Raw genomic sequence first — 72,089 nt, forward strand, 5'->3', positions numbered from 1 at the left:
AGCTTTCTGTTACACTAAAGGAAATTTCTAAACATAGATCATCGGGAGAATTGGTCTTTTAAGAGAGGAAAATGTCTCAATTCACATAATTCTGATTTTTAATCTATCTTCCAAAAGCTCAATTTCTGGGTCAAAAGTGCTTTTATAACAAAGTCTTCCATTTCTTTGGACGTTAAGACTATGCCTGTCATAGACAATGTCATCTCTAGCACCTGGAAAAACTCAATGCAAAAAACTGTATAGACTATAGAGCACATTATTAGAAAGTGCTGTAATATTTTCCATTTTATGAGATTCACTTATTCTCTTTAGGATCCATTAATTTTAAATTATTTAGGGTGACAGGGTGAATAATCTGCCTTCTCCATAGTATTTTATACTTCTATATATCTTCTTTTGTATTTGTCCCCTTTGAAAGCAATGTTGAAAACTCTGGGGGAAAACTTGATAATGTTGAAAACTCTGGGGGAAAAAAAAAATCAAGGAACAACATTAATTTCAAGAACTGCAACTTCACTCCAGTGAAGTTACTTTGCATCCAGTAAATGATTTAGTATTAACCATTCTGATATGATAGAGAGACTAAAAAGTTACAGAAGAAATTGCTTTTTCCCAAGTTGTTGTTTCTTCCCTAAACTAGCAAAGCTACCTCAAAATGTTGAAGCATGCAGATAATGTAACTGAAGTTGTACAAAGAGCTTTATTCCAACCTATGCATGTGCTTTAATATAGGCAGGATTGATGAGGGTCCTGTGTCTTAACATCTGCTTTTCATGGCTGAGCACTGTTTTATCTTTCAGACTGAAATTTTCAATCTTGCATAAATCTGAATTAATTTATTGAAGTCTTCAACAAACATGGTGCAGCCATGTCCAGAAGTATTCTTGTCTACGCGTGACCTAAGACAAAACAATAATGCTGTAATCCTAGAGCTGCAGAATATTAGAGTGAAAGGAACTGAAAGATGTCATTAAGTACATGCTTCAACTCTAAAGGAGAATCTACATTGCCAAGAGGACAAATGTATTTAGCAGAGGGATTTTGTCAGTGTATTGTTTCTTGAAATTTGCAAATCCTCTACAGACTTAATGTTCTCTAAAAGTTTGTTTTTAATAACAAAATAGGCCAAACTGTCAAGTTTTCTTTTATGTTGCAAGTGGATCATAGTCCTCTGTGGACTCTTAGCTCCTGTTTGCCCAAACTGTGTTTTACCACAGACATGTTCCTTGCCTTAATCCAGTGTGGAAGTTAAATTTAATTCATAACAGACTTCATAAATGGTATTTAAGGTTTTCTTTCTGTAATCACTAGAAATGCTATACCCATTAACACTGTTTACAGCTTTTTATTTTCCTGGTACCATAGCAATGATAGCTGGAAATTGTACATTCAGAGTGATGCTCTAATTCATCTGTAACCAGCTAAAATGTAATGTGAATTGCTTCTAAAGAGGTTATTGAGTTAGTGGTGTGTTGAGGAAATCTGTTACTTACTCTTTTTATTTCTTTCTTTTAGTGTCATCTGCCGGAGTCTAGCAAATAGCAGCTATGCAATAAAAAGAAAATCACCACTTCAAAACTTGCATCTTGTTTCCCGAAGTATACATCATCCCTACTACCCAAGTTCAAAATTTCAGAGACCTCCATTGAGGATATCCATTCAGCTGTTCTCTTCTCTTAATCGTCTTCCTCTGCGTAAAACAAAACTTTTAGATGTAAAATATGGATACCAGTCCCACAGGAACTTTTGGCTAGCTAGACTAGCATCAAGGCTTCTCAAACTTCGCTATCTTATATTAGGATCTGCTGTAGGTGGTGGTTATACAGCTAAGAAGGTATTTATCTGTGGAAGCTATTTCATGCATTTTGTCTTTGTTGTTGTTATGTTTCAGAACAATAGTTCCTGGTATATCCACCAAAATTACAGGATATCATTACAGGATGACAATAAAGATGAGTGAAAATGGAAAACAGATTGTTTAGAGAACTAGTACACATTTTAAGAGAGCCAAGTAGTATTATTCATATCTAAAAGATGGTGGTTTAGTATGTTTTATATGTAGGTATTACTTTTCAATAGATTGCTTACATGCTTCTCTTCATACATTTGTATTTCTGTTTCTACTATATTTTTTTTCCTTTTTATATTAGACGTATGATCAGTGGAAGGACATGATGCCAGATCTCGATGAGTATAAGTGGATTGTTCCTGACTTCATTTGGGAGCTTGATGAACATATTGACTTCGGTATTACAAAAGTTAAAATGCTACTCTATCTAAAGACTAGCATATGTACAATTTAAACATAAGGGCGTAGGTCCTCAGTGCCTCTCCCCAATGCAGTAACATCTTAGAGCTGCAGTTTGAGTGAACTTCTACTGTTAGTTTGGTGTGCGTCTTACCAAGGTGTTTGTATCAGTGTGTCTGTAGGAAGAAATTAAGCATCATTTAGCATTGATATTCTGTAATTCATCCTTTCATTTGAGAATGTTCTTGGTCCTTTCATACGGCTATGTAATCCCATTATTGAAAGGAGACTTGCAATGTGATCAAGGGGACTTACACAGGTTTTTGCAGTATGATGCACAAAAGTTCTTTCTTTCTGTGTGAATGACAGTTACAAGTAAAAAATATAAATAGATAAGTTAAAGATATGTATGATTAAAAGACCAATTGAAAATGCAGAATAGTGGACCTACCTATCTACAAAATTATCTTGAAGATACAGAAAAAAGAAAATGAAAAATACAGACTCTTTTTTTTTTTTTTTTCTCCTGAACCTTCTGGTTACAGTAGGCATATTTTCAGATGAAAGATAGATATCTAAAAAACAAGCACTGAGTTACTTCTTACATATGCAGGGTAATAAGGTGCATTGCATAGATAAATGCAGAGATTGAATAACTGAGGCAAATGTTTTCTTGTTTTTATTGCTAGTGCACACTACATTCTTATAGTACTCTAAAGCGAATAATTATTTTTAAAGGATTACAAAATTGTCTTATTTATGAAATTGAAAAATAATCTTTAAATGTACAAGAGGTGGGCATAGACGCAGTGTCGTGTAATTTTAAAACATCCTCTACAAAATACATGAGAGAATAGCGTATGAAATGTGGTGAGATGCAGCAATGAGTTTTAGAGTATTCGAAAGGACCGAGGCAACCAACTTATCAGGAAGTTCAAAGTCCAAAAATGCAATTGGTTTTTCAGATCTGATAATCTTTCTCAACACTAACAGGGGGAGGTGCATGTGGAAAGAAATTTTTTAATCCTTTATTTTTTAAAAAAAATTGAAAAACATCTCCTGAAACAGTTGCTAGTTTTTATAGCCTAAGCCATTTTTGTTCATGAAAATAATAGGAAAGAAAAAATACTCATTAGCTGTTGTACTGTTTTCCTAGAAAAACTTATCAAAGCCTTTCCTGATGCAGATGACCTTGCCAAAATTCTGCCTGACTTTGACAAGATTGGAGAGAGCTTTACGTCGCTGAAAGGATTTTTTTCTCCTGGTGAGAACAATTTTTCAGCTTAGTTTTAATTTTGAAAACATAAACTATTACAAGATGAGGTTACACATACATCCTTAGACACTAAAAGAAAGCAGATCCTGAAAATGTATGACTTTTCAGTGACTATCTCGTCTGAAAGTGTTATGGACACAGGTAAGTAATGCGTTTTTAAAAGCAAGGATTCTAGTAGCAAGTAGTGAGAATCAAAATGTGAAATTGAATTAAACTGGAATTTTTGTACAACTCTAAACAAACAGATTGAAAGCCAGATTGCTTCAGTGAGTCAAAAACTGGACATGTCCAGCTGTAATTTGGAGAAGGTGAGAGTGGCATTGGACAGTAACAGTACCATGACTGTTACAGGAGAAACAAGTTGTATTATTAAGAATGATGACTCTTAATGTTGTAAGCATGTGAAATAAGAGATTTGTGATGAAGGTATTCTTCTGGGTTGAGTGATATTTTTCACCTGCACATAGCTCCAGAAGGACTTGCTTGAAGATTTAGCTTAGGTAGGGACTATGTTTCAAAGGAGTAGTTAGAAGTTCTAAATGCTTCACAGAAAGCAGAGGGATGGTTTTTCGATTCAGTGTGCCTAGACAGTAGCAGGCTTAGTGGTGTTCAGGTTTTGGGAGATGTAAATAAGCCATTTCTGATTGGTGGCCTTCTTAAAACTAGAAAATGATTGATTTGATCATCATATCTGACTTGCTCTTTATCACAGCTCAAAACTTCACCCAGTCATTCTTGTAATAGAGTGAAAGAATCTTCCTATTAAATACCTTAATAATTATCAAGCTACATACATTTGTATTTGTGAAAGATTATATCTATGAGGTGTCATAGTCATTGCTCTAAGTGTGTTTGAAAATATTTCCGTATCAGCGTGCATAAGAAGCATATTTTCATTTTCTTAAAATACCATTAATGGTGGAACTAGTTTACTTATAAACTGAATGAGCAACTAAGTAGAGATGAAGTTCAATAAAGTGCAAGTAGTAGTCTCCTATGTATTTTCACTGTTAAAGATTTTGGCTGCTTAAAATTGTGGTGTTATTGACTGGTATCGTGAGATGTCACCTATGATTGTTATCATACTCACTTGGGCATAGTTGACATTTATGGTCGCGTGGTCCTCCAAATGAGACAAAGATCCCTCATCTTTGCTTTGCATTCTGTTTTGTATTTATAATTTTTATTTCCCCTCTTCTGCTGATTTTTCACAGGTTACAATTTGGTTAGTGAAGTCATAGGAGCTTCTGATCTACTTCTGTTGTTAGGTGTGTAAAAGCCCTTTTTACTGCCCTTAACCTGCCTCTTTAAAGGAAACTCTTAAAACACTGCTATACGAAGAGGAGTGACTATCAGTGTGAACACAACTATTTACAGGAATTTCATATCGAATTACAAATATTTTCCAATTATTTTTAACAATGCTTGGATCCACCCCCATGAGAATGAATAGACGACTAGTTGATATTTCTCTTCCAGAGTCCTTAGCAGATGCTTGTTATTTCAGGCATTTTCCAGAAGCTTGTTTTGAAAACCTATGTCATTACAGTAGGAAAGAATATAATTTTTTTCTTGTTACAATAATACCAATGGAATTTGTATTACCCATTCATGTCTATCAGAAATAATTTTTAAAAGGTTTCAGAACTTTAATAGTCTAATTGAAGCTGACTGTTCCCTTACAATATAACAAATTTGAGTAACAAACTAGATATAAGATATAGATGAGTTTTAAACTGAATTTCTTTTTCAGTTTCTTATGGTGAACCTTTTTTGGTTGATAGCAACTTCAGAGATTGTTGAAATAATAATTCATAGGCGTTGAGACTTTAATCTTATATTAGGTGTAGTTTGAGAATTTTTAAGTGTCTCTTGCATGTTATAATGAGTTTCTGTAATTATGTCCTAGGTTCGCCAGGAGAAACAGCATTCAGAGCTACTGACCAGGGATATGAGAATGACAAACAGTACAAGAAGGTAATTCCTGTCTTGCAAAACTAAAAATGTCTTGACAACAGGTAATATTTTAGAAGTGCTTTAATAGCTAGTTGTAGATGTTTATTTGAAGCAGCTTGAAAATTACTTGAGTATGCACTGCTGTTTTCAATATACACACAGTACAATCATAATAAACATGTTGGTGCAAGGAAAATACAAGGCAGTTATAAACCTTTATTAGGAATTGCATTCTTAAGAAACATGGTTTGTAATAAGAATGTAATTTTAGGTATTTTTTTGTCCAAAATGGCAAATCCATTTTTCCGGGGATGTTCTCAGTGGCACTTGAGCTTATAGCTTTTTACTGAATTTGGTTTAGGCTTTTCTAGTTCTTTTCAAGTATTTCTGCTTGTAACCTCATTTCTGTTGACACTTTTACAGTTGTGATTCCTACTTAAGGATCTCTGCCTTAATAAAGAGCTTCTATTTCTTAAAGCAGTCTGTCTTTTTACGTTCTGTATTTAGAAAGTGTACATCACACTTTTGTTACTATCTTCTGGAAAAAAATGTTACTGTATTTTAATAACTAAAAGTTTTAGCATTTTTCCTTGAAGTAAAGAATGTGAAGTTTTAATTTTTTGCCTTTGTGAATAGTAGATCTTATTTCTGTTAAATTCCTAAATTGTAATGTGCCTCATTCTTTAAAGCTTTTACTTTTTCCTGTGTGTATTTAAAAAATACTTATTGTTTTCCTTCCACTGTTTAAAATATATATCAGGAATTTGTAAATTATTAATTTATTTTTTTTACAACTGAAAACTTAGTGTCTGAACTTAGAAACTGGGGCTTTTACATCAAAGATATTTTTGTATATGCAGGCATGTATACATTTATTCTACATGAGTTCTGCATGGAAACACATAGTGAAACCTGTACAAAGCTCACTTTTTAGAGTTATGTTCTTACTGTTGGAACAGTGATGGATTTCTACATGTGGAAAAGATTTAGCTTTTGCTTTTCCCTTTGTCAGTAAACTGTCTATAATATAATGTTTTACTGTCTCTTGAGTGATTGCTTAGCACAGGTTTCACTGTGTAAAACATAAAAATACTTTACTATTGATTTGTGGGGAAATCGCCATCTTAATTTATTGTCTTTGATAACCAAATTAACTGAGATTTTTACTGAGTGCCAGTAATATCACTAATACTTAATCTGTTTTTTCAGATGCAGTGACAACTGCATTTTAATGTTGCCAACAAAAGTTTGGCTGTGGTATAGAAAAAATCAGCCCATATTAAACCAGTATGACTTTTAAATTTTAGTCTTGTGCACTAATGTTTGTTACTCCAGTTATAGCCTATTTGTTTGGCTTAAACTGTTATTTTGCTAATTTATATGATCAATTTTGGTCATAATATTTCAAACAAGGCACATATGAATAGCTCACATAACATAATCACTTGATTTATTGGCAAGCAAAATTATTATTTTCTAGACAATGAGTTAGATGGCCTTTTTTCATTCAATGCTTTCAACTGACAATCAATACTAGTTTAAGGATTATGATTGGATGGATGTGTGAAGTGCTGTAGCATGGTATTCAATGTGTCTGATGGCTGATGAGCTGGTTTTCTTTGTTTCGCTGTGGAATGAAAGTAGTAAGTAACTAGTAAAGATCTAGGAATTCCTCATTTGGCAGAATGTTCTGTAGTACCATTATTGGGCATGGTCTTCAGACGGGTCTCTAAAAACTTGTTGTAGAATGAGTGAGAAACTAGTTTACAAGATAACTTTGAGAGAGTGAGCATGGTCCCAAACACCAAAACAGGCTCTACTGCTTCTTGCCAGCTAATGTGGTATTTATCTCATAATCTCTCGTTTAATACAAAAGGTACAACTTTTTCAAAAGAAAACAAAATAAAAATTACTGGAGTGTTCAGATAAGTGATTTCAATAAGCGGAGTTTAGATCTGTTTCTACTTGAATTAAGTAAGAAATTTTGTTCTCAGAGAAAGAAGATAGTTATAAAAGCTATAGTGTAGTAAAATATTTTATTATGTTCTATGCATGGGACTAGTTCAGGCTTGCACTTGAAATGGCAGCATTACCTTCTTAGACAATAGTGCAAGATAATTTTCTGTTTCCAAAAAAATCTCCTGAAGAGTTTCATCTTCCTCTTAAAGCAAGCAAATTCCAAAGCTTAGCCCCATTTCTAAAGAAAATACATAGTGGTTATAGCTGTGATGAAGTGGGTGTGAAAAATGGGACTCAAGTACTATTTGGGGCGTAGAAGCCAGATAAATACTTCAAAACCAACCACACAGCCCTACCCATGCCTTTGGTACGTTGATAAACTCCCATGCCTTGAAGAACCTGATGCACTGTTGAGGATGTGGCAGTGCGTAGACTGCCTCACTCAGCCAACAAAGGGTCACCTTCCGTTGGTGTAAGCAGCAGCACAATAATGCTGCAGCTCTTCACTACAGCTACTGCTGGAGTGTGAAAAGGAGGATTTAGTAAGGAATATTGCTTGACTGTTTTTTTTTTAACATTCTTATTTGTTTCACTTTTTCTTGCAAGTTATGCAACAAAGTTTCCATAATTTTCTCGTTTCTATTCATAGCTCCATTATATTCCCAATTCCCAGTTTCGTATTATAGATACTCTGGATAAAATGGTGACATTTATTCAAATTCATAGAAGTTGATCTCTTTACCTTCCTCATCAATTTCACCCCTGTACATCCCTCAGCATTTCATTATTTTTTCCTGCAAGGACTTACTGTGGCTCAGCTTTTCTCATGAACAGTCACACTGAAATCAGTGGGAAATAGCAGAAGGAGTCGAGATACGCAAAAAGACAGGGCTTTGGTTGCTGGTGAAAATGGGACACAAAAATACTTGAGTCATGAGGAACTTTTAAATTAGAGAGATAGTCGTACTCAACTGAAGTACAGCATACAAACTTTTAATATAAAAATAATGTATTTTTTAAAAAGCATATGCATTAACAATGTCAACACTTATTTTATTTATTGTGCACACAGATTCTCATGATGACTTTGCAGGGTTTGTGCCACTGCGTTTGTCAACTAGTGTTATTCCCTTTTAAGTTGTTTCTTTGATAATGAAAATAATAATATAATGATTATGAACAAATTGGGGTTTGAGTCCCGCTAATTGATCAATGTTGATTTTTCTATATAAAATTCTTTAAAATAAATACAGTTTTACACTAGAATGATTGGTTTTTGGTGGGGGGGGAAACAGTGGTCGTGTCCAATGACAGAGAGATGCCAACATTTTTGCTTGTGTCCTGGTTCATACCAGTGTGGGCATTGTGTGTATAGTTCTGTGCTGTTTAAGGTTCTTGATATTTATTTATTTAATTCAAAATTACAAAATAAGAAATAGAAAATAAAGGAAATAAGATTATTGGCTGATATGTACAAAGAAGAAAGTATTATTGAGAAGCCTTTCAAATCACTGTATTTTCTTACTTAAATATTTTATTAAATGGGATTAACTGTAGTTGAAAAGGACTTTTCATACTTTATTGTGGAGTAAAAGTCACATGGACCACATGTCTTAGAAAGTAATTGCACAATAAACAGTTGCATCTGGTGGCTTCAAACATTTGTTACAGTGCCTGTTTGAATGATAAAAGGCCTTCATGACAGGTTTTGTTCAGTGTTTTTTCTTGTATTTTCTTGACCCATAGCATAATTTTTGAAAGGACTGTGTCAGTCATACTGAGAGTTTCCTTGTTTATGAAATGACAAAACATTATTATTGTTCCTCTAATATTAAGTGTAGTTGTGAGGCTGTACCTCCTTGCTGCTGTATAGAAATGAAATCTTTTGTTTCACCTGATTCCTTGGCACAGTTCTAATGCATTTGCTAGCCTGGCAATGTAGAAATTTATTAAACCTTAAAATGATTCAGTAAAATAATGTGAAGATTTTTCTATTTTTGAAATGTTAGACAAATCACTATTTAACAAATGTTTATATTTGGTCATCTGATTGTCTCTCCTTTTATCCATTCTCTCCTGTGTTGTTTATCCTTATGTGTACATGCCTGTGTGTATATTTCGTGCAACAAATGTATAACTTCATGGTAGATATCTTGAATTTTTACACCGAAGTTCTACTTTGGGATTTGTTTTGATTCCTGTAGTGCATTTTGAAACCTTTCTTTTCACTGAATGTTTTCATAGAAGAAGGTGTAATATTTTTTTAAAGAGCTTTATTTAAATAGTTCATTAATACGTCTGTCTACATTCTCTGAAATAAATGGTACATAAAGTTCCAGTAGATGCTGGCATAGTATTTCTAAACCAAATTTGAAGGACTGCTTACTATTACAAGCATATTTGGTGTGGAGGGAGAGGAGAAGAAAACTAATCTTTGTGGAAATGCTGAATAAGTAAAGGAATAAGCATAAAGTTGCAGGGATTTTGAAGTGATCAGGAAGGATAATTACAGCATGGATTTAAACTGCAGTATGTTACAGAAGTGGAGAGGGAGTTTTTCCTTTCTTTTTCTCTAAAAATTAGTTTGGTTCTCCTAGTTTGAAAGTTAATTAGCCAAAATCATCTTTCTATGAACTGTCAGTGTTGCTGAGAATAAGAACAAAATGAGAACTTTTATGTTACTGACAAAGTTGAGCCACTTAGCTGTTGTGCACAACTTTGTGCCAAATATCGAAAACATTCTCTTTTAATATGCACATGGTTAAGTTGTGAAAAATTGCTGATACTTAAGAACTTCTGGTGTGAATAATTGAAATTAATGTTTTAAAGCCAGGTCGGTTGATTTTTTTTTTTTTTTTTTTTTTTGAGATTGAGATGCTTAATTAAAGTTGCATATAATTATAAAATATAGGTAAATGTTTACTGTTTTGTTCTACCTGGGTTTGCAAAATGCATGGTCTTGCTGGCTTTATCCACTCCAGCTAAGTAGCAAGAGATCTTGGTAATGAAATTTCACTTTTGTTTGAACTGACCCATTCATACCTGTTTTTCATCTGTCTTTGTCATGCCCTTTTGGTTTAACTTCTGCTCTCCTTACACCCCAAATTTTTCCTCTCCTTTTTATTATAAACTCATGGCAGGGCCTGCTTGGTGAACTCATTCTGTTACAACAACAAATCCAGCAGCACGAAGAGGAAGCGCGCAGAGCCGCTGGCCAGTATAACATGGGCTCTTCCCAGCAGAAGCGAAAGGTGATGGCTTAAGGGACAATTTGTACTGTATTCACACTAATCAAATACTTCAGCCTTCTGCATTTGAACTAGAAAAATCTAACTAATTAAATCATGGGCCCAAATAATTATTTCAGCCAACTTTGCTACAGGTGTATAGTACTGTTTCAGTTTAAACAAGTTGCATTTAAAGCATGGTGTCAAAAGCCAAACAAGTACTTTGTGTCACTTTGAAATTGTATGTTCTCTGCCTCTCTAATTTAAAGTTCATACATTAAAAATGCATTTAAGGAAGGTATGTGAGTAAGTGTCAGGGTTGGTTTTCTCTGCTGTTGCTTGCTTACTGTAGCTCTATCTTGTAAGACTATAGCTATTTACAGGCAATATAGCTCTGGGAACATTTTGTCCTGCTTTATACTGTTACCAATCTGAAAATGACAGCAGATCCTTAGAAACAATTTTGCACAGACAATTAAATACTGCTGTTAATAACAGTCTCTACTGTGTATTCATCAAAGGTATTCCTTTGTCTGTTTTCCCTCTTACAGCACAGTTTATACTGATACGCTGTGGTGGTTGAATATCTGCACATCACTTAATTTTAGCTCTGATCATTTTATTCATTATTATATGGCTGAGATGAATTGGAAACGCTTCCAAAATTGGGGTGTCTTCGTTGTTGAATCTGTGTACAACCTGTAATTCTTAACCACATTGCATTGTTGGCTGCTTCTGTGTCCTCAGAAAATTTTTCTGATTACTCATATATTTCAACAGCTTTGGAATTGAGCACTGGATACAGAACTTAATCTTCTGTACATCTGAAGATAACTCCCACAGAAAGAGGAACAAATGCTAATTAAACTTTTAGACATAGTTGCATGGCTGCAATTGTCATGCTTTTTAGTCTGTCAACAGAGTAAATCACTTAGTTCCCTGAAACTGAAGTTGCATTTGAAATATTTTACTTTCTTGCCTTGTTATTTTTTTTATGGTTTAGAGTTACAATCCCTGGTCCCTCTAAACTCTTAATCTTCCTTTAATTTAAATAAAATGGTGAAAGGCAATTTTCCCTCATTTTGTTTTTCAAATTTATTTTGTTAATATTCTTTCTGGATTTAAAATAACACTGATGTATTCTGTCCTCTGTTATGAATCTAGGCATTGTATAACAAAATATAATGAAAATGCAATTCTTTGAGATTATTTTATCTCAAAAGGTGTCCTACAAATGTCCTTGCATTCATTTCCTTCTAGATGTGTATTTTAGTAGAAGAATAAAGATGTCTTCAGTGGTCTAAATATTCTCTATTTGTTCAGTTGCTCTTAATAAAGAGAACTCGTTCAGCCTCTGTCAGATTGTATACAGTTTATTGAGAGAGATGAAGTATGGAGTAGTAGCTTACAATTTATATAAAGTATATGAAGATGTAAAAATTAGTGGAAAGGCAATACAATGTTTGATATATAAAAATGTATCAGCCTAATAAACACAATCAGGAAAAAAATGAGCCTGATACTACATTTGTTTGTGATTGAAGTTCTGCCTTGTCGGTACTTTCTTGCAACTAATTCTACAATTCCCAAGCTGTGAAATAGCTGTAAGGATTATCTTTGTAAATGTTATCCTGACTTCCAAGGCAGGTACTCTGTGTTTCGAGTGTTGAAAGTCTAACTGCCCTTGCATATAAAAAGTTTTAATTTAGCATTCAGGTGTGCTGTTTGGCATACATTCCTTATCATTAGGCACGTGTCTTGTTTACCACACTAATCTTTTTGCTTGAAACAAATGGAAAGAGATGGTAAACTATTTTATTTAATAATTTGCTATGAGGCTATAATTCAAAGATTCCAATCATCTGACCAACTTCTCCTTTGGAAGAAGTAATTGTAACTGTCACTGAAATAAGTCATTGCGTGCTTTTTGACAGGGCATAACCTAACCTTGTTTATTTTTTAACTCCTTTGTCTTGCTTGCCTGTCCGCTAGAGAACATGATGATTTCATGTCGATTCTTGGAAGTTCTGTAGCTCAATTTACTTGCACATTTTCTATTTTAATTTAATTACTCAATATTAAATATCAATATTAAATCTAGTTCAGTTGTAAATTGAATAATGGTAAGGACTGTCTCAGTCAGGAGAGGGTATTAAAAACAAAATTTTAATTGTTTCTTGTTGATTTTTTTTTTTCAACCTTTTGATAAATATTTATTAGTATAATTGATTAGTCGTGTATAACTGCACTGTGCATGGCCGCTTCTTATATGCATTTTGTCTGGGCCTTGGTATTTTCATTTATATTATTGGAAATCATTGTAGTTCTGTAGATGACCAGTTTGGAATTATTTATAGACTGCATAGAGAATATACAAACCAATAACTGTGGCTTCAAAGGTACTGAATTTTCAGAGGCACATACTTATTTTATACAATGCGTGACAAAGGTTGCTGGAAAGCAACTGCTGTGCAAAGTTAGTAACTGTAAGGAGCTTCTGGTAGTCCTAGTAAGCAGGTATCTGCATCTTTGTGTGCAGGAACCCTTGATTAAAAATGACTCTACAGTTTTCTCAATTCTGTGGTGGCAGTGGGGACAGAAGGAGGCATCTTGATGTACAAATCATGCTGAACTGGATTAAACAAACACTGATGTATCTATGTAGACATAATTTTAATAGTAGATTTTTTTTTTGTGAGTAGAAATCATAGATCATACGTTAGTCATATGTGACTTAGTACTTCAGATTGTTATGATAATTTCAGCTTTTATTGGTGCCTTAAACATTTTTAGCAATATTATGAATTACATGTTCAAAATATTATATGTAATAACTGCAGCTAAGTGTTCAAAGCACACCTGAACCAAGTGCTGACGCATATACATCATTCTAGAGCTGTTTGTTATTTTTTACATAACTTACCTACTTGTCCTTGTTGGAATTAATCATCTAGTGCTAGATAATTTTTTGCTTCAGATCTTGCAACGTGTGTGTGCAATAATTTTGCTTACTGTGTTTAACATAAGTACACTGTACATAAAAGACAGTGCTCATGTGCTTAGAGATAATCTGTGTATAAGCGTGTACTTCAGAGATGCATCGAGGCCCCAGAAGTACTTTCAGGAACATGTTGCTTAAGAGCCGAGGGCAGGAAAATGTTAACTGCTTTGAAAATCTGCACCGCATGGAAACACTTTGGTTTTCTTTCCTTTATTTTCTTGCTTCTTTTGACTCTCCACACCATTCTCTTCGCCCTTCTATTTTTATTTCCTCTTAATGTTTCTGAGGTGTTTAAAGTGTGTGTGTATATGTAAATGTTTATTTACATATACCACCCTGTGGCTGCACGCATCAAATTGTGTGTGAAACTAACCCTGTTTCTGATGCGCTTTTGCTGTCATTGAACTAATTAACGGAAACGAAAAGGAAGTCAATTTACAGCACCTCCTCCTTGCTGTTTTTGAATAAGAAAACAATTGGATAGAGATGAAAGTGTCAGGTTGGATTGCTTTCTATAAAGTGTAGGCACGATCCTGTGTATTACAGGTTTAATAGCTAAATAAGGTCCATCACTGAATAACTGGATATTTTTCTTGTTTAATCTGTAACAACAGGTGTGAAATTATAGTAACAAAATTGATTTGTGTCTAAATGACATCTGTCCTCTGCATGTTAGATAATACGCTCTTTCTGATCTGAAGCTAACGTGAGTTGCAAATGTCACATGAGCTTTATTACATGACCTTTATTTAAATATTGAAGCTTTTACCTATATCATTCTTTCAGTAATTTAGATTAGAATTTTTTCTAAACTTAGTATTTCATGAATCCACTATTAGATTTTGCTGTTTGTAAATATTTACATCGTATGAATTTGTATTGCACTATTTATGCTTTTGTCTTCCTTTTGTTATTAAAAAGGGATTCTTTTGAACAACCGTTTATTACATCTTAATTAACCTATTTTAGAGAATATTTGACAAAGAATGGCTCTAATTGCCTGATCTTACTACATTTTTGCCTTGAATTTCAAAATGTTTTGTATGATAATATCCTAATTTTTCTAGTTTTCAATGTAATTTAAATAATTCTAAAATAACCCTTCAGGACTGTCCTGACTAACTTAGGGTTTATGAAGTTGTGCATGGATATCTAGGCTTATAATTCTGAAAAACAAATATGAAATAAGAATCCCCTTGAACTCACCTGAAAATATTTTCTGTAGCAAGCAGATGTTTTAGTGATTGTATCCCATTAAGTTCATACTAATTCAGGAAATGAATGTACAAGATCCTGAGAGATTGAGCACTAAAATTACATTTAGGGCAATGGCCAGAAAACTCTGAGCACCATATAGAGTTTGGCTTTTCCCTAAGCCCACTTTCCTAGTATGAAGTCATGAAGGGTTAATTTTTGCATTTGCATGTATTGGAATTTAGACCTTTTTTTTATGTGACTCTCCTGTTGCAGATGGAACTTCCCATCAACGTTAAATCTCAAATGCTAATTGAAGAATTTTACTTGTTTTAAAATGCATGTAAAGTCAATGTTCTTGTGTGGAATGAAGCTTTCCGTTTGTGATTTGGTTACTTGCAGTGGATAAACTAAACAACGTGTTAGTGGACATGATTATTTTTCTTTGTAGGTTTCTGACAAAGAGAAGATTGATCAACTTCAAGAAGAACTTTTGCGCACTCAGGTAACTTTTCCGAGTTACTGATGTCTTAAGTAGAGATTTATGTGCAGCAAAGTTGGATTTACTAGACAAAAGCACACCTAAAATATAAGATATTTGGGGAAAATGCAGTGCTTTTTTTCAACATTTGAGTTTATCAACACAGAGTTGACTGTGTTGGCAGAGACCAAAGGTCAGTCTAGTCTGTTATTTCTCTGACAGTGACTGACAGAATGGAAGAGGGGAGTGTCAGAGTAAGGCAAATGTGTAATCATACTTTCCCAAAATAAATTCCTTCCCTTCAATGCTCTATGTTCCTGAAATATAAAGTTATCCCAAGAATGTTACCTAAATACTATGGTGATCTTCCAGTTTTTACTTGTTATGCATGCTAACTTTACTCCTGACATTCTATAGTTCTCTTTTATTATTTCGGTGCTAGTAAATGTATTTGTGATGTCTTGTATGTTTAAATGGCACATTTGTTGCAGAAAGGAAATTAGTTTGTTTATTAAGGAGTTACATTTTAATCCCTTAATCTAGGAAATGTCATTTCTAGTAAAGAAAAGAAGCTTTTAAGTGCATTTGACCAAATAGCAGCGGTCCAAGAGGAAAAACAGACATCACATGCGATATGTGGGGTGAGACATTCAGATTATATAGTACAGTGGCATTCAGGAGAACCAAAGTATCTTTTTTGTTTCTTCTGTCAGGAAAAATAATTGCAGTTACAATGCTAGAGTTGTGTATAAGCCATGCAGTGTTCATCAAAATCTGTTCTGTGAAGCTATAAGCAGTACTTTCAATTAAAGCTGTTTCTATGATTGGACTGTTTGGTATAAAAATTGCTATGAGCAGATTAAAAGCTTTTTCTCTGCCCTCTTTAAGAAACTGAAGAGGATGGTGCTGTTCGGAGTGATGTCCTTAAAAAAAAAAAAGTGAAAATTTGAACAATAATGGCAGCTATTGGTAGGACTTCTTAATATACATTTCTAAAAAACTTTTCTTCAAAGCCCAAGCCACTTCCAGTTTCTGAATGTCTTCCTTCTAGCTCAGTTGCAATTTAATATGGTCTTAGAGAAGATGTGCCTTTGCAAGTGAAAACCTGTTTTCTGTATTTCCTATGTTACTTCCATTAAAGAGAAGCCTGATTCATTAGCTCGCAGAAAAGGAAGAGATCTGCAGAGATCAGCTTTAGGATCACTGGTTTTCGAACTGGCCTCTTTAAAAGTGACCTAACTTCAGAGGACCTAGGAGTTCAATAACAGACATTTGGAAAGCTCTTTCTTAAATATGAATTTCTGTATATAGTGAATGCATACATGTTACTTTATTCCCCATATATAAACTTACAACCTGACAAGGTTAAAATAGTAATAAGTCTAATAATTTCTGTCAAAGATGCAAGCATATAGGAGCATTCATTATTTAAGAACAAAGTCACAAAAATAAAACCATTCTCATGTTCTCTGAAATCTGGTCTTCCATTCAATAGCTAATTTAAGAATTCCCTGCGTGAGCTCAACTGAGGAGCATTTCCATCCCTTCTGGGGGGTAGCTTTCATAATGTTGCAAAATACAGTGTGAAGCTGCAGATCTGGTTTACAAAGAAGTATTTCATCCCTTAGGCAGTCCTTACAGAGCAGGAACTGTGATTCTTCAGCTGTATGACTGTTCTTGTTTAGACAGCAGCACTTTTTCCTTCTATGTGTGTTGACTTATAAGTTTGTTGTAAAGGTTTCATATATTCTACCTTAACGGGGCTTTTCAGGGCAAATGTGGTGTAAGGTGAGACTCCTTCCTGTCTCATTAATTGACTTGGAAACTTCACCAAATCTCATTCCAATAAAGTTTTAATCTCCTTAATTAGCAAGGCAGAGCTAGTTATTTTTAAGATAGAATTTTTTACAGGGTTGGTGCCTATTAGTCATATTAGTCATTGCTTGGTTTGCTTGCTTACTTTTCTTAAGTTAATGTACAATTTTTTGTTGTATCTATAGGTTTCTAAGTTGATCAGCTCTTTGGCTCAGAAAAATTATTTTGATATGGGGGGTTGTAACATCTTTATATATGTTAAAACTTTAAAAAAAAAAAAAAACAAAAAAAACAACTTTGCGAGTTTTGAAAGCATTTATTACTTACCTTTATTTATAACATCGTGAAATTTGATTTGTTCTTAAAAGTACACTCAGGCCAAATATATTTCCATGGCCTAGAAAATAGTTTTCAGAGTAGGTATCAAAACTATACTCATGTCTCCTCTTCAGAGGACTATCATAATCTCCTTCTAAACAGGACTGAGCTGGTACAGGTGTTTCTTGAACTGAGGTTGTATACTGAAGAAAGGGTCTAAACTAGGCTTGCAAATTCACATTTAAGCCCTGTGATCTTTTTGATTGAACAGCCAGTTCCCACTAATTTCTGTCTAACTGCATATGTGTAGCTCCTTTGAAAATGATGCTTAAGATTCCGAAAGATTGATTTACGTATTCCCAAGTTTGAACATTGTGGTCACATGAAAATTTTTGAAGCAAAGATTTGTTGCTGAAAAAAAATTCTAACAGTCTTCTCTTGATGGCCTTGTATTTTAGTAAACTAGTGATTGCAAAGGTTTCTATGTTTTTGAAAGACTTTCCTGAAGGATAATATATTTTTTCATAGCTAAAATGCTCATCTGAGTGTACTATTTCCATAATTTCAACAGTATATTTGTACCACTGTTTTGTAGCTCAAATACCAAAGAATGCTTGAGCGATTAGAGAAGGAGAACAAAGAATTAAGAAAATTGGTACTGCAAAGAGATGAAAAAGGAATTCATCAGAGGAAATTAAAGGTACTTATGTGTTACAAATCAGCATAGAAGTGTAATTATGCCATATTTTCTATGATGTTATTCTAAATTGTATTTGTTAATCCATATATGAACTTTTGACATTTGTTATATCTATACTAATTTTTTGACATGTTAAGGCTTTTTTACATCTCTCTTTAACTATATAACTTTTGAAAATGCCTTCAGTTGAAGAGCCCAAAGGTGTTAGTAGGTCTAAATAACTTAGCTAAGTAAGTGGAAAATGTGGGTTGGGTTTTTTGATGTAGCTTCACTGTATTTGCTAATAAATATGCTTCCAGCACTTCTTACACACACAGTTTGATACTTTGTCATGGTCTGTGCTTTGTCATGGGTCTTGCTGAGTTTGGTAGGAATATAGTTACGGGGCCAGAAAACATCTTTTAACAGCCTGGTATAAATCCACGGAGACTGAACTAAACATGCTTTTGCTTTCGTCTGCCACCATCCTGAGTGTTCTAAGAACAGAGGTTTTCTGCCTCTCTCTGCGTCACGTGCTGACCAGTTATGGATTTTCCTCTTTCCTCTGGGAATTGGAAGATAAGGAGTTCTTATTTTTACAGAATGAGGTTGATAGCCTTATACCTTTGTCAATGCTTACTTTTCATTAAGCTGAAAATGTAAGTCTAGATGTTTAGTGGAAGAAATTTAATTCAGCTTCTTAACTTCAAAATTGTGAAGTCTGAATGCTGTTGTTCTCTTAAGCTGTATGTAAGAGCTCTCATTTTGCTCTTTCAGCAAGGTGCATCTGCAGCTGTAGTATTTTCATCCACAGAGGCAAGGGGTGACTTTACTTGCTATTGTACTTCATAAAACAGATCTGTGCTGCAGTATAGTCAGTTTAGGTTTCACCAGGTTTTTCATCAGGAGAGAATAAACACATTTTTACAGATGAGTAATTCTGTAATATACAGAGGAAGTAGTCTGGAATACAGTCTTTGTTCTGTTCATTGGCTGTTTTCTCCTTTTTTTTTTTGTTAGAAATCCTTGATTGATATGTATTCTGAAGTACTCGACATCCTATCTGATTATGATGCCAGTTACAACACTCAAGATCACCTACCTCGAGTAAGTAGATAAAGAATTCAAGAATTTTTACTGAAACACCTTATAACAGTCTTATAATTGAATAGAACATTTAATTACATTCCAGAATAATTCAGAGCTAGTGCTAGGCTATTTGCTTGTAACTCCAGGGTTTTTGCTTAAGGCATGTTCTTCATTTTAAATGCAACAAGAGAATTTTGAGAATAACCAGTGTAACTATGTTAAGTCTGTCTTGACCCTGTCTAGATCCAGACACTGCTGCTGTGCTCAGCCTTTCATTTTAAATGGTTTCAGTGAGGGCAGCCCAGCCTTCTCAGCAGTGTTAAAACAACTATTGTCTCCTGGTGTGTACCAGCGGAGCTGAGAAGGTAAGGTGCCCCAGCCAACTCCCTACAGTAGTGCTGCTGTCGGAGCAGGGAGCATGAGAAGGGGTTTGGATAGGCTGATTGCTGGTGTAGGGGAGAACCAGGAATGCTTCCTGCTTGCACAACCACGTGTAGCCCTGGTAGCTTCTATAGGAAGCCAGTAAGATGGGGAAGTGACAGCAACTACATCAGAATTCAGCCTTCATCTACCAGATGAGTAGTCTTCAGTGTTTTGCCTGCTGAAAGGATTTTGCACAAGGAGGGAACTGCCTGCCACGAGAACAGCAAGCCCTTCCTCTCTTCATTAGGTGGCCTGGCAGGTTAGGCCCTTAGGGTGCTTTGTGAACTATGCTGTCTTAAGCACAAGTTAATTTTTTTGCATAACTGAAAGTTGGCATTTATTCAAGGATTCCATATTTAAACCAATGGATTTATTGTCGAACGTAATAGAGCCAGCGTTGATGCAGCTTAACGTCTCGTTAGCTTTTGTCTAGGCTTCTAAAATGTCTTGCTAAAAGCCAATGGCTGTTTAAACTTTCACTTAAGGTGGTGGTGGTTGGAGATCAAAGTGCAGGAAAAACCAGTGTGTTAGAAATGATCGCCCAAGCCCGCATATTCCCTCGAGGGTCTGGGGAGATGATGACACGTTCCCCTGTTAAGGTAAGAAACATCGTGATCCCTGAATCAGCATTTGCTATATTGTTCTCCCTCTGGTTATGCCATTAATTGAAGTATATGTGGACATTCGTTTATAAAATGGTATCTAAGCAAGTGAGTTGTTGCAGTCAATGACAAAACTTCTGCAGGCCTACGTATGATCCATATATACTGTCAGAGTAGTAGCAGTTCCTGCTATAAGTAGTCCTGTGCTAAATAAGCCTTACATATAATTGTATGTCTGTGATGGGAAGTATACATATACTATGTACTTCTCATGTTTCTCATGTTGCATTTACCATACTCTTTACCATTTAGGTGACTCTTAGTGAAGGTCCCCACCATGTGGCTTTATTCAAAGACAGCTCTCGGGAGTTTGATCTGACCAAGGAGGAGGATGTAAGTATAAAGAAATGACTGGAAGTTAATGTAACTTTTATTAATTCTCTGGAAAATTTTGTGTCTTTGTGGGCTATTAGCCCCTGTTTAATTAGAGTGAAATACATTTAGTGGGGTAAGCCATTATATTAGTTATTCAGTTATCTCTTATTATGGTTTTTGGCTAGCCCTGAAGTGAGTAAAATGTAGGAGGAGCTCTTGTGCCCAGACATTTTTTTGGCGTATGCTGGGGTCTGCAGGTAATCTGTCATTTAGCACTCCCATTTACCAGACTTAGTTATTGAACATGCATTTGAGACAGTTAGTATTTATAGAGATGTTAATCCATATGTAAACTTCTTTACTTATGTTGGTGATTTTTCTTCTACCATGATTATAAGGAGTTTGATATTTTGCTTTTCTCAAAACAGCTTGCAGCTTTGAGAAATGAAATAGAAATCAGAATGAGAAATAGCGTGAAGGAAGGGTGCACTGTTAGCACTGAGGTAAGACTTGTCAAATATTTAGGGGCAAATATCTGTACATGTATAACTTCTGTAAGTATCCTTTAAATAGGAGATTGTGGTGAATCCAGTTTGTGTAACTTAATATTTTGCACTATACAAAGTATATTTGGACTGTTAAAATCAGTTTTATATCACAATTACATGCACATAAAACTGGACTTCCTATTTAAAATTGCAGGCTGTTGCTGGTTTAAAGCATATGTGTGTGTAGATACATGTTTATCTAATTTTATACATATGTGTGTTTATGTATGTAATCACATACAAAGTAGTGGTGTGCATAAACCTTTAATTTCAATTTTACTTCACAGACAATCTCCTTAAGTGTGAAAGGTCCTGGTTTGCAGAGAATGGTATTGGTTGATTTACCTGGAGTCATTAGTGTAAGTATGCAATAAATAAATAATTTAAAAAAAAAAAAATCTTTAAGACATGTAAGTGAAGTAGGGTTACTGGCGAGAACATTAGCTGTTGTTCTTCTTTCTTACATCTTTCTGTTTTCTTTTTTCCTTTTAATATATATCTCGTCTACGTATTGAAGACTGTGACATCAGGCATGGCTCCAGATACGAAGGAAACTATATTTAGCATCAGCAAGGCCTATATGCAGAATCCTAATGCTATCATCCTATGTATTCAAGGTAATAAGAGTCTAGATTGTTATCCACCTGGCAGGATTTTCTCATTTTTTTTAATTCTGATTCTTATGTGACTCTGGGGACTCTCCCGATTACATTTTTTTTTTTTCATTTGTGGTGATTTCTATAATGTGCAAAACAGCATGCTGCGGAATGTCTGCTTATAAATTAAGGCACCTTTGGTATCCATGACAAACAGCAACCTTTTGATAAGAGTTTTTTATCATTAAAATAAAATTCAAGATTTCTTCAAAAGTGTTTTTGGAGGCAACAGACAATAATAGAGTTCAATATTTTGAGCAAGCAGGTAGTTCTTCAAAACTTACACAGCTAGAACAAACTGATTTTTTTATGATACTGGGAACAAAGTAAATTTTCACTGTGTGTACCCAAAAATTGACTATATGTGTAATTTTACTATTTTTTTAATTTGCAACATGAAACTTATTTGGTGCCTACTATATCTTCAGTACTACATGTTAAATTGCATTGTCCCTAAAGTATAACTTTGGTTTTGTTTACTTTAGATGGGTCGGTGGATGCAGAACGCAGTATTGTCACAGACCTAGTCAGCCAAATGGATCCCCAAGGAAAAAGGACAATTTTTGTGTTGACTAAAGTTGATCTTGCTGAGAAAAATGTAACTAGCCCAAGCAGAGTGAGTTGAAACTATTTTTCTCATATTGTGATGACAAAAGTCACAAGGAAAAATACTTGAGATGCTGTCAGAAATATTGGACCTCACCTGCCTGTTTTAGATTTTTTGAGTGCTTATTTCTCTATTCAGTATGACTTTTTGCAGTGGTGGTTGTTACAATCTCTCTCAGGCTTTGCTTCAAGTGATCAGCTACATGACTTCAGAAACAGCTTGGCTACAGCTTGCTATAATACTGATTCCTTTCATGCAGGGGACTTGAGCAAATTCCATTTCTGAAGAAGGCTTTAGGATATTCTGGGATAGGCTTTTTCACTTTATTTTGTGTTTTGCTATGTTATGCCTTATTTTATGCCTTTATATTTCTTTTTTCTTTTAAATATCAGTAGAACTCATAGTCCCATGACAAACTGCTGCTTATAGTAGTCTATGCATAGATACAACTAGATCTGGCTTTAAAACTGCGCTGAAGGAAAGAATGTTGCTGTGCAAAGTTAACCATGTTTTTTTAATCCTTTATTTTCATAGATCCAGCAAATAATTGAAGGGAAACTCTTCCCGATGAAAGCTTTGGGTTATTTTGCAGTTGTTACTGGAAAAGGTAAAAAGAGCTCTTGCTCTGCTTATTTTCTCCTTGATAGCAGAGAAAACTGTCTAAATGGAACCGTTGCAGCACTCTCTTCTTTCTCCAGGAAACAGCAGTGAAAGCATTGAATCTATTAAAGAATATGAAGAGGAATTTTTTCAAAATTCAAAGCTATTAAAGTACGTTGCTGTTTATTCCTTTTCATAAAATGAGCCTGTGTCGGTAAATGCTAGCATCAGTTTTTCTTGTTGAACTGAACAAAAGATTGCAGTGTGGAACCATTATTTGAGACTTAATCTGCTTAAATTTAAGAATCTTGTTGAGCTGACCAAGTTAGCCTGGTTTCCTAATGCTTGCTGTAAGACACTGGAGACAGGCATATTCAGGCAGCAGTTGATTCCACTGCAGTTCTGAGCCTCTCTGCAGATATTTCTGTATCTCTCCATAGGCCCTAGAAGAGCTAAGTTCCCAGCCTATGTCAAGGCACTTTATACACCTGGGAGGAGTGAATCCAGCCCAAATATGAGTTGTAGTGCCTCTGAATATCAGTTGTCTCTGTGTGACAACAGTGTTGTATTCAAACAAATGGCTTGTGTGTTCTGCTGGAAGTTCATTGAGCAGAGCTGTGATTTCACAGGCTTGTATTTCTCAGGAAAGAAAGCTGCATAGTCTTTGGGACTGCAGTACCTGCTCTGCAACCTCTAGCATAAAAATCTGTTTGGGGTGGGTTCTCCCCCCGCCTTGCTTTGGTGATTATCTGCATTGAATACTTTGGAGGAAGAGACTGGAATTTGGGTTAGGTACATGTGTTATGCTCTGCTATAAAAAGCAAAACTTTGTTCTTGTGAGGAGAAAAAGGGGGCTAGGAAGCATGGGTATGCATAAAAGAATTTCCTCTAGCTGTCTTTCCTTATAGGACATGTATGCTGAAGGCACACCAGGTAACAACAAAGAACTTAAGTCTTGCTGTGTCAGATTGCTTTTGGAAAATGGTGAGAGAGTCTGTGGAGCAACAAGCAGATGCTTTTAAAGGTAAATGTCTTTTCAAAAACCAAGTGAAATAGCAACTTGCTGTTAAACAGTTAGTTCTTCCACATATATGTAGTACTGCTTTGCCAGCATGCTTGGGCAATTGTTATATAAGTTTTATGTGATCACCATTTCTCATGAATGGGTAATTGCCCCAGTTAATCTTTACAAAAAACACATGAAAAATAATTCATGGTATGAAGGACCCATTTGCTCTAAAAGCCAAAGGAGTAAATAAGTGTGAAGAAAGAAATTCAGGGGTTTTTATGGGCAAAACCCAGTTCTTCCATTGGATTCAGATGTTGTTTAAAATGGCTCTTTCATATATGAAGATACTATCTGATCAGCCAGGGCAGGACTGACTTGTACAGAGCTGGAGGTTGAGTGGCTCTTTCCACTACATTTTTTCAATGCATGAATCCTGCAACTCGCAGACATAATATCTAAAGCATAGACAGAAAAAAACGTTGCTCATTTGCAGAGGCCCTTAAATTTCTTGGAGGGTTTGTCATAAGCAAGATTTGTGACAATTTTAGGAGCTGCTAAACTTGGTCATGAAGTGCATATAGACAATTCAAAAAAATTAAGGCCTTGTTTCTGATTTTTACAGCCACACGTTTCAATCTTGAGACCGAATGGAAGAACAATTACCCCCGGTTGCGAGAGCTTGACAGGGTAAATTATACTACTGCTTTAATTTATGTGCTACAAAGCATTGAAGATTATGGATTAAAATTTATGCCATTTAATCTCATTTGTAAAGATTTCTTAAAGTCAACATAAAGTTCTGGCACTTTAAAATGTGAGGACAGTGTAAATTATTCTAGGGGAAGGAAGTACTGAGCTCTCTGTTTTATGAAATAGTGTGCTCCAAAATTATGATACTTCAACGCTTAACAAGTCCTCCTCTCTTCTAGTATACAGTTAACTGACCTAACTTGCCCACAGGAATAGGTCAGTGTTTCTTTGTGGTCATGACAGAACTGGTCTTTCAGACAGAGAGAGTAACAAAACAATGATGATCCCATTCTCTAATTCTTTTATAGAGATCCTGAATATTCAAATGCCATGCCTGGCCAGAGGCGTGCAAGAGATGGGTGGGAAGATGTATGGTAAACCAGGGTAGCTTATGACAAGCACATACATTTTCCAGAACATGACCAGAAGGTATCATTTTAGCCATAAAGGCAGTAAGAGAAAGGTTTTGCTTTTTTTACTCTTTGTATGGAAACATGACCAAACTATACTTAAAATCTTATTATTTCATATTTTTCCTTCTGCATAGAATGAACTGTTTGAAAAAGCAAAGAATGAGATTCTTGATGAAGTCATAAGTTTGACTCAGGTCACACCAAAGCACTGGTACAGTAATTTTCTTCTTTTTTTTTTTTTTAATTTGTATGTTTGTCCATTAACTAGCAGAAGTTTACCTTTAAAGTATAAAGAGTTCTAGTAAATGAAATTCTCAAATATAAATAAGGAACTGTTTTGCTTAGAACAAAGTAGTATTATGTCCTTTGACCCCGTGGAAGTAGTCTATGTTTGTTTATTATTCTGAATCAGCAAATAATTGTATAATCCCTTGACAAAAATTATATGATGTCAGTTTGTGCTTTGTTCTGGTTTTATATAGTATGATGAACAATAGATACTCCTCAAAAATGAAAAGGAACAGTAATAATAAAGATGTTTTCGGATGCTCATTTAAAGTGTGAATCAGTAATTCCTCTTAACTTGATGTTTGGGGATTATCATTGTGCATGTCAAAATAATATATATGACCTTGGGAAAAAAATTTTGTGTACCTGTGAATCGGAGATTTGGAAGTTTAAAGATTACGTAATTCCGGGGAGGGGCGGGGGCGGGAAGCTGATCTGGATGATTGAGAATTCATCCTACATGTGCATCTCCTTGGTAGCTTCAACCAAGTAGGACCATACTGCTGCCATACTTCTACACACCCACAGGTGTGAGAAAGAGGGCTTAACCTAAGGTTTTAACAGTGTAGCATCACTGCATAGTAAAGCCACTGTAGATGCAGTCTGAGAGAAGAATAGCCAATGTAAAGGATTACTTTGACAGCCTGTACCACAACTGAAAACCACGAAAAAAGATTTCTTTAATGCCTTTGCCTTTAGTGACCTGAATTGAACTGTTACTTGGTCATAGATTAAAAACGAAGATAAAATGTCTGACTCTTAATGACATTAGAATAATTCTGGGCATGTGGATGTGTTCAGAGAGAGTGTTGTAGGCAGTGTATTAGTCTGAAGTTATGTTCTAGTCCAAATGTAATGCAGGTTTACTATTTTGGTGTTTGCTGCTGTTTGCCGTGTAATAGATGCTAAAGTACCCTGACCCATGTCTAGTCTGCTTCATTTTATGTTGTGGATTGGATGGGTGCATAACATGAATGTTTCTGTGCGTTTCTTTTGAAAGTTAAAATGTAGTGGTGATTCTAGTTTTATAACACTTGGTGAGCTATGAAATAGAACTGGAAACCTAAGTCATGAAAAAATGCTTCTGTTAGCCATTATATGCAACCTAAAAACAGCAGTGCATTTGATGAATGCAAATGTTCTATCCTGGTAAAATTTCCATTCCTTCCAATTAAGTTTGACTGAATTAAGCAAAGAAAAAGTGTCTTTTCATTAACATGTCAGTAAAGAAGGAATGAGACTGCATTTGTTCTCGATCAGAGGTCTGCCCCTCTACAGTGCATTTGTAAGTGTTAAAATCCGTAACAGATGGTTTCCAACTTACCCTTAAGTGAAATTAATTTGCCACATCCCCAGTTCTTTTAAGGGTGATTCAGAATGATCAATAATTAGTCTTTGTTTGAACGCTATCCAAATCATCCTATTTTGAACAAAGCTTTTTAAGGAAAATGTTTTTTACTGGCGGCAATATTAATTTTTATTTATAGTGAATTCTTTCAACATCTTTTGAATGCTTGAGTTCCTTTTAGTTTTGTATAAATACTTTTACTATCCTAAATATGACAAAGATCTGTTCCAAAAGTAGAAAAACTAGTGGCTTTGATCCCCACTTATACTGGTTTGTCAGAGGGACAGCTTCAAAATTTTTCAATCTCAAAGAAGGTTTTTTTAAACACAAAAGAGAAATTTTCAATTATGCTATTGTTAAAATGCATGGATCAGTGGTATTTATGAGAAGTTCTTCAGTCTTTTTCTACAAATGTCCTAGTTGGAGAAGGGGCATTATCAGGGATGAGGCTTGTGTCCTGAGCTTCAGCCCATTTGGAAGAAAAGCACTTGAGTGAATCTGTTAAGTCTTGTACCACCAAAAAAAGGCAGTTTTTATTCTTTGGCTCTTAGCTCTCACCATTCTACCAAATCTGGTATTCATATGCCCTGTTGGTAAGCTGATTTAGCATGCTGAGCTAGCATAAAATAAACCTGCAAGAAACACAGAACTTGTACTGGAGATTCTGGCAGGAGCAGAAGCAGCATGACTGCCTCTGTGGGTACTGGCTGTGTGTTACATTGGCTCAGATGAGTTGTCTCACTGCAGCTGCAAAGTTTTCTGAGTAAGTTTATTGTCATTTTAAAAGGTTAAAGTTAGATTGTTTCCATTTGAAAAGGAAATAGGAAAGTGGTGCTTAGTTTTATAGTGACGTGAGGCATGTTTATAAATGAATGTCAATATACATTTTGGTAAAAAGTTGGACTTCTCAACTTGCTTCATTGTTTGTCAAATCTGGAAACAATCAGTGAAAATCCCAGATGGAAAACTACAGTGTGCTCCAACAAACAAATCAGAATACTATAGAAACAAAAGCCACATGCTTTTTTGCAAGTGTGGACTTTTTAGTCAAATTATTTAATGCTTTACAGTCTGCACCCTTGTCATTCTCCCACCTGCCATGCATATGCACACACAGCTCTGCATGGTTATATTGGTATAATTAAAGGCTGCAGGGAACTGTTGTGCACTGCAGTGGCAGCCATAAGAGTCATAGAGGCCAACTTCTGAAGCTGTCTTTGCTGCTGAAAACATTGTGTATTTGTGTCTTCAGTTCCAAGTGAATTTTGGTTGAAGTTGTGTCCTGGTGTTACGGAGTATTTCCTGTCTTCTTGAGTCTTGTTTTCTCAGTGTTTCTAACAAATAGAATGTATACTTCTTAGACGCTTTTGTATCAGAAGTCGTCATATGTGTTACAACTTTCTATTTTAGGGAGGAGATTCTTCAGAAAACTTTATGGGAGAGGGTATCTACTCATGTGATTGAAAATATCTACCTTCCAGCAGCACAGACTATGAACTCGGGGACATTTAACACCACTGTGGACATCAAACTGAAGCAGTGGACTGACAAGCAACTGCCTAATAAAGCAGTAGAGGTGAGTAGTTAGATATTTTTTAAAAATATAATTAAAAAAAAAAGTCTGTGCAAAGCCTGTTGAAATGAAAGCATATCTCTAGAGAATTAAGATGATGGTTTGAAGGTCTGACTGCAGTTGTTCTAACCAGCATACATGTCAGAAAAGACTAGCAAGATGTTGATGTTGAGAAGCATATACAGCAAGAACACTGTATTTTGCTCTTCTGGTGAAGTTTCCCTGTTAAAGACCAAAAAACCCCTCCTTCTAAAAGGTTAAACAAACCCTTTAAGCTAGGTATATTCATATTTAATAGATCTATGCAAATTTAACAGAATTCCACTTGCTACAACATAGTGAAGCAAGGTTTATGTTGACTTTATTAGTAATGGATAACGCAGCAAAGGAAAAGTCAGTTACTTACTGTTATGCTTGTACGTTTTCAGAAAGTATGAAAATTTTCATACTTGCAAGAATTGTCATAAATGTTCCTTTATCAGCTGGTGCATGGTATAATGGGCCGTTTCAGTAGGTATTTTTTTGCGAACTTTCTAGGTGGCATGGGAGACTTTGCAAGAAGAATTTTCCCGTTTCATGACAGAACAAAAAGGCAAAGAGCATGATGATATCTTTGATAAACTGAAACAAGCTGTCAAAGAAGAAAGTATAAAACGACACAAATGGAATGAGAGAGCGGAGGATAGCCTGGTACAATGTAGTGGGTTTTTTTTTTTTGCATTGTTGACTAAGTGCTGTTGAAATCTTTTTACTGAAGTTGCATATTCAATATTTTTGCATTCTTTTAATGTAATCATAAAACATTAGGGAGATGTGTCCATCTCCCCTCTTCTGTATAATGTTTTAATTCAGTTTTTCTCAGTTGATTTATTATTACCTTTTGTTAATGATTCCCCTAAATAACATCTAATAAAATTGTTTTGGTTGGTTCAGGAGAAAGTCATCCATAATCTACTGGCTGCCCAAGGACAGCCCTGTGAGAATTGTTTAGCATCAACTCATTTGTCCTGTGAAGTATAGCCACATAAAATAACAGTATTTCATTACCATCTTTATAGATTCTGTGATCTGGAGGGATTTCATATTGTTTGCTGTATATTTTACATTATTTATGCCAGACTATAGAAGAGAGTCAAATAAAAGGCACAAGAAAATATTTTTGAAAAGGTATCTCTCGAATAAATACCGTGTGGCAAATAAACGCTGGTTTTATAGACATCAAAAAGTGAAGACAATGTCAGAAATCTTTTTTTTACTAAACCCTGAATAAATTATTTCTTTTATGCTAAAACAGTGTTCTGTATTGCAGCGAGTGATCCAGCACAATGCCTTAGAAGATCGGTCAATATCTGATAAACAGCAGTGGGATGCAGCCATTCATTTTATGGAAGAGACGCTCCAAAGTCGCCTCAAAGACAGTGAGTTGTGTGACATATTCCACTCTTGGGTGCTTTTCAATCTGGGCCAATTATCCAGATCTAGTTCACATCACTGCAGTGCAAGCTTTTCTATCAGCACAACTGAGACAGCAGTGACAGTTTAAGATGGTATCAATACTGATAGAAACTGATAGCAAATACAGCCTCAAAAGCTAGGGCTCTTGCTCTCGCAATGAGGCAACTGAAAGATAAGTAATAGAGATCTGTAGAGTCAAAAAATGGTACAGGCACACAGGTAGAAGAATAGGATAAATTCAAAGAAAGTAGTTGGTCTATTCATGGTTATCAAGCATGATTAATCTTGATGTGAGTTCCAACACGGTACAATTTTTAAATGCCTGACTTGGAACCTAGAGGGCAGTCTCAGTGAAGGGATGCTATCGTTTTTACATACTTATTTGAAGTATCTAGCAGTTGACAGTCTTTTTTAAATTTTACTAAAAGACATCAACTGTTCCTTTAAGTAAAAGACATCTGACTTGACTCAGTATGCGAAATCTTGTGTTCTTAGGCATAAAATGTCCATTCTTGATCTTGTACATATTTTTAGAACTATAAATTTGGCTGGTTACATAGGTTTTGAGTGACACTTAACATCATGTTTCCTTTTTTAGCTGAATCTGTTATTGAAGATATGGTGGGTCCAGACTGGAAAAAAAGGTGGTTATACTGGATAGGCCGCACCAAAGAACAGGTAAGGGAGCGGAGAGAATTTGTAGTTCACTACCTTTAGAAAACTTTGATTGTTACTCAGTAAATTTTAAAAAAAATACCAACTCTTTTCACACTCTTTAGATGAGTGCAAAAAAAAATTACTTTTAAATACTTTACAATTACTTTTACTATTTAGTGTGTTTAATATTACATCACAGAGAATTCCATATACTTTTTCATGTTCCGGGTACATAGTGGTTTGTAAGCTGTTTTCCATTGTTCAGCTGAATTACATCTTACTATTATGCCATTGACCTGAATATTAAAGTTCCTCTAGTAGAAAGAAATTGATGAAAACAGAGTGGAAACCGGGCTATTCCCTTCTATACTTTCCAAGCGTGCATTTTAAGCAGAAGTCGCATGTAGCTTCCTATCATGCTCCATTTTGATTTAATTAGTATGTGATAGCATTATCACTAGCATTCTAGTCACAGCTTTATCTTCTGATTGACCATTTTCATCATAACATCTCTTCTCATTTGCTCATAGCTTTTGGAAATTTCTTTTGAATTTAAATAGCACCTTCTGTTCAATGCCCAGAGATGATGGGCTTTTTATGTTACTTTTTCTAGATATTTCTCAGACTGAATCGTACTTTAAAGAAGTAAGTAGAGTTTAAAAGAATATAGTAGAAAGTAATTTTTTCAGAGGAAGGAGTTTTACAGTCAGCTGTGTGCAGCCAGGTATGGGAGAAAGGTGGTGATTTCAACCTATCTTACTTGAATTTAATGAACTGCAACTTAAAGGTTTGAATCCATGGAGAGTTCTTGCTAGCTGTTAGGAAAAAATTACAGTTTTCATCGGTGTCACAGGTGATATGTGAATGTGAACCCCACTAGTGGATGTTCATAGAGTGGAAAGGACACTAGCACCTATTTTCCCCCCCCTTCTCTTCCTCTTGTGCATTTCTGTGCATAATGAAAAGAAAAAATATGAAAAATTGACAGTGAATTATCCATTTAAAAATAATGTTTGAGATGTCTTTGCACAAATCCCCTTTTGAGTCACTTAAATGTAACAGCTGATAGTGTCAAAGGTATTTTCTGTTCTGGCATCTTAAGCAGATAGACTGTTTATTGAAGAGGTCCTGATAATCTCTGTCTATAATAATTAATTCTAACTAATCATTCATATCCTAGAATATTCGCAATGAAACAAAAAATGAACTTGAGAAATTAATCAAATGCAATGAAGAACATGCAGCTTATCTGGCAAATGATGAAGTGACAACTGTCAGAAAGAATCTTGAGGCAAGAGGAGTAACAGTGGACCCATGTCTGGTGAGATGCAGGACTCTAACAAAACATATGGAAGCCCCCTGTGAACATTTGAATGTTCTTTCTAGATAGCATACAAAAGACTCAATCTAAATACTGAAATTGTAATCCAGATGTTTCCAAATTAATTACTAAATGACTGCTTGCATGCAATTCACACACTTCTGTTGGCTGTCAGACAAATGCAGTACAACGCTTTGGAATCTGTCAGTTTAGACTGAAATCAGAACCTGCTGAGCAGACTTTCTTGCCTGCATTATGACAAGGCTTCTTTAAAATTACTGTTCAAATATTATATAGTAGAATCAAGGCCTTTGTGAGCAAGATACACAATATGTTTTTATCGTATACCTAAGCTTTTGGTGTGATTGTATGTGCAGTTTGAAGTTCATAGGCACATTGAAGAGAGGGAAATTTTGTAAAAATATTTGGAAAAAGGCAGGGGTTTTTAGAGTGCCCTGAGGGAATGTATTGTACATTTAAAATGTTCTGGAGAATTATTTATCTTATTGCAGTGTAAGGCTCTTAACCATAATTAGACCTTTTATCTGATTAAATGTAAGATTTTAAATGAATGGTAATTCAAACATTAGTGAGTAATAGATGTAGATTTCCTTTAGCAGTGATCTATTTTCTGCAGTAACTTTGGCTACCTTTTCAATATTAATACATGTACTTAATCAAGGTAGAAGTGTTACTTAACTACCTGCTGCCCCTTTCCTATACAGTACTTATCATACCTTTTTGTAAACGTCAGAGTTTATATAACATTACATTACATCTATGTCCTCTACATGAGGAGACCAAGTGCAAATTGAGTTTCTTTTCTAGCTAAGCAACTGATTTTCTTAATTTTATGGTGTTTGTTTTTTTTAAGAGCCATATCTACATACATATTTAATTTTGAAGAACTTGAATATAAATAAGTCTAAACTAAGTTTGTTTATATAAGATCCATTAAATATTTCTGTGCTTTAATCTGGTTTAATTGATAACACATTTTTGAATGTTTTAATTTATCAGTGATGATGTGAAGACTGCATCATGCCAAGAGCAGAACAATTTTTCCTATTCCGTAGTATATAAGTTAAATGTATTTTAGCTGCAGACAATATTTTTAAGATATGTTACAATCATAGAAGAGTAGATTTTTAAATTAACAATCATCTGTAATGTTTGCCAAATGTAACTAACATTAATCACATCCCAGCTGCAGACAAATTGATGAGAAATATTTAAACATATATTACATGACAGTGATAGTGGAATTCGGAGTTACATTTTAAAATTAAATAGGATTGTTAAACTATGCATGACAGTGAGTATATGTATTTAGTCAAATTTAAGTACTGTTTTCCCAGATTAAAGACACATGGCATCAAATTTATAGAAGATATTTCCTGAAGACTGCTTTGAACCACTGTAATCTGTGTCGAAGAGGCTTCTATTATTATCAGAGGCATTTTGAGGACTCGGAGGTAAATTGAAGAACAGATACACACTGGTGTTTTGTCATAACATTTCCATCTCAGTTGGGGAGAAAAAAAATTTTTACAAATACCTTAACCTAACCTTTCTTTTATATCCTTTACCTTGAGATAGCTGGTGATCTTTGCTACGTTTTACATAAGGCTTGTAATTGATAAAATGGCATCCTGGTGGTAGTTATATAAAATGACCACTAGGTATCAGCCATGACCTAAACATTTGTTACTATAAATGTATATTGAAAATACACTGTTAAAAGCAGTATTGTACAGCTATTGATATCTTGTTGGTACCCATTTCTCCCATTTTCCCGTTGATACTTATTTACCTCACTGATACAAAAAAATTCAGAAAACATTAAGTAAGGGGTTTTTATGGGATAAGTATGATAAATGTTTAGAGTTGATGCATGGAACCACATGTGATCAACAGGGGGGGCGGAACAAAACCAAAACAAAACAAAAAAGAAAAACAACAAAAAAAAACCCACCAAAAAAAAACCCAGAAACAACCGTGAGCTCACAAACAGATCTCTTAAATGACTTTCCATTTTTGTAAACCCAAGCTTCTAACAAATGACAGTACGCATAAAGTCGCGCAAAGAAAAGAAAGCAGTTTTCTTACCGTTATATTTTAAATAAAAAAGAAATTACAGGAAAGGTAGAGGTCCTCACTTTCTGTGGAGTTTTGTTTTTCTTTTTAATGAGAAAAAATGATCCCCATGGAGCTAGAAATCTTTACTGCTGCAGAAATACTTTTGCCTGTAAGAGATAAGAGAGAATGAGATCACAGAGTGGACACTTAACCTCCTATTCCGGTCTTTTTAAGGTGTCCTAATGGAGTGAGTGCTCCTTCCTGCCATCCTTGCAGGTGTAGAAACTGTCTCTTCTGTTTTTAACAAATATAGGCCGTGGCCCAACACTGTCTTCAGAAGCATTTGTCAGACAGAGAGTCACAATATGGAGTTCAGCTGTTGTTCATAGCAAACACATGGAAATAAAAGTGTGCTGTTTCAGTGAGCATTGGCTTATACTCACCAGCCTGCATGTAGTGTGTGCAAATTGTTTTTCCATGATATCCCTTGATACAACTCTTGCTGTTGAAAGTAGTAGATGTAAAGGGGATGCAGTGTATTAAATAGGGACAACACAGTTCTTGAAGTGTTTTTGGTGTGTTTCCTTGTTACTTACAGCAGTTATTCTGTGGGGGTTTTATGCAAGATCAGGATATGAATACATCAGTTGCTGCTAAAAGTGTCGAGAGATTCTTGTAAGCGTAGGGTGTTCACTGGACATCAGAGGTCTGACACTATGACTTCCCTTGTTGCAGCTCGAATGTAATGATATTGTCCTCTTCTGGCGAATACAACGAATGCTGGCAATTACAGCAAATACACTGAGACAGCAGCTTACTAACACTGAAGGTAAGGCTTGTAGTGAGTTGAGGTGTTTGAAACAAAAAATCATTTAGAAATTTTCTAGTGTTTGTCTAAGTATGTTTTCCTTTCATGCTTAGCATGGCTGGCTGATTTTTTTGTGTCCTGGTTAGGTAATTAAAAGATGTAGAGTAAATAGAATTTGACATTCTATTTACATTAAATGATGTAGTGTAAATAGAATGTCAAATAATTAAGACATTCTCCAGTTTAAAATATTTTCAGCTTATGTGATGCTAATTATCAATATCTTTTTCCAAGCAGAAAAAATTTCAGTAAATAATGACTATATTCTTTTTTCTCAGGTCTGTCTGGCTGCAGATTTTAGTTTAAAAGTGTTAAAAAATATAAAAAAATATAAAAGATATAAAAAATTAAGTAATGCATTTTGTTAAAGCCGTGCAAAATGTACCATGTTAATATCTAGACAAGCTTAACAAGAGCAACTTCCTCATAAAGCATCATTTATGTAGCAATCTGCTAGTGCCATGGTACAACTACTAATAACGATCTTTGATCTGTAAAATAGTTTTCAACCTGCTTCATGAAATGAAAGGTTTGAACCTTGTCATGTGATGCAAGTTACACTCCATGATGAAGAAATTGCCCCTAAATGTAGAAAGCTAGGTCCTGTCTCTTCAAACCACCTGCCTCATTGACAACTGCTGGGCTGAAAATTAGGGAGTTTCATTAGGAGGTATTCCCTCTAAGTATGAAGGGCAAGGATACGATTGTTAAGATGGATATAATACTGCTTTAAAGAGCTTTTGATTCATCTTAGCCTTGTATACACAGCAGCACCCTCTGTGTGTCATCAATCCTTCAATACCATACTCTGCTGTCATCGTTAATTTCTTTTTCTGTCTTTCACATTTAATTGACTTGGCCTTGATTCATCTGATGAGAATGATGTTGATAGTGAAAGTGTAACTGTTAAGAAGGAGGCAGCACACTTACAATAAAAGATTTGTTGGACGCTCAGTCTCAAAGGAGAAACTGCTGAATTTAATAGACAGCAAAGCAGTCTACAGGTATCTTAGGAGGAGATAAAAAAAGTCATCCAATAATAATTTAATTCCGAAAGAAAATATTCTTTGAAATGGAAACATCTTTCTCAAAGACTTTCCTGTCTTAACGGCCCAAACAAGGGGCTTATGTGTTCAGAGGTTGTCTTTTCTCCAACAGTTAGTCTTGTAACATACTACATCTCCCACAGACCTTCCCAAAATCTTAAGCCATTACAGGTGCAAAATTGTTGCCACTAACTTTTTGCTTGATTAGTTTGTTGTTTTGGGTTTTTTTGCAGTAAGGCGCTTGGAGAAGAATGTAAAGGAAGTGCTTGAAGATTTTGCTGAGGACAATGAAAAAAAGGTGAAGCTCCTAACTGGCAAGAGGGTCCAGCTCGCAGAGGATCTCAGTAAGTACCTGCTCTGTAGTGGTTTAGAACTAGCTTGAAATGAACCAAACTCTGACCACTGACCTTGAAAACATTCAATGTGATATGGGTTGTTCATGTGCTAGCATTTAATTAATATCACAAATGGAATTTTTCTTAAATACAGTCAGATCTTAGCGGTTCAAAGGTGGACGTGGGTAGTATAGTGTGATAAAATAACATAATTTACACTATATGTAAATTTACTGACATAAATATATTGCATCAGTATATTGAAAAATGTACTTAAAACAGCATAATATTTTACTAAGTAATTTAGAGTAAAGGGAAGTTATTTTTCTAGTACAACATGGTTAATCCACACCTCAGACCTGTCTGTGGGTGATTCAGTCTTGATTATGTAATGAGGTTTTGATCCCATTTTTTTAAATTATTGGGTGAAATACAGAGTCTTCCCACAGATAATACTGACTTTTAATACAGATTAGCTAGAAATGCCCCTAACTTACTGGCCAGCTTGTTTCAGGCCATTTATGCAGAAACAAAACCTGTCAGACATGAAGATCTGATGTGATGTGCTTATTAAGCTGAAATAACCATTTATATTAAGAGATTTAACAAGGAAGAAAATCTAGCAGAATTAACCTTCCAGAAGGATTAGGGTAGTTTAATGCTTTGAGTCACTAAAGATGTTAAGGGGTTTTGTGGTTAATATAGCAAGATTTTAAACAGTGAACGTTTTTAAGGGGACAGTCCAGGCTGAGGTGATACTCCTGTTGTCTACCTGAACATCCAATAAGGTTTAGACTGACTTTCAGCTGATGGGGCTTGCTCGTGCACATATATTGTTGGTTTTTTGGCTCATTCGGCTATTATTCTGTGAGTTTTCCACTTAAATCCCAGCTGTACACCTGAACTGGTAGGGGAAAAAACAATGTTGTACAAAAGGGAAAAGAAAAAAAACTTGTGATAAATGAACATCAATATATAAATATCTCCATCTTGAGATCACAGGTGACTTTTCCTCTCATACCTTTATTTTGCATTCGATGTAGCAAGTAATCTTCTCTTAAAATATTACTTCAGATATTTAATTCAGAATAAATGAATGCTGTGGTCAGTGTTTCTTCTTCTATTAGCAGTGGTCTGATATCCAGGGTTCAGTGGGGCAGAGAAGCCTTCAATTACTGTTAGTTTCCTAAGTATGAATTATGTCTTCCTTTTTTACATCCAAAATGTCATATAAAACAAATTATTTGCTTACAATAAACTCAAAATCTAAGGATTTATTTTTGATAGTGCTGGTTTGGTTACACTGGAAGTGTTATCTTATTATTGGCAGTATTGTTATTAAAATCCCAGTCAGTTACGGTATTCATTGTCCTTCAGAAAATGTTGCTATAATATTTTGGAATTGTGAGTGGGTCTTTCAGGGAATCTAGGGCAAATTGTCTGGGTTTTTTTTGACTGGTCTCTGAAACAGCTGGTGTGACGATATAATTTTTATTATAGGTTCATAATTCTCTCCAAACATCCTGTGTTGCTTTTGAGACCCTGTATCAGCCTTCATGTAGCCATTCTTTTAGAGTGGGTGGAATGTGTTTTACAAAAGGCTTTTTCCTCTCTCTGTACATATGTTGAGGTAAAACGAGTGGTAACCTGCATAGTGGGACACAGGTATTCAATGAGGAAGTTATCTCCTTCTAATAGTGACCAGTGCTGCTTGCTTTCTTGCTTTGGTGCTGGATGTTAATTTTTTTCTTGAGCAAATACTGGCAGAGTGTGCAACTTGGTGATTCTGATTTTTCTTTAAATATTCAGTGTCTCAAAACAAAGTAGAGGAGCACTAGAAAATACATGAAGTTTAAGTTAATATGTCTTTATTTTGCACTGAAATTGGCTTGGAATTTTTGCATTGTCAATTTTGCTTCTCTCCAGTGTCAGGAATAACCTCCTATTTCAAAGCAGTAACAGCTGGGGTCGTTATTTTATAAACTAAAAACAGACGTGTAAGAACAGCCTGGCTCTGTGTTTATAATCCTGTGTATCTGTGTATTAGTATATATGCTTCAAGTTTGTAGCGTGCATTTCATAAATTACTATGTAGCTAAAACACTGTCACTGCACTGTATTTCTTTAGATTCAGGAGGTCACAGATCCCACACACATTTTTCTAAGGAAATAACTGTTATTCAGTATGAAACGATGTATGATGATGTGTCCTGTTTTATTGTACCTATGGGAAGATCTTAAAACTACCATTGCTTAGCTCTGTAATCAAATCAGCAATGTTCTCTCTACTTTCTGCATGCTTTTATTGCTAAATCGTTATAATTTTTATGGGCAAATGACAGGAAAAAGGGATTTCTTTGCCTTGGTGAATAGAGTGCTTTTCTGTGGTGCAGTTTTTTTTAATACTCCTGAGACAGACTTTGATAGCACAGAGCATTGAACTCTCAGGTGGCTATACAAGTAACTTCCTTCGTACAGCATCTAGTGATAATCAGGACTCAGCTTAAGGAAAGAAAATCCTGACTCCCACAACACACATTCATAAAGTATTTATATTTTAATTAGGAATGGAATAGAAGGGATCTCTTGAATCATGAAGTCCAGTCTCTCTCTGTTCCAGGCAGCTGTGTTTATATAACCCAGCTCATTCACATATCTTGAACTCCATCTTTAAATCAGTTAACTTGTTGGGGCTCACTATTCATACTGAAAACATGTTTGAAGATGACATTCCTCTGATAGTTACAAATGGTCTTTTAATTTCCACTCTAAATTTTTAAATGAGTCTGGGATGTGCTTCCTGATTGGAAACTGTACTTGCGAATCTAAATTATTTATATTCCTGAGATTGGGATGCTTCCTCTGGTTGCTGGTGATACATCAACACTGTCTCACTTCTGTCACATCAGCCTTTTAATGCTGAAGCACTGGGAAATGTTCTATTGTTTGCTCAGGATACTAGTTAATGTCAAACTGTTTGTACCGTGGGTGACCCAGTCTCGTAATGAGACCTCATATAAGTCTTAAAACTTATTTGAGCAGGTTTTGTTATCTGTGTTCTGTAGCCTTGAATGACATTTTTAACCCTATATATGAATGTTCCTTCATGACCGTTAGGCCCTGAGTCTTGCTGCTTCCCAGTGTTTATTTCTCAGGTTTTATTCTAGCTATTTTAAAGAGTGTAAACAGATCTTTTGAATGGTTTCTAACAAACTGTATTTTATAAGGTACTAAAGGTTACTTTTTCTTCAAAAAAAAAAAAATCATTAAATGTAATGTACTCCTCCTGATAAGCATCATCATGATACTTGTACGAGTGAACAATTACTAAGTTTATGGAAATAAGCCCTAGGACTAGAGATCTTCTGGAAGAAAGGTTCATAAGGTACAAAACGGGGAAATGCAGAAGATGAATAGCTGATTTGGAAAAAGTGACTTTAAAAATGTCCTAAAATGCAATCAGCCCGTAACAATACTTGTATTGAAAGAAGCCCATGGTCATTGTATCCCAGTGTCCTGGCCCTAGCGATGAGCAGGCGTGGGTGCTTAGGGAACAGCGTAAGAACAGGTTAAGCGTACAGTAGTACTTGCCTGGGATGCTCTCTCAGCATCTAATAACCTGTGGTTCCAAGATTTCCTAATCCTGGGGTAATATCTTTGTGATTAATAGCCATTCATGGATTATTTTTTTCTCCTCCTGTGGATTTCTCTAATTGCTTTTTGAACTCATGTAAACTTTGTCATCTGCAACATCCTGTGGCAATTAGTTCCAGAGTTTAACTCCACACTGTGTGGAAAAAATACTTCCTTTTGTTTGTTTTTGAGCCACCTGCCAGTTTCATTTGGTTCTCTTTAGTTCTCGCACTGTGAAAAACATTCAGTAGTCTTTCTCTGTTCATTTTTTGTGCCACTCATGACTTAATAGATGTTTATGCTACCTGCACTTGCTCTTCTTTTTCCTGGTTAGAGAAGTTCTCATCTGTGTAGCTGCTCCTTGCATGGACATTGTTTCGTAACTTTGTCAGCCTTGCTACTCTTTTCCCCTTTTTTAATTCTACTAAAGCTGTTTTGAGATGAAAGAGCAGAATTGCACACAGTATTCAAAATGTAGCTGCATTATAGATTTATACAGTTGCATTACGGTGCTTTCTGGTTTTTAATCTGGTCTTTTTACAGTAACTCCTTGTAGTCCGTTTCCTTTTTTGCCTGCTGCTGAGTAATGGTGGCTGCACTGACCTGTCTGCTACAACTCTGAGTTCTTTTGTGAGAAGCAACAGCCAGTTCAGAGCCCATCAGCCTAGTCATTGTCCATGCCATATTTTTAACTGTAGGGACAGTTGAGATATGTTTATTGTTTTGCTGAGGATGCAAAAGCAAGTAGAAATCGCTGTCTTTTACATGTCTAACTGGGTACTTCAGGCACATTCAGCAATTGGCAGGAACCTGTTCTAATCCTGTTTACAACCTCCTTCACAACTCTAGTGCACTATTTATATCAAGTTCTTTGCCAAAGTTGTTGTGTCAGTTGAAGAACGCACCCAGGTCTTTCACCCTGTCCTGGATAGCCTCATCAGCAACAGCAAGCGTTACATTTATTTTCCAGTTGGCACATGCATCTTGATTATGCTCATTGCTGAAGAAGAAAATATTTTGATTTGAAACTTATATTCCATACAACTTAGTATTTTACTATATGCTTAGCTCAATCAGTACTTTACAGAACATGGTATATTTAAGAAGTACAATGTGTAGAGGGAGCTAAAAGTGTAATGGTAGACAATAATCTTTTAAAAGGAGAATTCCCATTCATAGAAATGTCTCATATCAGGACTGCCCTGTTTGTATTGCAGGCTTTAAAGCACTGCGTGTGGCTGGAGGAAAAATATAGTATCTAATGGTGGCAAGTCAATCCCTTCAAATGCCTATGGCTCTGTTACACACAAGTGCATGTAGCTGTACACAAAGCTTTTCCACTTTTTTTTAAATATTAATTACCCTTTGTTTCTACAGTATCTTTTAATTCTATGAGCATAATGTGTTCTCCTGTATTTGTGTTTAACTTTTCCAAAGTGACTGACATTGAACATTCATGCAGGCTACCTCTGAACTTACTGGAAGTTTTTAAATTTTAAATGTAATTTTAAATGGGGTTTTTTTTTCTGAAAAATTTGTTAAAGCAGTAAAACTGTTGGCATTTGCTGATTTTTTTTTTTTTTTTTAGGATCTTTTTGAAGGCAATGCTAAAGTGGGTTCATTATTTATAAGAGACAATTCTTTGAAGTCACACCTTATCTAGAACTATATCTTTTCAATCACGTTTCTTGGTGTTGGGTAATACTTTTTTTTTTTAATTAATACATAGGTGAAATAATTTCATTTCAAGGTAAATAGTATCTTTGCTGTTTTATTTTTAACACATAATAGAGTAATAATTTCAGCGGAAATACTCTATAGTTCTATGCAAAATTGATAGCATGTGGGTAAATCTTAACTCTCTGTAGACTACTTTTTAACATGGCTTTTTTTTTTGATGTTGAGCTCCCAGTGAAAGGCTTCCCAGAACTACCTAATCGTTTCCAGAATTCCACTCTGCTGGACATGGCCTTTTTATATAAAGGGCCAAAGCAAACTTCCTCAATAGTTGCCGTACAATTTTCCAACACAAGATGGCAATGAATGGCCTTTATAGGAGCAGTGGGGAGGACAAGCATGCAGCAGAGCTGCTGCCAAGCCTCCCATCTCTGGTTACTTTTTCCTGCTTTTTGGCACATGAGCATGGCTTAGGCAGTGGGCATTGGTTTCTTGGATGTTAGGTTTTTTCCTCTGAGAGGAAGATGCACTAGCCTTGTCCCTCTTGTTTTCCACTCTCTATTTTTTTCTGTTTGTTTGTATGACATACAAATTATGAAGTCATAAGAGATCATCATTTTTTCTCAGTTACATCATTAGCAAATGCATGAAAGTATTAGTTTATTAAACTATGTTAGTAAAAAAACTGTTATGAACTGAATTGGATAGGAAATGGGATCTTCTAGTGTCCTACGCTAAACCTAAGCTACATATATTCTGTATTCATATTGCAGTAGCATTTAAGACATGCTAGGTGGTGCACATGTACATTGAATACTTCATGTCAATCCTAGCTTCAGGCAGTCAGCAGGAGCTTTGCCATTGACTGCACTAGAGATGAAATTTCACAGACCCCAAAGAAGTACATACGCTCTGTCTTCACTTATTTCTTCTGCTTTATTTCTTTCAAACAGCTAAACTATGAATGTTGCAAATGCACCTTTTATGCACACAAGATAAACACATGTAAGGATAGTACATGCAAAGCATCTTTCCTAGGTCAGCATGCTATTCATCCGATATCCTGTTACCTCACAAGTTAAAAAAGGAAAAGAAAACCCAGAACTTCACCAAATTTATAAGTAAAACCATGTGCATTTGCACAAGGAGAGTCATTGGCAGGAGGTGGGAAAGGACTTGCGGAATGCCTGTGGAAACCTGATCCTGCAATTACTAGGTATGAATGTGAAGAGGTCAGCCTCCAAGTTCGTTTGTCAGGAATAGTGACACCTGTACAGGTGTCATGGGCTAGCTGAGACTTCATTCTGCACAAAAGCTTTTTGAAACTTTTGAGGAGTGGGCCCTCACATGAAGAAAAGATAGCTTAGGGCCATTTGTTTAAATTCTGTACATTTGTAAGGTATGAAATATAACAGTTTGCAGAACTTAATTATTTTCTTGTAAAGACTAAAACATGTAAAAACTAAATAAGCCAGTGTTACGGTAAAGTACTTTCAAGTTTTATGTCTAAAGTCATTGCTTTAAAGTCACGGTATTAAATTCTTAACTTACTTTTTCTCTTGTGTTGAATCCGTTAGTGTTGAATATAAACCTTTTGCAAACTTTGAGCATGAATGATTTAATATCATATATGAATATAATAAACTTGCCATTTTGATGGAGTTAGAAAGCTAGTGTTAGCTAAGGTTGGTACTTCCATATGCAAGTTGGTGACTCAGGATCTGGAATTCTTGTGATGTATTTGACTGAGTGGGCTCTGTCATGTCTGTTGTATGTAACAAACTGATCTAAATCCAGGTGAATCTCTTTTTTTATGCATTTATGCAAAATTGGGGATAAAGTTTGTAAGCAGTGCTTTGCAGATAATGACTTGCTCTGTCGTTACATTTTTTTTTTTCTTTCATTGCTGTTAGCTGCAGAATAAAAATGTTGTGTGAAACTAATTCTACATTGTGGTCACTACTGTAGCCTAATTAAATTTCAGTTCCTTGATCTGACTGTCAACACTATTTTGATTTGATCTCTGTCCAACATGACATTGTTGATTACATGTGCTCCTTAAAAATCATGCTTTGACTTGGCTTTCTAAAGCCTTTGCTTCCATTTTCTCTTCTATTATGAGCTCCAACTTTCTTAAAAGGTCACAACATTTCATAGGGGGCAAAACTCAGCTGTAGGGGCAAAGATCTTCTCTCAAATAAGCAGGTGTTAAGTAATTTTTCCCTAGAAACCAGAGGCAGACAAAGCAGCTCAAAAGGCATTGGTTAGTAGTCATTAAATCAATGTTTAAGGTGCCTGTTCAGAACCAACATGGTTTTCAGTGTTTTGAAGATACAGGGGGAAAAAAAGTATAATTTTGAAGATATTTGAATGTAAAGCCCAGATGTCGCCTTGGCTGCTCAAAGACAGATACGAGAAATAGGAAAGCATCCTAGGAAATCCAAAAAGAGGAGTAATTTTATTAGAATCTTCAGAATTAGTTATTTTGTGCTCTCATTTCTTCCACGATGCCTCAATATTGGAGGTTTAGAAGCTACATAAGTAAAAAATATGGTCACTTCATAGTTGTAAGACAATTCACAGAAGTGGCAGCAGGCTTGCTTTGCTCCTTACAGCCCATCATAGCAGCGAGGAGCACTCAGTTATAGTCTGATCCTGAGTTGGAAGAAGGTTACACCAGGAGATGTAGTGGCCTTCTAACCAGACAAAAGCAGAGCAGCCATTTCCCTCTGGGAATCATAGAACAGATCTCCAACTTCTGATAAGCACGTGCAGGGTAGCTGCTATCTTCACAGTCCCCTGCCAGCAGCTTCCCCCAGGACGTTAATATGGCCTGCATCTTATCAGAGGCTGGTTGTCACTTAGAGCACATTCATTTCTGCCCAAATCTCAATCAGTCAAATAAAGTGCACATGTGGGCTGTCTGTGTCTAACGAGTTCAAGCTTGTGCTGGTGTCACCAGTGTGCTGGTGGCAGTAGGACTCCTCTGCTCCCTTTGAGCTTTGTGGAGGTCCCGGTGCTCCATGGGGCACAAAGTCAGAGGGCAACGTGCGTGGAATCAGTCTGTGTGGACATATCTTCAGTTTCCCCTACCTTTGCACATGAGCAAGTCAACAACAATGCATCCCATTGTTTTAATAGATTTGCCAACTTTCTGGTACTCTGTAAGAATTCAAAGTAATTGTTTTTTGCATGATTATCATGTTTTTAATTCCGTGTAGACAATTTGTGAAGTTAACCCAAGCAAGTGTGCTTTGACATGAAAGACACTGGTTGAATGTTTAAGTTCTTTTTTTTAATTTTTTTTTCCTCTCTGAGCTTTGGGGCAGCTGCACAAAACTAATGAATTAAAACCAGAAGAATGTGTAGGACGGTCTGTGTCAAAGTGCAGATAAGGTAGTTCCTGCTTTATGTCATGGCAGAAAGTGCTTTAAAAAGCTGCATCTTCTTAGAGAGGGAAGTAATCCTCAAGGGAGAACATACATCACTTGTAAACCTCCTGTGATGGAGTGATGGTTTACTTAACTTAAGAATCCCAGATGACCAAAGTCTGTCTGATGTGATTTCTTAAAGTTATTGATGAAGAGTTAGGCACTGATGTCCAGGTTCTAAAACAGATCCTTACAAAGTTCAGCGCATTTGTCACTGACTAAGCGAAGCCTATCATTTAAAGTTGACACTGAAAAATAATGATAAACTGCTACATGAGTAATGACATATTTAGTGCCTGTTAATCTTACCCTAGACCCATGTCTCTTGTACTTGAGGGTCATTCTGGTGTTGTCTGCCAAATTTATTTTTTTCCTAAAATTTCATTAGTGATGCAAGGTTCAAAACATCTAACTGGATACTGTTTTCTTTTTAGTACTGACTACTTAGGAGTGTACCTATTAATCAAAATTTAAATAAGTACTTACAGAGAGATTACTACTTGTATAAATGCAAACTTTTCAACTGTCCGATGTATGTATTTGTTTTGAACAAGTATGGAACTGTAGAGTTTAACATTTATATTTCCAGAAGCTGCAGAAGTCAGTATCGTGTTTGTTCCACATTGTTAATGTTGCAGTGGACTCCGCTTCTAATTTGGAAGCCTATATAAAAACAAAAGGGAAGGAAGTATTTTCAGCTAGGAATGATAGGAAACTAAGAAAAAATAATAGAACAACCTGTTTTTTCTTAAGGGCATAACAAATTAAGTTTCTGACTATTAAAAATGAAGTTTATTATTATGATGATCTAAAAAATTCTCATCACCATTTCATTTTCTGACATCATATTTTAGAGACATGTTCATGTAAATAGTCCTGATAGCATATTATTTTTTTTTATTTAGCTAACTACTGAGTATGCTTTATATTGGGTGGAGAGACAACATATATTAGTGATTTCTTATGTTAAAGTCTCTTTAGAGTTTTATAGACTTAAGGTTATAGTAGCCTTTACATAGGTAGTTTACCTTTATAGCTGTATATGTCCTATCTGCATAAGACAAAGTTTTTTGGGTTTTGTTTTGGGTGTTTTGTTTCTTTTTTTTTTTTACGGTGGTGGATGAATCGTTGGGTAATATTTCTAGTTTGCCTTTATACTTTTCACTGTTTCCACCCAAGATAATGAGCATCATCATGTTCTGTTTCATTCTAGCTAAACAGTTTTGATTTTGAAATTACAGCTTTCTGCGTCCGTAAGTCTGATTCGAGACGGGAGTCTGTTTTATGAGGTGGCCTTGTAATTCTTTCAATAGAATTTAGCAGCACAGCTAAATTCTATTGAAAGATCAAGTTATTAGAACAGTTTTAGTTAAAAATCAAAGGTAGAAGACTGAAAGGCACCCAAGACCTACCTTGTTATTGCAGGCATCGTGACTCTCATAAACTTGCAGCTTAATATAGATTAATAATCATTTGTACATTAAGCTAACCTTAATGATTGTATAGAAATGTATACTAGTTTGACCTCACATGACAATTTGGTAATATCTAGTTTCTTTTCTGTAGACGAGTGGGACTGATGTGTAATAGTCCATAGAAACATATCTTGTATAAAGTCACGAGTCTACATAGATGTCAGGCTTGCTTCAGTCCCATACCTCAGTTCTCAAGAAAGACTTGGTGCTTGCCAGCCTGAGGAGCCCCGCGGACCACTCCAAGAAATACAGTCAGCTTCTGTTCTGTTCAGCTGAGGAGGGGGGGAAATGCGTTGCCAAAGCAGTTTCATTAAAGTGCAGAGGTCTCACTTGTGAATCTGGGGCAGCTATAGGTCAAGACATTGATTGATTAGTAATCTACAGTTTCATTAGCACAATGCACAGTTCCTGTTTCTGGTGCTGAAAAGCGTTATAAGTAATGCTAAAATAACGTTGCAATGCTCAATACCTTGTAAAAATAGCTGAAGTGTTTTCACAAGCACTCTTGGACTGCTGCCTCGTTATCTTTAGCCTGAAATACAGATGATGCTGTTTTCTACAGGCAGCTGATAGCTTTGCTTAGGTATGATATGCATGGATTAATAATTCATATGATATTAATACTTGCAACAAAAGTGACTTAAGTGATGGCAGCTGTGATTTTTTTTTTTTCCTGTCTAAAATGACTTAAGACTTAACATTTTATTATGTTTCTACAGCAGGCTAAATAGACAATCTGGAGGTGATCTTTTCCTGTTTTAGAGGTGGATTCATCTACAACTAGGAAAAGAAAAAATGTACACTATATGTGTCTTCATAGGAAACAGACTCCTTGATGTTTTATCCTCTTAATACCACACAAAAGGAGATTTTCAACCAGGTCACTAGCTGTTGATGAACTTATATCCATGAAACTGATACGTTGACTGACCCTTGGAAACTTTGATAGTGGTACTAAAATAATATGTTTAGCACCTTGTCTTGTTCTAAGGTTTAAAAGAATTATTTCTGAGAGGATGCTGAAATATTCTCTTTGTCTATTTAAGAACGAAAGCATCTCAGCTGATGCACTTGGATAGTTAGAGCATGTCCCTGTCCTTTTCATTGTCTTTCTGGAACTGATAACTGGAATACAGGTATTCTAGATGTTGCTTAGATTAAAATACCTTTTATGTCAGGATAGCAAAGGGATTTAAGGGAAGTAGAAAAGTTGTCAGTAACCCTTGTGAATATAATGGTGGATATCTAGCTTTACATGTCTGGGAGGGGAAGCCTGATATATAAATGTATTTACAACATTTTTGTATCATAATTATCCCATTCCAGTGAGCATACTTTGAAGTCAGAATTTATAGACAGAAGTCAATTAAACTTGCTGCACATCAAATCTCATTATAGATTGTGATACATATAAGAAACATTTTCTAACAGTAAAGGAAAGCCGCTACGATGTAGCATCAGTTAGCCGCTTCATTCAGTTACTGGTAACTAAAGAGTAGGCTAGCTATTTTCTGCAAGCTTGCATTTTAACGGCTATATATTTTTAATGACTCATGGATTTACTACATGAACTATTATAAATTCCATTTAAACTTTTCAGGGTTCTGCAGTGCTTTTATTACACTAATGAGCTAATTGTTTAAGAATCATTCACATGACTCATCCTTCTGCTCAGCCTTCTTTAAAAAAAACTTCTAGCCGCTGAAATTCTCTTGACAAACCAATATTTATAGCAGTTTGACAGCAGGATGAGGAACAGCGTTTGTCTTTGTAACAGCTTAAAGAAAAGGCCTTTCCTGCACCCAGCCATGCAGTTACAATCTTGACCTCTTTCTTATGCTGGGAACATACATACAGCAGACAGGCAGCACCTCCCATGTGTTTTCTTGACCCTTTGACTGTCCATTCACTTCCCATCTGTTTTGCAGCCTTAAAGGAACAGAAAGGGCCCTCTACTTATAAATCTGTCTTTGCAGTTGATAAATGATGTTCTGTCTCTTTAAGGGCAGCCTGGGTGGTTTTGCCTCCCCCCCCCCTTAAAACTTTAGCTTTCCTCTTGGCCTCATCCAGAGGAAAATATGGTATGTGAACAAGAGGAAACTGGCAAAAAATGTGATGGGTAGTTTCAAAGGATTTTCTAAAATACTGCAATGATCAGTAAATTATAGTAGCTGTTAGGCTGTGGTTGTGAGAGACATGAGAAAGCATGTTGATGCAGGTCTTCTAGCTGTGGGTAGAAAGTCTGCTTCCTGCGGCATTATTTGGAGTGGCAGTGAGCATGCTGCCTCATACTATTTCAGCAAGAAGTAAAGCTTTTGCATGGCCCTTAGGAAATCCAGGAATGTGGTAAAAAAGGCTGAACTCCGAAGAGATGATTTCCTCTGGCCCTGCCCTTCTCCACCCGGCTGTTCACAGAGGGTTGTATACGGCTGTGGGGTTTGTGTCTCAGGCAGCCTTAAGCTAAAATTCAGCTTTCAATAGGAAACTGTGGATTGACGTTTCCAGATTTTAATGGTGTGCTTCTGGGCATTCTGATGAAATCTGACTACAGACTGGGCTTTCCTTTTTACTGGAGGAAAGATGATGCATTCACAGCAGTAAATTCAACATTTCTGCCTCTATGGTTAATTAACCATAACGTAGAAGTAGCACAGCAAGTAGCGAGAATGTTTATAGGCAAGGAAGGGATTAAGAAAGGAAGATTAAAAAAAAGGGGGGGGCCTAAGTTTAAGCAGAATTCAGAGCAAAAGGAGTAATAACCATGAGCTTTCAAATATCAAAGCCACGTAAACATTAGTTGGAGGTAGAAATCACTTTAATGTAGAACAGGAGGATTTATTAGGAGGTATTAACACATTTTTATCATGGTTGTTTCATGCTATAAGTTTCATCAAAGTACAAAATAAAGATGGATCTGTGTCCAGAAAGATTTTACAATTTTTCTTGATGCCGCAACTGAAAATTGATGGCATATGGGCAAACTTGTAAACAGGGGAAGGGAAAGCTTTTTTTATTTACCTAAAATACCCATGCAGCTTTCTCCCTGCTATGGCACAGAGACATGAACATCTTTAAAATTCTGTGTTAAAACCATTGGTTTTTTACAGGTAAGTATATATGATTTGAATGTCTCGCAATTCATTTATCTTCAGAAGCATGAGCAAGACAGGTTTTGTGGGCAGAGGCCACATCTTTTCCAACTGCATTAATTGGTTTAATAAAACATCTAGAAAACTTTTTCTTGCTACTTAGAGCATGGCTGAAATAAATCAGTAATGTACTTTGCTTTTGTAATTTTTGTTTAATACTATTTTGAGATTATTTGGCCTTGCCTCAGGAGATTCATTTGATAACTTACTTTAGCTGTTCCATTTTAGCAGTAATTCCCCAGCTTCTGCACTGTTAATTAGTAGATAAGTTTAGCTATCTAAGGCAGCAATCAGTAAGCAAGCACTTCGCGTAAGACTGAATATTTCAGGGTTTTCTCTTCTGGCCAGCTTAGGTCAGATATGATATTAGATAAAGTTTGCTATTCCTGTGACTGCATCTTTCCGTGTTCACAGAGTATCCAAATCCTCATTACAGATCAATTGGGCTGGTTTTGAGCCTTTTAGATTTAGGAACACAGGTTTAATGAAAAGAAAATGAGTGGGTAGCAATATCATTTCATATGGAGATAAGGAGAGACTGAGCATGAATGAGGATCTCAAGATGTCCGAATAAAGAATTTCCTCATTCTGTCAGGGGAGTTTTATGGGATATGGAGGGAGGATTATGGGAATATTCATGACCAGATCAAGAGGCATAATGAGTTGATGTATGAACCAGCTTATCTTTTAGGTAAACACAGGGTAAATGGGAAGTAGAATAGCCATTCATTGCCTCTAGGCCTGTGAATTTTACTGTTCTAAAGATGGAAACAAGGGCTTAGTTACAGTTATTCTTCATTGATTTAATTTGATTTTTGATCACTATTTAACAGGTGCTGGAAGAATTAGGTATTCGTAACCTTAGGTCTGCATTAAAAGTACCGAAGACCAGGTCATCTTTCTAGAATCCAGTGTAAACGATAGTATATGTTTAAACTTCGGCAGTACCATGTAAGAGCGTAGTACTTTAACAGCCTTCTGTGATACGGGAGCGTTGTATAACAGTGCTGGGATAGTTCAACCTGTTAAAAAATAATTTGCCAGCAAGCTGAATGCTTTTCATCTATGGCTTACTTGTATGTGGAAAAACACAGTATCACAAACCCTAGAAAGAGCATCAGGTCACCTTTGTCTATCCCTTAATTTACTTACACAGTAACTATTCTTATCTGAAACCCAGTTTGTGTTCTGGGTTTGGCATGTTGATAACTTTCTTCAAAACAAAATGTACTATAATTTACAAGCATAAGTCACAAATATTTTGATCGAGCTGTCACTCAAAACCCTGCAAATGTGGGTACACAGGTTGTGCATTTCAGAGGAGAGAACTTCCCCAAATAAAGACGGGTAACATCTCAGTCTTGAACTGTAGCAAATAATTGTTTTTCCGAATGCAATGTCACATGGTGCTGACGAAGCTATGGGCAGTTATCACAGAACCGCAGACCCTGCACTTGCACTCATCAGGAGCGTTCTGCCTGAGCATTTATATTTACTGGTTTATTAAGGTACGTGTTGTGTAAATGCCTAACTCTGCCATGAGCCTATTTAAAAGTAAAGCGATTGAGCAGACTGCTGCTCCTGTGCTACAGGATGGACTTGTGGGAAAGTGGTGCAGGTTGGCTGGGGTCTGCTGCTGCACAAGGCTTTGCCGCTGCGAAGAACACTGGGCATAGCATGAATAATTGCAGCTCTTTGGCAGTCATTGTAACTGCTCTTTTTTAAGAATAGCCAGCATGTTTTTTCAAAGAATTAAATTACCTCAAGACCTCATAACTATTACAGTTAAGCAATCATTTCAATTCGGTCAAAGCATAAAAATTAATAAAGTGCTCATAATATGGAGGCAATTTTAGTATGTCTGCGCTCTTGAGCAAACACAGCTGATTCAGTATATTCTGGTGGAATACATATTTGCTATCCTGTTATTTTAATATGCCCTAATCAGAAAATTAAAATAGATTTTGTTGGCACAAACCTTTTTTTAAGGGTGAAATAATTATAGATTTTTTGCTGATGGTATTAATTTTCAGTACTGGAATATTTCATTAGCAAGAGGTTCAGAAGGGAAAATATTTGCTAAATCTGCCTGCTTTCACTGAGTCTAATGGCTTGATCAATATAAAGAACATACTTGGGGAAAGCATGTAGCAATAAAAAAAATCCACATCAAAAATAAAGCTATTGAAAGCACAACATGAAGGGATATTTTGGGTCATGAGATCTAATCTCCAGTTGTCACTGGCAACTGCTGCTCATTTTGGAGAGCGAGGTCCAGGATTAATAATGCCAAAAAAATGCGTCAACTCTGTCCGAGATAATAGGACATTATTTCAAAGGCTAATTTTGTAAACATACATAAAGCATCAGTTTTGGAAGCTGAGCTAAATAGTTGCCTGAATAAATGCCATAGAATTAATGTTTTCATTACACAGGAGGTTTATATACTGACATACAAATAATACTTTTTTTTTTTAAATAGTAATGAAAACAATTTGAATGTGCATAGTAAGGAGAAGTGATCATGGGATTACTTTTTTTTTTAATTGGCAGCTTTCAAAAATTCTCTCTGAACTGAATCAAGGATATTTTGAATTTTTTTTTCCTGCGAGAAATCAGCTACTGGTGTTTTTTCTAAGATATTCCCTTCACACTGACTGTAATCTTCATTTAATATCAAAGTACTTTAAAAAAAAAAATCAGATGAAATTCAAGAAAGTTCTTTGGTTTTTTTAAGGACTCGGAGTGTGATTCAGCTTCACTGTACATCTGTGTTTGCAGATAAGCACCCTTTGGGGAAGGGGACGCTGAAGTGCTGAAAATATAAGTGGCTTGCACTTTGTCACCTAAGAATTGCATGATAAAGATAAAAGTTTGAGACTACTTCATCCTCATGCAGGCTATTTTCTGTATTTTATTTCTAATGCTAACTAAAGTTCTTTGCTTCTGTTAGAACAGGACTACACAGGGTTTTGTTGAGGCTTTATTATCAATATTACTATAATTACTCTAAAATGGATTTCATAACTCTCTGTGGGATTGACACTTTGTTACTGGATGAAACCTTTAGTTCCCTTAGCTACATTCTTAAGAGCATTCTCTTTGGAGGTCATTTTTCTTTTTTCCACTTATGCTTATGTATCCCACTTAAGGCCAATTGTTTTATTTTTTCTTTCTGTTTTGCTGTTATTTGAGCTCAGCAAAGCAAGTTTATAACATATGGTATTGCTAAAGAGCAGAAAACATTAATAAAATATTTATTAAAAAAGCTCAAACCTTGTATCTCGTACAAGGGAACATACGGCTTTAATCCAATAGTATTTTTAGCTTGAAAAAAATATTTGTCTGTGTTTATGCTCATCTAACTTATTTTTGTCTGTCCTACTGCTCTCCTCTGTTCCTTCATATTTCTGAAGTGTGTGTTTTTCATGGCTATAATCACACACAGAAGGAGCTTCAAATAAGGATGTGGTGAGAGAGAAGCAGGAAATCTCACAGGCTTTGGATTCCAGCTATGTTCTAAATCTTGCTTCATAAGCAATTTAATAAATCAAATAGGTCATATGATGACAAGGGTTGTATGGAATTGAGAAAAGAGTGGAAAAATGCCTAAACCCCTGAATTTTTCCGAATCAATGTTGCCTTTTCATTCTTAGTAACTATTTGTAGTTGTGTTCAAGTCATGTTTTTGTAGAGAAATAAACTCCCAGTTTTAGTGTTTGTATAAAATAAGATTCTGCCCACATCCATCTGGCTACTACTGAAATGCAAGGAAATCAAGTGTAAGTTTTAAATATTCTTAACATTGTGCATGCCCTTTTGAATAGGTGTCTTGAATACTGACGTTTGGTTCCCTGAAATTCTCCCTGCTGAAAGGGCACTGGCTTTCAATTCTTTTTAGAATGATTAGCAGTGTTTGTGACACTGTGGAAAGTAAGGATATTTGGTTAAAAGAGAAAGGGATTAGTGGGCATTATTTAAAAGATAACTCCCTACACATAACAGGTGTACAGTGGTTCTGCTGTGCGTGATATAATCGAAATTTCAGGTTTTTGAAATGCAGCATTTCTAGTATTGGGTTGCTTTGTTAAATTTTTGAATTATTAAATTAGCATGATAATCATAAAATTTATATCTAGAAGTTCTTCAAATTTCTTTTGATGGGTTTCATTTCTTCTGATGTAGAAAAATGTTCTAAATCTTCGTAGTTGAGAAACTTAAATGCATAGGGTAATATTGGCAACAGCATTAATTTTTGTTCATGTTTGCAGGTTTTTTGGCTTGGGTTTGTTTGATTGTTTGTTTTTCTTTCTGGGCATGTCCTCAATTTAGTAGTAGGTAATTGAATGGCGATCTTTTTAATTCCTCCAGAAAAAGTTCGGGAAATCCAGGAAAAACTTGAAGCCTTCATAGAAGCCCTCCATCAAGAAAAGTAGATTGTTCAAGCAGGTAATCATATTTAGATCATAAAAAGATTGCTACAGTTTTCTCATTGTTCAGTATAAAATGATTATCCATCTCTTTTAGATACACATGTTTTCATAGAGGCTTTGTGAAAATTCCTTTTTGTTTTATTCCAGTGCCTGGCTGCTGCTGCTTCTTGCTTCTAATCTGCAGAACTATGCTTTCAGCTTTTATGCTACAAGCAGATATGGAACTTAGTAGAAATACAATTACTGGCTAGTTATTCAGATATTGTGAAACACTGTAGGCTATTTGATTACTCTCAGTTCTTTATTTTTATCTGTGTTAAGAGAAAAAAGGCAGAACTACCTGGAATCAAAATTAAGGGAACGCTTTTCTTGCCTATAAAAGCATTTTGATTATTTTTATTTTTCCTCAAAGGTACTGTGTATTGTTAGCAAAATTATTTGCATGCAGGTAATTTCCAAATTTCTTCTATATGAATTCTCAAAAACATAAGCCTAAGTGCTCTCATATATTTGCACACATTTTAAAATAATCTCCTTTCTGTTTCAACAGCAACTTTACACAAGAATGCACCCTTTTTCAGGATACCTCGCACAAAGAAGACTGAATAGAAATGGCTTTTGTGTCCCATTCTTTCCTATCTTTTGGAGAGCATCCTGAAATTGTTGGAGGAGAAAGAAAATAATGTCTCATGGGATTGAGAAGTTCAGTTAAAATCCACCTGCTCTTTTAGAAGCTACATGTACATGACAGAAGAATCTGACTTGTGTGTCAATGAGATAGCCTGGGAGCTCGCTGAAGTTGTACATTTAAGGTTTGGGTTTTTTTCCTGAAAGGAAAAAAGCTTTTATTTTTGGCGTCTGTCTTGTATGGTAGGGCTGGAAGAGATTCATAAAATAATTTTTGTCTGTTGTCGTTTTCTTGCCTGCAAATGATCCTGGGATTTTGAGATAAGTTTTAGTATTCATATGTACCTTAAAACACCCTTCCAAGTAATGCCATTTGTATTTGTTATGCTCTGTGTTGAAGCATTCTTTGACCACTCTGGTACAGATTTAAAAGCATGGGTTTGAGATCTTGAGAGGAAGTTGTGGATTTTGTTAAACTCCCAAACTCGTGAGAGACATCATCCAAGCAATTCTTGCAGTGTTTTCAAGTGAAAGTACAGACCGCTATTCACTGACACCTTAAAAGGTTTGGCTCAGGAAATAATGTCAACAGCTGCTCCTTTTACCCATTCTTTCATAATATGTCATTACCCTGAAATCATAGCCGATTACATTTCATTTCTGGGATTGCACGGACTCTGATTTCCTTGTTAACGCCTCCCTTCACCATAGGTACAAATTAACCTGATCGAGTATGTGTGAAATGTAGAAAGATACTCTGTACAATTCCAGCTTGTCCAACCTCCTTGACTAAAAAAGGACAACTATAATTAATTTCATTTTTCTAATGGCTACTGTAAGACCAAAATCGCTTTTATAAGAATGTTATGCACAAGGTCCTTCCACACCCATTTTATTTCTATCATTTAGTGTACTAAAAATAGTAAGTAGTCTTTCTTTTACTGCCTTTCAGTTTTCCCACAGAAATGTCAATTCTGACAAATTTAAGCATGATACAGGCTCTGTATCCTATGTGCCTGGTGATTAATCACCACCATATATTTCTGTCCACACTTTGCAACCAACGATCTGGATACACTTCTGAGTACTTCTGTGAAAGAAGATATTAGGCCTGAAACAGTTTGTTTTGCAGTTGTCTGATTATGTATATTGAAAAATTGACATAGGTTTATTTTTCCCTTTTGAAAAGGCTATTGACTTTGACGTGTGGCAATTAAGAGAGGAACCTGAACATGTTCTGACAGATACTATTTCTGTTTGCTCTCAGAGCAAACAATGCAAAATTTAGTAAGATGTTCCCCAAATGTTCAGACATAAAATATTTAGTCAAGTGGACAAAAAGTTAATGTAGAGCTATTCATAAAGTGATGTTGAAAGGTTAAATATTTCAAGGTGATCTAACTGAATGTTTGGGGATTTTCTGTTTAAAATTACTTCCTGAAAATGAGTGTTTGAGAATGGAAGAATGAAAAAATGGCTTGTGTCATTATCATTCTCTGAAGATAACTTCAGAAATGTAACTTTGCACAATTCTGAAAGCAGAGTCCTTAGGTTGTATAGCAAGTGAAATAAGCCTGTACTTGTGTTAAATCCCTCTTTGTAAAAACAAAAAAACAAAAAAACCCCCAGAACAACAACAAAAAAAACACTTTTGCATTTACCTAGAGATCACTGTTTGAAACTGTGTAATGTAAATGTTGCATCCAGTGGCCCAGCTTTCATCGCTTTTAGTGTGATGTTCCTATAGTTTTAGTTCCGACTTCTCTGTGCTGCTCGCTCATCTAAGACTTAGCATGATGTATTCCGTGAAAACTAGGTATTTATTGGATAAAAATGTAACTGAAGGAATAATAAAATGTGGGTTTTGAACACAGTGCTGTTGCACTTAATTCAGAAGTCACTTGGGCCTTCTTTTTCTCATTTGTTAAATTGTGAAAAAGCATCCTGCTTATGGTATTAAAATGTCTGATTCAGAAATGCTGTGGTAGCGCCCTAGTTAGTGGTAACTCTACTAAGTGCTATCTTTTACTAGATAAATTAATTATTAGGTTACAATTTATGTAAGACATCTTTGTCTAGATGTATTGTGAAAAATCATTATGTTGAAAGCTTATCTCATTGGAAGTTTAGACAATGAACTGATACTCAAAGTATAAATGAAGACTGGTTATGGAGTGTTAGTTTCAGGTGCATTTAAAACAAACATGCTTATGGAACAATGGGTTTGAGAATTATAGAGCAGTCAGCTTACCAACCCATGAATTCAGGAATATATCTTTTTTCTTTCTTCTTCTTTTAGATGAAGAAAAAATTTACAAAATCAATTGGGAAAAAAATATTCACTGTAAACTGTGGTATTGAAGGTGCTGCATATTTGCTCCACAAAGCTTGAATTGCAGACATGGGCATGTTAGGATCAGTGAAGGATTATAACTCTACATTGACTTGATTTTATGATTAAACAGCTAAACAACAGGTGGTTTTATGCTGTTTTTTATAGGATTTTATGTTAAGGTTAGAGGAAAGAAGAGTTATGGCAAGTTGTGCTTATCTCACTAGTGAGTTAGCATCACTTAACAAAAGTAAAAAGAAGTGCTATTAGTTGGCCACTTCAGAATTGCTTCTTGTAAGGAATATCTTAACTGTAGTTATGTTAAGCAGCATAAAAAGGATGTGCTGACTGTAACAACAATTTTTAGACAGTAAACCTAATTATTTGAACTGTCTCTAAAATTCATGTGATACTGAAGTTGTGTTATTCCAAACTGTTTTGCACAAGTTCAGGATGTTTTTTCTGTATTACATATACTACCTTCAGATTCTGCATAAAGCAATTTATTGTAAGGAGCAAAGACTAATCTGTAATTTCTGTGTTTTTTTGAGATTAGGGAGGGGATCAACAAATGCAGATATAATTATTCCATAAATGGATATTTCATTTCCAAAGCATGTTCTTTACTGTCATGTCGATATGGTAAGATATTTCTTGGTTTTCATTAAATGAGAATTTATGAGCCAAGGTTTAAATATTAATGGCTAATATTTCTCTTGCTTCCTCACAAAAAAGGTACATATGGTGCTTTTTCAAATGTCAAGAGTTACTCCTTCTGAGTGGTTACTAGTAACCTCACCCTAAGTTATCAGGCCATGAGAGAGATGAAAAACTTAAAAATGTGCAAAAGTGTCAAAAACAAGTGTGATTAAGTTAGAGGGTGAAAATGGCAAGTGAAGGTCTGAGTTATTACAAACGTACTGGTGTGCTCTATTTCACCATCAAGGATATATTAAATCATTTTTGACTGAGTGTATTTTGAAACTAAACTGAGTTATGATGTATTTCCAATGCTAAAGTTTAGAGAAATTAATTTTCATATATCTTAAATGTAACCTAGTAACTCTTACCAGTTGTATTAAAAAAAGATGCAAGAGATGTCATCACTTCAGCTGAGAAATGTTGAAATATGGGATCTGTAAGTCTGACCCAGGGCCCCTTGAGTCATTTAGAACTCTTTGTTCTTGGTGGGATTTCGTCCTGGAGATGTCTGTGGAATATTTTCTATGTCAGTGAAGGTGCTGCTGTATGAACTCGGGCTGTGATGATACTTCTGTGTTTTTGCAGAGTTGAGCATGAGTTTTCTGTGGCTATTTGGAATGGGTTTCTAGGTCTTGAGGGGCTTTGAGGAAATGTTCCAGTCATGCTTCCTCACACAGATGGGGCATATAGTGCTTACGATTACTCAGATATTGGGGTACCTGACAAGAACTTAGCGTGTATGGCTATCTGAAAAAAGAGCAGCTAATAAATTAGCTTCCTGTATTTTCCTTTTACTTTCATTTCCTCAGGAAGCATCTGACTAGCGAACTCCATTGACTGGGAAGTAGAAACCTGCACATTTCCAAAGCCTGGAGAGAAAGTAGAGCTTTGACTACAGTTCTGATTACAAACTACCGTGCTAGCCTGAACTGCTGTATCTCCAGTTACTGCTGTTTTGTGTACAGACACGGTTCTTGATGCTTGATTTCCAGGCTAGGAGATGTTTTATGAACACTCACTGATCACATGCATAATGGAAATAAATATATTTCTCTGTAGGGCTTAATTGGCTTAAAGAAAAAAAAAAAAACAACCTACTTTCATCTTGATGTGAAGATTTCAAGCGATCTTAAATCTTGAAGCATTCTATCGCTTTACTTGACAGCATGCCCTTGCACTGACTTACCATGTCCAAGGTACTTGTTTGAAACTTTTTTTTATGTCAGTTTAGAGCTATTGGACCCTGTTCTATTTTGTAATTAGCTCAGTAATACATCTTCCCTTCCAGAAATCTTTACAGACCATGATCAACCACTTGCTAGTTTTTATTCAGTAAGATAAATGCATTGTAAAGTCCTTGCAAGATAGGCCCTATGTAGTCAGATAAAGCTGTAGTTAGTCAAAAGTGCTATAAGTTCTATATTGCTGTGATCACAGAACTTTTACAGAACAAGACTATTGTCAAGAATTTTTGTATAAAATACTATACAGAAACAAAAAGGAGAAGCTGAAAGGATACAGAGATTGTAATGATTGTTTATGCTGCAGTGCTGGAATGGAAAACCCATGCAGATTTCTGTGTACACAAATCTTGCTTGCATCTGCCATCACTTCAGTGCTGTAGCACATCACAAGCTAAAATTATCCAAGCTGTTGTTCTGTAAGAAATGCTAAAAATCACAAGCATGGCTTCAGTTTTCACTGTAGAATTGATTCCGGAAATAGTTCTGAAAGTGCTTCTGGGATGCTCGTGAAATATCTCTAGAAGCACTTCCAAAATTGAAATTACAAAATAAGTTTCTTGGGTTGGTTTCCATCAGTCACTGGGGAAATGTTTCCAGAAGTGTCTCTAGATGCAATTGTGGTGACAAGGCTGAAAGTTGAGTCTAGCAGCTATTGTAGTGTTTCTCGAATTAACTGTTGGTGTGATTCTAGCAGTGGTTCTGGAGAGGAATCCAAAAACGAGCCTGCCATTGGCTGTGGGACTGATTTTGAATTTGGCTGTAGGTGCTGTTCTAGAGCCAATTCCAGAAGTATTTCTAGCCCTTTCTGCTGAAAAGCTCTTTACTGTGCGTAGCTACAAATTGTTGTGTGTTTGCGTTGCAGAACACTAATAGAAGGCTGTTTATTTGCTGCTGTTGGAAGTCTGTAGGGTCTAAGATGGCTTCCAGAGCAGTGCGTCCTAACCTGTGTGGTGATTTCACACCCTGACTTTAAACAGATTTCTGAACTATCCTTGGTAGTGACAATCAATAAGACGAACTTTGTTCAAGTTTTCGCCCACAGGACAATGGTGAACCTTTTGAAGGTTAATCAGTGGTGCATTTTTTTAACACCTTGGATTATATTGTTCCTGATACAGGGGAAGATGTGAAGTTCAAAATAGAAGTGTATTCTATAATAAGTTTTATAACAGAAATAGCTTAAATGTTGTATCCTCTTTAACATTTTAGAGACTTTTTTTCAGGGAAGAGCTGGGCATCACTGGACAAGACTGACAGCTGCCACATCCTTAGAACTGTAAAGGACAAGCACATTCTGTTTGGGCTCTGTTACTATCAGCCTTACAACCTGGAAGTGACATAAACTCTGCCCCTGACTGAATCTGCACATTCATGGTTCATAAAGGAATGTCTCTTCCGGACTGCTGGAATATAGTAGATTGCACAACAAAAGCCTCCTTAGATCTAGAAATTATTTCACTACAGAAATCATAACCAAAGATCATTTTAACTTCCTTTTCAAGCAACTTTTCTCTTTGCTAGCCTCATTAAGTAAGTGTTAAGGTAACAGTATGCCCCCCATATTTAAGAACAGTTGAAGCAGCATTTTGCCTCATCTCCACAAGCCAATTGCCTATGGCTTTTGATGTTTAGAGATGGAACATTCATTGCAACCTTCCTTACAATGAGTCTGTTCTGGTTCATGTGAAAATCAACATCCTTTTTTGTGTTGCTGCCTGACAGGATGCTACAATACTATTAGCATTTGCAAAGGGTTTGCTCTGTCTAATAGTGCAACCCCCAGATCACAGGCTGCTCAGTTTGTGTTTCTCTATTATGTGAAAGACACAAAGAAGCTGAAGGCTGGCAAAGGCCTGTCAAATCTTGTAATGTAGCGAGCGACCCCAGAGCTTCATTCTGCTTTATATCATCCCTTGTTCCCCATCCCACCCCGTTCCTTGAATGGGCTCTGAGGTAGGTAAATGAATTCAGCGGTATGGTAGGCGGATGATTCCTTCCTGACCTCATTCCTGTACCATTTGTTTCCAGCCTTGTTGGAGGGAAAGCAACATATCTGAACCTTTTGTTTCAAATAATTTTCTTGCAGGTTGGGGAGTTAATGCAGACCTTGTCTGAACTCACCCGAGCGGAAAGTGTTCTGGGTACAAGTCCTGACACGCTTGGTCCCTTGGAATTGCCAGATTAAAGGAGAAAGCAGTGAATTCTTTCATGTTTGGCATTGCTTAAACACCTGGACACCTCTTTTTTTTTTTTTTTTGTTTCGATGTGCATTTGTTTATATCCGCTCCCATGCCTTGAAACATCTGTCTTAAGAGCAGCCGAGAAGCAAACAAAGAGTGACCTTTGAACAGCCCAGTGTTACGTGTTTTAGTTGGGAAGGAGTTGTTGAGGCTGAGGCAAGAGCTGAGTACAGCATACACTAAGCAGCAATGGTTTGCAAAGGAGTATTTCAGACCCATGTCTGAAATTGATAGAGCACTACTTGGGTTTGAAGAGAGTCGTGTTGGTTTGTTTAGGGATTGATCTTGGATCATGTGTTTGATGGTTAGGAAAGTAATGGCTTCCCGCATACCAGGACTGAATTTTAGGAACGATGAGACCTTTCATAACAGCGTTGCCAGAGCTGTGCCTCCTCGAAGGTACTCACGTAGAATGAAGACTGGAGGAATGTGACCAGTAGGAAAATGTGAAGTGGCAATACCACCGGAGCTATCCTGCATAGTCATTAAGTTGGTGGACTGTAGCTTGTATGTACAGACATAGGGATATTGAATTTTGTGTTGATGTCTGTGCATATTAATATATTTTCTGCACGTACTTACAGAACTACATGATAATGACGTGTTATGAAATAAGAATTATTAAGCCTGAAAAGCAAACTTCCATATCCTGCACAGATCAGGGCATCCCCAAAACAAACTCTGCTCATGCCTCATTTGGGATTCCTCTGTGGTATGTTTGTATATCTCAGGTGAAAGATTAGTTCATCCAACAGTTGTAATCTCAAACCTACTTAACCGGAAAGCTATTTGCATGTGCAAATTATTTCATAGTTTAGGACTAATTATGGACTAAATATTTCATCCAAAGAGAATAGCTTCCCTGCCCCATCCCCTGGATTTCTTGCTAAAACGCTTTATACTTCCACAGGGTTCCAGTACTGGTGATGTATAGCTTTGTGTGAGGCCTCGTCTACTTTCTCACAAGCAAGACCAGCATGAATATTAACTGTATAAGCCCCTTTTAAAAAATATATAAGTAACTAAAGATTTTTTTAAATCCTCCACCAATAACCAGGAAGGCAATACTATCCCTTTTGTTCTTATCATGTAGTACCTCTGCTCTAACCAGTGGACAAAATATTAATTTTTAGCTTGATTTTTAGCTGGCAGGTCTAATCAATTAGATCTTTTGCAAGGAAGCTTTTTTTTTAAGCTATTAAATACTTGTTTCATGGCCCAAGATTGGTTGTTACTGGATACTATTGCCATTAGGAAAATGAGAGCTTCCTGTTTAAAAAGGCCTCTTTCTCTCCTGTCGGTTTATGCATAGACCATAAAAAAGCAAAAGAAAATAATTTTCCACTGCCCAGTGCCTGAAAATTAGTATTCAACAAGGCTTATGGAAGTACAGCTAGCCATAGGTTATCTCATGAAGGTTTATCTCTGTACGCTGCTTTGTTACATGTTTTTACACACCCTGTTTGCTTTTCCTGCCAGCGCAACCTCCTTCCCCATCCTCCTGCGCCCTGTGGCGTGTAAATGCCGCCCGCACCAGGTGACGGTCTCTGGCCTGTGATGTGCTGAAGGTCAGCTCAGATGCTTACGGTAGTGCCGTCTGGCTTGGAAAATGTACGGCGTGATTCACGCTACTGCTCACATCGCTGCTCAGTTTTGTTTCTGGTGTCTTGGTTTTAGCTACAAGTGTGTAGCACATTTTATAGATATATCTCCCTCTCAGCATATGTACTATGTATGTGTATGTATGCAATGAAAAAAACATGCTGACTCCCTCAGAATAGTGACTTGCTGACTGGTCTTGCATAGCCCAGAACAGAATTTGTTTAAGTATCTAATCTAGTCTGAAAGACAAATTCTATTAGCAGATGAGTAACAGAGAAGAAACATTGGAGAGTGGTTTGTGGGAAGAGGCTGTTTTCATGTGGAAAAAAGGGAATATTATAGCACTTGCTGAAGCTTAGAGCAACTCCCAGATCCTCGCTGAAATCAAGCTTTGTGATGAAAAGGCTTGTAGCCTCTTCGGCCAAGAGACAGGGATTATAAGAATATTCATGACTCCTGAGAATCAGCAGGTGAGACCTAATGCACACATTTGCCCCTCACCCTTCTCCCCAGCTCATCCTTTTGGTAAACAGTACATAAAGGCTGGGTTCCCAGAGTGACTGAACTCAGTTCCTGATCTTTTTTTTTTCCTCCTCTTTTTTCCCCTCCATTCTTTATTAAAAAAAAAAAGATTGTAGTGTTTTTGCCACTTGTCCCAAGCAGAAGCACGGACTCTTCATTTCTAAAGAGCAACTGTGTGGCCAGACCAGAAGTCTTGTGACATTACTTAAGAAAGCAGAATGGTATCTTAGCATCCGAGGCCTCTTTTAAAACATAAAGAAAGCTCTCTTTCTGAGAGCTTGGATAAGCTGGAGAGGAATCTCTGTGACATATGTGCATTGTCTTAGGAAAGCATGGGTTGAAGCCAACTGCTGGGCCTCTGCCTTTAATCTACTAGTTACTCATCGTGCATGTTTTGGTGTGCTTGCTGGTTAGTAAACACCCAGTATGTGGAGTCCATGCAGGAGAGCGAGTGTCAGGGGATGCTCTGTGAAAGGTAGATTCCTTGGCAAGATGGGGAAAAGTATTTTGCCAGCTTTTCCCAAAGGCACAGTCTACAGCAGGTTTCACCAGTCAAGGTTTTGCAAAATTGTTTCGCTCTTCTACTGTGGTGTGGGCAAAGAGATTCTCATGAATACTGGTCCTGTCCTGATTCTGACAGACTTCACCTGCAGGCATGAAGTTGCACGTTCAGCGTGGTGGAGTAGGGATGGTTGTCAGCTCTTCTGCTGAAGCCTGGGTGTTGTGAGCCCTTTGAGGCCTGAAACAGTGCCTGCAGTAAGCAGAGAACACCCTTGATTTTTGCTTTAACTCACTGTTGTTGCATGCTTTTTCTCTGCAAAAGTGTTAGTGTCGGTACTAGTCACCCAGTCCCGTGATCTAGCACAAGCCCGTTCCACTGGCTCGTTCTCCCGTACAGGGATTGCAGCTGCAGAGCAGTAATAAAGTGATTTGACAGTTGGAGCTGTCACACTGAATGCCAGGGAAGGACGTTGAGGCTGCTGTCAGTCTAGGGTCTGTGCCACGTTCCCAAGCACCTGGAGTACTAATCCTCCCTCCCTCTGCCCCAGCGCAGGCAAGGGCAGGCGTTTTCCCAGCTTCGCCAGCCTGCCCAGCAGGGAGAGCCAGCTGAAGCCTTTCCGGCTGCGCAGAGACACGGGAGACTCACCAAAAGCATGGTTTGGTACAAATGTACCACTGTGCCAACATCTGCTGTATCCTAAAGCTTGCAGAACATCTGTCAATGAAGCCACAACGACCATTCTGCATTAAGGTGAAGGTAACATTTTTGTAAGGTTTTCAGCCTTTCCAGGAAGGATGTTTACAGCATTTTAAATCCCACTTGGAATTTCAGTCTGCTAGAGTTGCAGTGCCTGACTCTGACAAAACTGTTGTTACACTTGGGTTGAAAGTGTCTCAACATAAGGACGCTTGTTTGTTGTATCCTGGTGACAGCATCCGAACAAGATTTCAAGTTTTCTTGTTAATCCGGATGTAACTCGATAGCACTTAGTTCTGTGGCTGGAATTTGGTCCCCAGCAATCGAAACTGAACTGCTGTCTGCTCAATATAGTTTTTCTAGTAACTAATGCATCTAGGTCAACAAACTGACAGGCATTGCTCATTTTACTGCTTGGCAAATATTGAACTAAAGTCTTCAGCACTGTAACACTGTTGACAGTTGTGGGATAATGGCATTGTCCTCTTTTGTTACTGTGAAGTGCATCTTTGCATCCGATTCTGGCATAACACACTCTGTAAACAACAAGGGATGTTGTGATCTGGAGTCCCCAAGTGTTTGCTCTGACAACATAAACTTACTGCCTGCTCTCTGAAACCAAACATCCTGTCTCTGCCATGGTTACTTCAAACTGATACTGAAACAAGCCACTCTCTTCCTGAAGACACTGGAGGGCAATGGCATGACTGCTGTTGAAGGAGCTGTTTTCTCTTTTGGAAAGCTATTGGTACCACCCTCCTTTCTTATGCTGCAGGTCTATGTTGAGGCGTCCAGATTTGGCTTCAAGAGTCTGAAAATTAAGACTACTTGGCAGAAAAAAAATCACTGTGGATTAGCACAGTTAACGCTGGGTCCCTCTGGAAAGGACATGCTGTGTTGCAAGCCCGCTATCAGTTCTTTTTTTTCCGTGACAGCATGTTAGAAGAGACAAAATGGTTATGAGCGAAATGCAGATGATAAAAAATTCCATCGCATGCATCCTGCTACCTGAGCAGAGCACTGCTCCTTGCCTCTCCCTGGATCTCTCCAAAACTAAACCTCCCCCGACTTCTGTGAAGGTCCAGGGTCATCTGAGTCCCAGCCTCCACAGTTTCAATCCATGGTCTCTCCCTCCTGCTTCACTCGCACCTCTGGCTCGCTCGTTTGCTAATGTGAGTCATTGCTCTGGATCAGACTGGAGTAATTCAGCTGTGTGTCATTCAGTGGGGACATGCCCCACAAGAATGGTGTCATTAACAAAGACTTTTTTTTTTTTTCCCATGCAACCTTTGGTCTTTGTTCGCTACAGCTTTTTATTTGTTTCATATTTAGGTCAAGGGTGAAGATTAAAGCAGATCTGCCTTTCCTTTGCTTCTCATCTCCACCTTCACGTACAGTTTGTTTTGCATGTGAACTGCATGGAACCTTTATTTAGGCCAGTTTGCAAGCTAAAATGGTAGAGAACCTGAATCACAATGAATCTGCTTGAAAAGTGTCTAGCTGCACATCTGCAGTTACGATATTACATACGAAACCTTAACCCAAACACTGTTAGGAGGTGAATCTTCAAGAAAGAGAGCCTTTGCAGACAGCTGGACCCTGCTTCTCTAGCCTGCTGGCCACCGCCTTGCAGGACTGGTCCCCTCCACAGAGGTATTCAAGAATTAATCCACAGTTTTTTATACCCTCAGTGGACACGCAAATAGGTATAGCATGTGCTGTTTATTGCCGCCTTGGGTTGAACTAATGGTGCTTCCTTTTCCTTTGTGTCTCAGGAAAAAAACAATAGCTTTGCCTTTGAGAGGTCAATGCAGTCACATGCGAAAAAGAAGTCTAAGGTCAAAGAAAAAGGAAGAGGCCAGCATGGATTTCACTGCCAGGTGCTGAGATGGGACGAGTCCTATGATCTACTGTTCACATTTTGCCGTGTTGCAGACTTGTCTTGGGTAATTCAGAGCTGAAGGGGGTGGGAGATGGGATTGTAATTGTGTTCCCAGCAAAAGGGGAGAGGCGGAGCTCCATGCTTCAGGAAAATACCACCCTAATTCTTCCTATATTAGTTCAGAGGGGCTCGTTGATCATGAGGCTGGAAGCTTTTGTGGATGATGTCAAGTGACTGCTTTTGGGGATGATTCACCTATTGTCTCTAAGGTTCCTTTTACTAAAAAGCAGCTGCTGAAACCTCTATTTCCCCTAAACAAAACTGTCTTGAACTTCCAGGGGAGAACAAGGCCTTCACTGTGCTGGCCTTGACTGAAATCCCAGCCAGGAGGGAGAAGTCAGACCTGTTTCTTGCTTTATTTTTTCCTTGCCTCCAGCAATAGCTGTGAAATGGCCAAAGTAAGTTAGCCACCATCAGCCCTGTGAGAGAGAAGAGCACGTCCATCCTGTAAAGCCGCGGTATTCTGCATCCACTCTCGAATGTGGACAGCAGAAGTAGCTGCCAAAGTTGTGGACAGCAGAAGCTGATTTCCCAGCAGCTGCGCAGTTCAGGTGTCTGGGCTTTTCACGTTTACAGCTGCTACCACCTCTTCTTTACAGTAAGCCTGGTCAAATGTGGTTGTGATTGTGATTTTTCTTTTTTTTTTTTTTCCCCCCTTTTCTTTTCTCCTTTGGATGACACGTATCCCCGTGCACTCTGGAGAATGAGGCTTGCAAGTAACTCTCAGATCCTGGCTTCCCTTCCGAAAGAAGCGATTCCCAGAAAGGCTCAGCGAGAGCCTGCGGCTGCTCGGGTGAGGGAAGCAGGGGTGGAACGGACAGCCTGGTACTTCAGTAGGAGACAGCAGTGAGCTCCTGTGGGTGAGGGAATGGCAGCCTTCTAATGGGCGAGTTGGAGTCTGCGTGAGGCAACATCTTCCAGCTTCCCTGCTAGCAGGAGCTCATCAGGCCAAACGCCGCTGGCCGCAGCCTTCCACCCTCTTGAGGCTTTGGAGTAAGATTTCTTGCATGGTAACAAACTACCATTCCTGTACACAGGGACAGCTGTGGGCTGTTATGAAACAAAGTCAAGAACATTTTATATTGCCATTTAAAATACGAGGCTATTTATTTAAAAGTATTGCACGTGTCCTTGGGCACTGCGCATATGTATATGACAACATGGGGCTGCCCGTATCGACTAGTGTCGGTTCATTATCTCTGGTACTTCAGAAACTGTTGGCTTCAAATGTATCCCTCAAAATAATCCAAACCTGTATCTTAACCCCAAAAAGGCCAATTTTTTATTAAGCAAATATTCGAGGAATAGGCTTTTCTCATAATAAATCTGAACTCCAGGTTCCTAAGTACAGAAGGTCTAAAGATTCTCAGCATTTGCATTATCTATTCAACAGCATCAATGAAATCTTCTGGCATCGGCCAACTAGCATAAGAAATTTTATCATGAGCAGTTACATGTTGGTAATTTTTTTCAGCCACTAATAAGCAGGAATTTATAATGGAGAGGAACCAAGCAGTCTTTACTCTAAATAGTTTAAATAGACTCAATCTCAGAAAAAGCGTAAATGTGTATTAAGCCACGGAAGGGACAGAACATTCAGCTTGGATGCTGTTGGCTGCACTAGTTCTTACCTGCACACTTGATTTTAGGGTGAGAAGTAGCTAGAAATCCCTGAATAAAACCTTTTCTCTATCAAAAATGTTCATTCATGGACCTCCGAAACATATGATAGGAGGAGTTCTTCAGAATTTATCAGGCTCCTTGGGCCTGCTAATGTTACGATAAATGCTGGTGTGAAAATTGCCTACTGCGTTAAGGAAATAATCACTGAACAAAGGCTTCAGCATGGCCTGAACTAAGTATTTCCTGGAGTTTACCAACACCTGATCCTAGACATTATCAGAAACAGTGCTCAAGCGCAGCAAAGTAAGACCACAACTCCTTTCCAACAGCCAGGGAGAAACAGGTTTGCGTGGAGCAGTGGAGCTGCCTTGGGCAGACAGCCCTGCAGAGAGAAGAGAATAGGCATGGTATGCCACGCTGCACACTTACACAGGGCTGTTCCGGACCTCAACAAGGCCCTGGAAGAAACTATTGTGTTTTAATTGTGCAAACCCACGTGGCTGACGAGAAACACAAGGGTGACTTTTTTGCTTATTAGAATTCTAAAACCAGGGCTTTGGTATGGCCTTTTTCCCTGGAAATGCCTCAACGTTGCAGTGTGCTGTGTCTGAAATCCTCTTTCTCTGAGCCCTTCTGGAAATAGCTTTCCTGTATGTAAGGCTTAATTTAGAGTTGAGAGAGAGAGAACTATGGTTTTCGGAGAACTATGGCACAAATTCCCAAGTGTTTGTGGAATTCCTCTTTTCAGAAATTTTCCCAGTATTCAGGTTTTTGGGTTCCTCAGAATGTCATTCCTGTTAGTTATGTTATGCTCAGTCATCACTGTGATTCCACAGTGCTGTGAAGTTTGCTTGCAATTACTCTAATGAAGAACAGAGGGAGAATTAACTTACAGAAGATTGTCCTAGTCAAACACCCACGTGCAAAACTGAAGGGGGTCTGGGTGATACTAAAGAGGAAAGAGTTGGCCAGCTAGCTGTATAACTTTTCAAGCGAACATTTTTCAAGGTAACACACATTGGTTTCATTTGTACTAAGCTGAAAACAGACCTGTTAGGTCTAAGATACACCTGAGGTGAGGTGTTTGCTTGATCCACAGGAGAGAGGTTCTGAGGTGTAATGCGCACCAACGATCATCTTGGGTTGTTCTGTCAATATTAAACTTGGATTTTCAAGGTCGCTTGATATTGCTCGGGTGGGGTCCGCTGACGTAAGCAAAGTTTTTCCTGCTGTTTGTTTCCACTGACACGGGAAATCAACGGAGTACAGTAATCCCTGGCATGAAGTATTTGAACCAGTCCCAGTTTTTGTGCTTTTTCCTGGTTGATTGTTTTTACAAGGCCATTTTCCAGTGCAGGATAAATACTTCATAATGAAAAGTATTTTTACATCTTAGATGTCTTCCTTATTTTCTTATAACAGATTGTCTTGGGCAATTTGGAGACATCAGGGAGCAAATGAAAATCCATTACCTCCTTGGAAGTAGTTTGCTACAAGTGTGAATCCCTACCACTTGGTATTTCTAGGTGGCAAGACCAGAATGGGTCACTGTGATCATCTGCACCTAACTTCTAACTTCTGGCTGGGCTAAGAGAGACCTGCAATAAAGAAACATTGAGGGTTGATTTAACAATCCTCTGTCACGGATCTTGTCACCAGGTAAGTTTGCCAAGCTTATCAGAGTCATTGATAAACATTGCCACCCTACTTTGGCTACGTTTGTGCTGTAGCTTCCAGCACTGAGATCTCATTCTGCCTTTTATCTGCTGAATTAGGAGCTGTCTTGAATTGGACTCATTTCCCCAGAGTGTTAATTATGACTGAATGTTGAACTTAGGTTAGTCGTTCTGTTCCCTCCTTGCCTGAGTAAAGGTATTGAAGCTGGGTTTCTGATCAGAATGTCCCAGCTCCAGCCCGAATACTTTGTGCTGTCGCTTTTCAACGGTCAGAGCATCCTGTGCCTGCAGAGATGGTACCCTGCTTTGCTGATGGCAACTAGGAGTGGCTGAACGAGCCAAACGTGCAAATGCAGCTCAGCCATCCTGGCTGCTGCTTCTCCCCGACCTGACCCCAGGCCCAAGATCCGGGTCTGGAATTGGATCATGGTTTTACATCCCTTGTGGCCATATCCAGCTGGTTGCCATCCTTGTGGGATAGACCTCGCAGTGGGCATTCCAAATGGCTGATGGTCTTTGGTACAGTCAAAAAAATCCTTGCTCAGAGCTAATGATTCCCCGAGTTCCACCCTGGTCATCGGAGGGTGACTGGCAGGTGCACCTCTCTCATCTTTGACTTTTTCAACCCAACTTGCGGGGTCTGGCAGAACTTTGCTATTCATTTGGCATTAGCACACTTGAAGTAAGAAAGTTTATGCCTGGAAACAGTTGGTCGAGGTCTGAAAGTAGAAAATATTAAATCCAGGCATGGAGGGCTTTTAAAAGAGCAGGAATTTCATGGAAATAAAAACAGTCTAGTCCATTAAGTTCCTCTCATGGACTTTTATGAGGACAATTATTAATACTGTTGAAAATTATACTCGTGAAACATGTGTTAATGGGAGCTGTGCTGGCTGCTGCCAGAAAAACTGCAACCTTTACAGCTCATTTGGAGACAGAAATATTCAACAAAGTAGCCTACAGGGTGCAAAGGTTCATGTGGTGCAGTCTTAGACTAACTTAACATATGCCCTCGGTAGCCCTGGTATTGTCCAAAACCTAATGCCCATAATAAAAGAGAGAAAAATTGGACCCCAAGTGGCAAGGATTGTAAGCCCCTGGAATTCTCCTAATCAGAAATATTCAGCTATTTTTAGCTTATAATGTTTAGTCAAATAGCAACAATGATTTTTCTTCTTTTTTCCCACTCAGCTGCACGGTATGTTGGAGGGGGTCTTGATGGCCTGTGACCTTGCCTTTATCTGTCGGTCTGTCACCACTGGTCTTCAAAGTGCGGCTTAAAGGATCTGAGGCTTCTGTGTGGCCTTGATGTGATCTGCTTTCCTGGTAAAGTTTTTCATTAACGGGTACTTTTTTAAGCTGGCTGGAGCTTGCTTTGCTTGCTCTGTGGGATGCTGCGGGCTCTGGGGCTCTCCCGACCCCTGCAACCAGGTTTAATAACCCTGCACAGCCTGTATTTGCGAGCTTTGTGCGCGTGGTGGATGGTGCTTCTGCGTGGTGGATGCTGCTCCCTGCCCCCATGGAACAGACTCTCTCTTTTCTACCCCTGCCTCCAAAATCTCCATCAAAGGCTCTCAAAAGAGGACATGTTTTTTGAAGGACAGTTGGTTAGATACAGTGACTGAGCAGCAAGCCCATCCATCTGCACAGTGCTCACCCGCCTGCTAATGGTGCTGCCCTTCCCTCCAGCCTGGCTTCCTATTGCTGCTGTGTCAGCCATACATTTCTTTTCCTCTGAATCTTGAGAGAGAGAACATACCTAACAAAAGAGCAGTCACGCTGCATCAGACCACTGGTCCGGGTAGCCCAGTATCCTGTCTCCAACATCTGCCAGCAGCACATGCCAAAGGTAGAGTGAAAAACAGGACAAGTGTGCATGGTAATCTGGTGTGGTCTGCCAGCAACTCGTGGTTCAGGAGGTTTTTGAGCCAGAGCTGGTGTCTGTGTATTCAGTATAACTTAATGGAGTTTTCTTCTATGTCCAGAGGCTTTTTTTCTAACAGAATTTTAACCTTTCTCCTGTCCTTTGTATTTAACAAAGGACAAAAATCCATTCTGGAGACATGTGGTTCACTTACACAATCCCTGCATTTGAGTGGCTTTTTGTGGACACCTGCAAGCAATTGTTGGTGAGGCTAAAAGACCTGTCTCGGTCACCAAAGGAAAGCTGTCTATTTACACATACGTGTCTAGAGCAAAAGAGTTAGGTGCCCCTGTGCAAAATGACTGGAAGGGCTGAGTGTGGGGGGAAAAAAAACCCACCATAGCTGTAGCTGTGTCTGGGGGACACGGACCTTTCATGACGTGGCAGATGGGACCAGCTAGTTCCTCTCAGTTACAGGATTACAGCACTGTTCCTACAGTATGTTCTTGCAAAGAGACTTTCT

At 37.0% G+C, this 72,089-nt stretch overlaps 1 protein-coding gene across 1 annotated transcript; it reads left to right on the plus strand.

The window, feature by feature from the left end:
* Positions 1–1,573: 1,573 nt before the first annotated feature.
* On the plus strand, positions 1,574–55,042 carry OPA1 (optic atrophy 1 (autosomal dominant)). The gene is made up of 29 exons (XM_010288565.1): positions 1,574–1,834; positions 2,151–2,247; positions 4,739–4,792; positions 5,434–5,501; positions 10,580–10,690; positions 15,313–15,366; positions 18,071–18,175; positions 19,175–19,261; positions 20,152–20,265; positions 20,581–20,661; positions 21,072–21,146; positions 21,479–21,550; positions 21,709–21,808; positions 22,333–22,463; positions 22,989–23,061; positions 23,153–23,225; positions 23,963–24,078; positions 24,686–24,750; positions 25,361–25,437; positions 28,273–28,438; positions 28,973–29,125; positions 29,745–29,853; positions 30,489–30,568; positions 31,728–31,868; positions 33,227–33,343; positions 34,683–34,776; positions 36,095–36,205; positions 53,933–54,010; positions 54,545–55,042. Exons 2-28 carry the CDS (start codon positions 2,172–2,174, stop codon positions 53,995–53,997), a joined length of 2,568 nt encoding a protein of 855 aa, XP_010286867.1. The 5' UTR covers positions 1,574–1,834; positions 2,151–2,171; the 3' UTR covers positions 53,998–54,010; positions 54,545–55,042.
* Positions 55,043–72,089: the final 17,047 nt, after the last annotated feature.

Source organism: Phaethon lepturus, unplaced genomic scaffold (genome assembly GCF_000687285.1).
Source record: "Phaethon lepturus isolate BGI_N335 unplaced genomic scaffold, ASM68728v1 scaffold11126, whole genome shotgun sequence".
NCBI lineage: Eukaryota > Metazoa > Chordata > Aves > Phaethontiformes > Phaethontidae > Phaethon > Phaethon lepturus.

Excerpts from the sequence above, each read along its gene's own strand:
- OPA1 (XM_010288565.1), top strand. The coding sequence starts at position 2,172 with ATGATGCCAGATCTCGATGAGTATAAGTGGATTGTTCCTGACTTCATT. Across the intron at positions 21,147-21,478 it reads GGTGCACTGTTAGCACTGAG|ACAATCTCCTTAAGTGTGAA; the intron begins GTAAGACTTGTC and ends TTTACTTCACAG. Across the intron at positions 28,439-28,972 it reads TGCCTAATAAAGCAGTAGAG|GTGGCATGGGAGACTTTGCA; the intron begins GTGAGTAGTTAG and ends CGAACTTTCTAG.